Source organism: Populus alba, chromosome 6, assembly GCF_005239225.2.
Source record: "Populus alba chromosome 6, ASM523922v2, whole genome shotgun sequence".
Classification (NCBI taxonomy): domain Eukaryota; kingdom Viridiplantae; phylum Streptophyta; class Magnoliopsida; order Malpighiales; family Salicaceae; genus Populus; species Populus alba.
This window is the reverse complement of record NC_133289.1, coordinates 6,125,913-6,187,752: the sequence shown is the minus strand read 5'-3', so window position 1 is coordinate 6,187,752 and position 61,840 is coordinate 6,125,913. Positions and strand designations below refer to the sequence as shown.

Sequence of the window (61,840 nt, the reverse complement as noted above, 5' to 3'; positions counted from 1 at the left end):
TGTTTGCAATGATTGGTTTTTTTATCATAGAAATTTAGTTGGTGGTGTTGATTTAGTGGTTGGACAAATTTTCAACACTTAGATTAATTTAATGAATATAATTAAATGGTGGCATATTGCATATTCTCTTGAATATCAAGTTTAATATTCAACAATAAATTTTATGAAATTATAATGTGTTCAAGCAATAAAGTGTTGATGGTATTTATTATGGGGGTATCATAAAATGTTGAATTTCTTTGAAATAATAAAGTTGAAAGGCGTTCACATATGTACCATTATATTTGTGCCAAAAAAACACCATCAACTTTATTTAAAATTTGTTGGATTGGTAGTTTCAACTCTTATTAGTGCTAAAGGTAGAAAGCATACAAGAAGAAATAAAATTATATTATAAGTTTAAATTTTTATATTATAAGGCATGGGTTGAAAAATAGAAGTGCTCGTGCAAATTTTTTATAAACATGAGGACTCATTTGAAATATTTTCCCATAAGGGATGGGGCGGAACCGATTTAAACCAACATCCACTTTCCTTAATGGCTACCCGCTTTCGAGAAAGCGTTATTGCCAATACAAGAATCAAATCCCAGCATAGTTGTTAAGTGGGATCATAATGGGCAGTTTGATAGTAAATTTGCTATTTATATATAAAAAAGTACTACAAAAAAAGACCAGAACTCTGAGGCTTAGAGTATGTTTGGCATTGCGGTAATGATTGCTTTTAAAAGTGATTTTTATTCAGAAATGTATCAAAATAATATATTTTTTTATTTTAAAAAAAATTATTTTTGACACCAGCACATCAAAACAATCCAAAAACACTAAAAAAATTTTAATTTTAAACAAAATAAATAAATTTTTGAAAACACAAAAACAAACAAGATTTTAATCACTTGTTTTCAGTATCATGTATTTTATATCTAATTCAAATTCTTTCAAAATTCTAAAGAAATGATATATTTTTTTGCTTGTTTGAAGTTGTGGGTATTGATCCTTAAGTTGAGTTTTGCATTCTCTGTAGTTGTCTCACAAATATAGTGTTGGTGATATAGTAATTTTACGAATGAGAGTGAATTTGGTCACAAATATAGTAGCAGAAGTGATGGCATTTGTCTAACTCATTAGAATTCCCAGCCGCTTAGAAATTCTTCTGAGTATAGATCTCTTCTCCGTAAGTGTTTCTTAGCCTTTTAAAAAAAAAAAATTCTAAGAATGGAGTCCTTTATATCTCACCTCACATTCTTAGAAATTTTTATAAGTATATGTTCTTTTATAGTTCCCTTCTACATACTTAAATTTCTTCAAACATAGTACATGCCCCTACACATGGGCTCTCCAATAAATAATTCTAAGGTTTTCATCCTTCTTCTCATACAAATAAAATTTGATGAATTCGTCATGATGACTGAGTATTTTTACAAGTTTTTATGTATCAATATCACAAAGACATCAGGGTTACTAATAAACTCAAATTTAGCAGATTAAAACACCCACATAGGTTTGAGCTACCATGCTCGAGCCCAACATGCTACCAAGAGGGACAGGCTTGGGCATGGTAGCCCAAATCGGGCTAGGCATGCTACCCAACACCCTCATGGGCTTGGACTATCACGTCCAAGCCTAATATGCTTGGGTCCAGGTAGCATATATTTGAGCGTATGTTTTGCCTCTAATGAGCTCAGATAACTTGTCCAGGTCTAATACTCCCTTGAAAATTTTTCTAGAACCTTATACGAGTCCATTAATATTTTATATTGAACCAATACATATTATTTGAAGTAGAATATAACTTTAAATATCACAATAGTGAAATGACTCTTTAGTCTCTCATCTCCATAAAAAAACAAGATTAATGAGTTATAAGTACCCCATGAATCATTCAAGTTCCAGGTTCACAATCTATTTATTTTTTATATTTTTAGCATATATATTTTCAAAGCATCTCTTTAAAATATTATTGTATATTTTATCTTTATAAAGATACTTAAGCATCCAAAAATCTTTAATTTACTAAATAAGATTTTTTATAGATATCAGTTTCTAACTATTTTGGTTTACCAAACACCAAGCATTATCTACTAACTTTTTTGATTAAAATATAATAAATTCAAATTATTAGAATTAAAAAATTAATCAATTATCCAATACATTGTTGCTAGATTACTTGAATATTGTGGGTCTTCGTTAACACATCACACGGCATTTAGAACTATTCAAAAACATCAAACATGATATTGTAGATGAGAGGAAATTCCAAGGAAAATGATGAAAGAAAAGGGGACCAGGTAATCAAGAACCGACAACATGTAATTTAGTCAGATGATGATCCGTGTGAAGAAATATATTACAACATTCCTCATTATCTGGATAACCAAATCAATTGGGTAGCTACAAGGAATTATAAAAAATAACATAAGACTATTAGTTTGGCTCTATAATAAATAAGATCATTGGGAAAAAAAAAAAAATGAATCAATCAATGCAGTAAAACAGTGGTACGTTTTGGATATTGATCATCAGAATGTTTACACGCAACTCGTGGGGTTGAACAGCATGGCAGCCTATCTCTTTCCCCATTAATCTTTAACCCACAATCCCTGTGTCCTCTTTAAAAAAAAATATACAGATTCTTTCCAGTCACCGACAATCATTTGAAGTAAATGTGTCTGTAAATCCTCCAGAAATACTTGATTGGATTTGGGAGTGAGACCTATCATTAAACATTGTCGAAGTACCTTCATCAGCTTGCCATCTTTGGAGAAACTGAGGAAGGCTCATGTGGAGATCAATGCCAGAAGTGCTTTCCTCTTCGTGGTTGGTAGGTTTCCATTGTTCTACGAGAGGTCCTAAGATGTTGACGGCATGGCCCATATCTGGTCTTTGGTATGGCTCGCGAGCTGTGCAATGCCCTGCTAACTCGGCAACTTTGAAAATACTCCCTAGGGTCTCCTCATCAGGATTCAGAGTTTGATCGATTGCCTTTGGGAGACTGTCCTTGTTGACTAGGACTCGGCGGAACCATGTGACCAAATGAGCCCTTTCATCTGGCACTGTATCATCTAAAGCTTTTCTTCCTGTCATAATTTCCATCAAAATCACTCCAAAAGCATATACATCCACTTTTGTTGTAACTCGTCCAGTAGCTGTGCAGAACATAGCATGTTCAGTTCGTATTTGAAGAGAATAATTAAAGTCATCAACAAATCAATATGTTCAAGATCAAGCAGATGAATATGAAAACTAAATATACTAACATCTAAAAATCTTATAAACAAGAAATGACTGAAAGATAAAGAAGACCATGTCTCACGATCAAGGGCCACATTTTTTGAAACTTCAAAATGCCTAGAAAAGTACCAAGTTCATTGAAAAAAATTGTGCTAGTATGGAGGAGGCTTTAGGCTTTTCCTATAATTTCTAACACAAATGGGGAAAAGTTGGAAAATTTTACTACTTCAAGGTTGCATGCATGGAAAGATGACAAAATATGAATTGATACTATATTAGAAGCTCAGGTTACTTGCTATCAATTGAATGAAGATGGACATTTAAGCCTCTACTTACCAGCATATTCAGGTGCAAGATAGCCAAAGGTTCCTGCCAATCTTGTCTCCATAGAATAATTCCCATCAGGTGCATTTTTAACCAAACCAAAATCAGCAACCTTAGCTCTCATGTCATCTCCAAGAAGTATGTTTGAAGGCTTCAAATCTCTATGGATGAAACTCTGCTGTGCTAAGCTGTGCAGGTATTCTACTCCTCGAGCAACATCCAGTGCAATGGTAACCCTCTGTTTCCAAGTAAGAGGAGGGTAACCAAGTTCTTGCCATTCAAACAAATGTTGAGCCAGAGTCCCCTGTGGCATGTACTCGTACACCAAGAGCCTCTCATTTCCATTTATGCAGTAACCCAAAAGAGCAACTAAGTGCCTGTGCCTCACTTTAGTAAGCACTGCAATCTCTGCCTGGAACTCATTCATTCCTTTTGTCCCCATTGCCCCAGCTTCCATCCTCTTCACAGCAATCTTAGTCCCGTCATGCAATTCGCCCTTATAAACCACACCAAAACCTCCCTTGCCCAGAATGTTATTCTCACTGAAATTATCAGTTACTTGTCTAAGTACCTCAATTGAAATTACATTATTCCCACCCTCAAAAATGTTGCGGCCACTATGGTTGCCACTACTTTGACTTTGTATTTCACTGAGAACCCCATAACCCTTCGTGCAACACGACGAATCATTCGTAACCAATGCACTGATTCCATCCCCATTCTCTTGATCCTTCACTCTCCCAGACTTCCCTCTCTTTTTCTTGATATTAATCTTAAACAACAGGAACAAGCCAATAACACCAACAATCACTAAACCAACAACAATTCCAGCAATCAGACCTGGACTCACCTTCTTGCCACCAATTCCTTTTCCATTAGGACCATCTCCAGGTGCAGTTGTATTTGAATCTGAACCAGGTGATGGTGCCCCTCCACTTCCAGGACCCCCACCACTCCCAAGAAAAGGATTACCTGGTGTAGTGGTTAGCTTCACTGAAGTAGCAAAACTCGGGATCTTCCCAGTAAGATTGTTGTTAGATACATCAAGAAGTGAAAGCTGGGACAACTTTGCCAAGCTATCAGGAATTGGACCTGATAAATTGTTATCATTCAATTTCAAAGTTGTCAAAGCAGTGAGATTAGCAAATGCAGGAGAGATTATCCCTCCAAAATGCTGCTTCCCCAAACTCACTGTAGTGACAGTCTTTTTGGATGAATCACAGAGAACAAAAGGCCAACCACTGCAGGCATCATTCCCTTTCCAAGAATCAGACAACGTCACAGGATAGCCAAAACCACCAGCAATCTCTAGCAATGTGGTCACTTGTGGATCACAAGCAACACCAGCAGTATCCACACAAAAATTATTAAGACCACTATTATCAACTATAACATCTTTTCCAAACTGTGGCACCGGACCTTGTAACTTATTATTAGACAAAGAAATATTCAACAAACCAGGAAGGGAATGCAAAGAAACCGGCAAGATCCCAGTAAACTGATTATCCCTCAACTGCAAATCAAACAAATTCTTGCTCATTGACAAATCTGGAACTGGCCCAGTAAACTGATTCTTCTGAAGCCAAACTTGACTCAACTGCACCATTGAAGACAACACCTCAATATTACCAGACAACCCCATTTCCTGATTATTAAGCCACAAATTCTGGATCTCAGAATTTGCAAAAGATGGTGGCAAACCTCCAGTTAAGTTATTGTAAGACAATCTAAGATTTTGCAAGCTAGGAAAAGAAGCAAACATATCAGGTATAGTACCAAAGATTTTAGCATTGCTAGCCTCAAAAGTAGTTAAACTAGACGACTCAGTTAGATCAGTAGAAATAACCCAGGATTCTAAATTAATATTATCATTCATACTCAAAGTTTGCAAACTAGTTAACCCTTTAAAGCAATCTTGAGGGATACTAGTAAAATTATTAGTACCAATATAAATCTCTCTCAAAGAAGCTAAATTTGCAAGAGAAGGTAAAGCACCAGAGAGCTTGTTTTCTTGAAGAGACAAACTTTGGAGTTGAGAAAGAGTTGAAAGCTCAGATGGGAGAATCCCAGAAAGACTTTGAGTAGCTAAGTTAATGGAGATGACATTGTTGGAGTTGTCACATTTAACACCATTCCAGTTGCAGTAATCATTAGAGTTTGTTGTTGACCAGCCTTTTGGTGTTGGGGTTAAGGCAGAGGCAAGTTTTAGAAAGGTGGCTGCATCATCTGCGGTGGTTGTTGTGGTGGTGGAGAGGAGGAGAGAGAGGAGGAGGAGGAGGGAGAAAGAGAGAAGAGGGTCAGCCATTGTGTGTGTGACAGGGAGAGAGAGGGTTTGGTTTGTTCCTTTTCTTCTTCTTTTTGTGTGTTTCAATGTTTTCTTCTTATATTTGGTGTTGTGTTTAACAAGGTTTCATGCCTTTTGTATCAGAGAGGGATTTAGTTTCCTGAATTTCTTGATTATAAGAAGTTTAAGTGGTGATTAAAATATAATTAATTAAACCCCACACTGTAATGAATTAAGTATAATATAATATAATATATTATCTTTCTTTCTCCGTTTGAGCTGTGGGCGGTGGATTAGCTAGCTATGGGCTGGTTGGCAAGGGCTTTCCCTTTCTCTTTTCCACTCGCATGGCAAAAAGACAATGAATAGTGATTTGTAAATTGGTAAAAAGGTTTTTTTTTTCTTACTACAACCACACCCATCTGACTATTTTGGTGCCAATTTTTATTTATTGAGTTTTGTTTTCCTATCGAGTATTGCATGTGTTATTTATATTTATATTGATATATTCATTAAAAAAAATTGCTTTTGATTTGATATTAAGATGGTAATGATAACATGGGAAATAATTTATTCAACATTTTGAGGGTTAAATCTATATGTTTTTTGTAATTGAAAAATCGATATATAAATAAACTAAGCACATATTTAATGGTGAATACTATGTTTTCAAGCCTAAATATCTCTAAAGAGACTTCACGAATCGAAACCAAATTTGAGAATATTTATATGAATAAAGCTAATTATATTTAAATATAAATATACAATGACTCGAAATGAAACTAGTATAAATTCATGCATTTAACTATCAATAACAGTATTATTTATTTTAATTATTTATTACTGAATAATAATAATAATAATAATAATTGATGAATTAACAATTTTTTTCCTATGTCCTCTCTTTTGAACAAATGAATAAAGTTTAGTGTTATAATCCATTATTTTTTAGCTAAGCACCAAGTCATAATATATATGGATATGATGAATTGTCAAACTCACTATCTCTAAATTTAGCTAAACACTAAACCTAAACATACGTGGATCTGGTGAATCATCAGGCTCAATATTTCTAAGCTCAGCAAAGTGTTGAGCTCCGATATACATAGATTTTACTATTTTTAAATTTAGTCAAGCATTCAGCCTAAAATTTTATGAACACGGTTAGCGATATTTTACCTAGATAAATCAGGAATATTTTATATTAAGGAGTGAAAGATATTTTATTCTAACAAAATAAAAATATTTGATAGATATATGAACAATTTTTCCCTCTCATGAGCTATAAAAGAAACCAATATAGCCTTTATTGGTCAAGTTCAATTTTTCTCTACTAAAAAGACATGTATATATTTTTAGGGTTTTTTCTAATAAAAAATTATTTTTTATCTTATATGATATTGACTTAATCATTGAAAAACTTCCAAACTTGAATGAAAGGATCTTCTATAGATATTAAACATTATTCATCGGTCATTTTGTTAAAAATAGATGAATTAAATTACTAGAATAAAAAAGATTGACAATCTTATTACAGGTCTCGGCTTGGCATTCAATTTTTCATCATCAACAACAATAAATGCAAGTAGCAAACTAGCCGACCTATTGCACTCACAGCATTCATTTTTACAATTTGATCACAGTTATGTGAAGATTAAGAGACGTATTGCTGAAATTTTGATTTTTTTTTTTTTGTTAAAATTGAGTTCGGTTTGTACTTTTTGAATCGTTTTGATGTGCTGATGTTAAAAATAATTTTTAAAAAATAAAAAAACATCATTGGCATGTATTTCGACACGAAAAGTTATTTAAAAAGCAACTGCTACCACACTGCCAAACACACTCTAAAAAACATAATAATTGAAAGGGAATTATTTTGTTAAGTACTAATGATTAGGAAACGGGATAATTAAGTGGAGTTTTGAGAACAATTGATTAAAAACAAAAAAAACTGGTCACTCATGAAATCTGAATTTTAGTTAACTTGTCAACGAGAACACGTAATTGGATGCCAGATTAAAAGTCTTGCAACTTAAAGCTCATTGACGTGAATGTGCGTACAATTTTTTGTAAAATGAGAGAAGATGACTGCTCTTGTTATATATATATATATATATAATGGAAGGAAAATAAGATTTTACCATGGAATTTCGAAGCACAGGAGAAAAGTAATTAATTGCCTTGAAAGGAAATGCAACCGTGCTTTCTTTGAATGTAACAAGAAGAGCTTCTCTGTTTTGACAACTCAGACAATGCTTCAGCTACTGATGCTTAAGATGATGAATGAAAGTAAAACCCTAGATAGACAATAGTTGGCATCCGAGCACACCAAGCAATGAGACACAGATAACATAATCCATTGCATAAACATTAAGTTACTGAACAAAACAGTATAATTGCCTATTAAAGTCTCAATAAGCAAGCAGCATTTGTTAACAGCCAACAAAAGTCTCCTATCTGACATTGATCTTTAAATATATGGACTCAGCAACAGTTTTTTATTTAAAATAAAAATTTAGCACAGAAAAAAATTAAAAAAATAACAATGCATGAAAAATGACATACTTTGATGAGTTGCATGTGACATCAACGACTCACGAGTTGAGTAACATTGATGTTATTTTCATTAGTATAAAATTCTAGAAATTCATAATTAAATCATTCTAAGAAAGCTAAATTTAAGTTTTCTTAGAAATTCTTTATATTCACGAGTTGAGTAACATTGATGTAAACCTTGTGAATATAAATAATTTTTCTAAATTTTGAAATTTTTTTTGAATGGTAGTTCTTAATAATATAGTTAGTTCTTAACAATATAGTTAAAATCCTACCATCTGTTTGTGGATGAAAAATAATTAAAAAAATTATTTTTAATTTTAATTTTCCACACAAAACCTTCTAAATATAGCTAAAAAAATCTAACATCATGGTTATATACAATGCTCCAAAATACCTCATGTAGTCAAATTATCTCCCTAAAAAATAAGCCTCCAATGTTAGTTGCATTATCAATTTTATGACAAGATAGAAAATGTGTCATATAAGAAAACCCATCCACAACTATAAAAATAGAATATCTATCTCTTTATATATATATATACACACACACACACACACACACACGTAGGCAAACCTAGCACAAAATTTATATATATATCAACCTAAAGTTTCTTAGGTACTGGCAAAGAAGTATATAAACCATGAGATAAAACTTTAAACTTAGCTTGTCTATATTCTTTACATTTATCACAAATTCTTTGCACATCTTTTTTTATTTTAGACCAATAAAAGTATCTATGTAAAACATCTAAAGTCTTAATAAGTCTAAAGTGTCTCATTAATTTGCCTCCATGAATTTCACGAACTAGCAATTCATACATGAAATAGTCAGGCACACACATTCTCTTTTCTTTAAATAAATATCTATCAACCTCGTAAGACTCATCAAAGGTCAAATGTTCACATGCTATGCTTGACCAAAATCAACATCATCAATATATAAATCTTTCACATACTCAAATTCTAATAATTTAATGCTTAAAGTTAAAAAGAAGGACATGTCTTTGCAATAGTATATCAACCACTAGGTTTTCCTTATCTTACTTATACTTAATCATGTATGGGAGTGTTTTAATGAACTCTATCCACTTGGCAAGCTGACGAATCAACTTTCCTTTTTCCATCAAATGTTTTAATGATTAATTATGGATTACAAAGTCCTTAAACCACAAGTAATGTTGTGAAGTTTCTAAAGCTTGTATCAAAATATAAAATTCTTTATCATAAGTAGAATAATTCAATGTTTCACCATTAAGCTTTTTGCTAAAATAAGATATGATGCAAGCTATAATTGTTTTCTCTATATTTTTTTGCAAGTTTGTATATGTACTTAGTATAAATACAAGATTTTTACAATTATTACCATGTTTTTATGTATTTTCATGATTATAAACTAAACATATTTTTATTTCTTGTCTAATCTTTGCTTATGAATTTTTGCACAACATATTTCAGCAACCCCATTTCTAGCAGCACTTCAAAATCAACCCAAAGATTGGTAGACTTGGTCAGTGATGGAATTTGATTGAAACCATAAGTACTCCTTGGATAGTTCTAATATAGTGAGCACTAAAAATTAAAAAACCCAGCATGGGAAATTAAAACCCTCTTCTGAAAGGGATAAATGTGATGGACTTAGCTTGATTGCATGTCAAACAATTTTATTCATCATTCATGAACATACTATATAGTGTTTGTGTTTGTGTGTGTGTGTGTAAAAGAAACACCAAAGGGTTGGAATTTTATGGTTGATTCTCTTACGTACGAAGAAGGGTTTTAGGATCAGGAAACCTAATTATTGCTATATTTATTTCAGGCTGTCACCATGAATACAGACTTTTGATGATTGTATTTTGGTGATTGTTTTTTTGTTTGATTTGATTTTTATGAAAAATAAGTAATTAATCTGAATTTTTTTAAAAAAAATTAAAACCAGTTCAAACAGACTAGTTTCAGTTCAGTTTGGTGTTTTAAAACAAAAACCGGTTTGGTTTGGTTTTTTAGGTTTGGCTCGGTTTTGGCTTGGTTTTTTTATTTGGCTTGATTTTTTCCGGTTTGGCTCAATTTTTCCCCGGTTTGGCTCGGTTTTTTTCCTAGTTTGACTCGGTTTGGGTTTGGTCAATTTTTTCAAAATTCTAATCAATTTTTTTTATGTTTCAGTTTTTTCAATTATTTTTTTCTAGTTTTTTTTGTTTTACCCCTGCATTTCATCTGCCCATGTTGGTTTCCTTGGAAACAAAAAAAGATGACAATTGCTGCAGCTATGTATTATGTATATAAGGCCATTTCTGTTTCACATTTTCACTCTCCTACCCAACCCCCATTGAAGTCTTGATAAATAAATAATCTGTGTTATAATTGCATTATAGGCACGTCAACTCTTTTGTTCATCATGGATTTTATTTCTTTTCACTTTTTCAAAACTATCAATCAAGTGTTTTTATCCCTACTTCTGTCATATCTTACTCCCCAAACTACTAAATTATAATTTTCTCCTTTCATTTTTAATAATAGAAACTTTCCCTCCCAATTTGATTTTCCCTTTTCTACTTTTTATATAGCAAATATCCAAAAAAAATTGTTTTTATATCCAAAAGGTAGAAAAAAGGAAAAATAATTTAGCAGGGAAAATTCTCTGCGAGAATACAAAAGAAAAAATCTTAATTTAGAAATATGGGGCAATACATTATTACATAAAAAAGCCAAAATACTTGACCGATAGTTTTGAAAAAAAAATATGAGATATTTAAATGAAAATAATTGGGATTGATATGGGCTAAATACTGGTGTACTTCCAATACAATAACTAGATAGATGGTCTATATTTTGTTACAAGCCGAGTTAGTTTTTTCTATAAACTAAAAAAATTAATATTCAAGTATTGGTAGTGTGTTTTAAAGCAAAAAAAAAAAGCTTTAAAAACAGATATAGACCCTACTATGTCTAATAATATAATTTAATTTAACTACATCATAACAAAAAACAACAACAAAAAATGTATTTAATGTAAGCAAAAAAGGGGATAACAATAACCGGTAGGGAAAAAAAAAGGCTTTATCAAAATAAAAATAAAATTGTGAAACTAAATTCTAAAATAATTTCATGTTAAAGGATGAAATTAAAAAAAATAAAAAAAAACGCTCCAATTCAATCCGAGTTTGCATGACAAACTCGTGAACCGGGTAGTAATGTCGAGCCATCCTCATAAAAAAAAATCGAGAAAAAAAAATCAATATTTAATAAAACTAATGTTGAAAGCTGAAATCAAAAAAGAAAATTTATTAAAAAATAAATAAATAAACAAATAAGAAAAGTAAAAGGATAAATGAGACCAAAATGATAAAATCATGAAACTCAATTATCAACAATCCAATATTAAAAAATAAAATTAAGAAGTTTTATCTTCAATAAACCCGTTGTCGAAGAATAAAATAAAAAAAAATATCAGTGTAAAAAGTGATTAAAAAAAAGATCAATGGTTAAAATTTTATATCCATAACTCGGGTCATAAGATTGGGATCATCATACATAAAAAAAAATTATAAAACTTAATTATCAATTAATTCAAAGTTAAAGAATAAAATTAAAAAAAATCAATTTAAAACAAAACTAAAAAAAATATATATATATATATATATATATATATATATATATATATATATATAATTTCGGGTCAATAAAATATAAAGGTGTGCACATTAAATATCTCTCTTTTAACTTTTGTTTTAATATAACCAGCACCACCTCTGCCTTCACCAAATGGGGACAAACAAATTTGCCTAAGAAACGAGGCCCATCTAATGTGGGGGCCTTTTTATATCAGGCCCATTCATGATTTAGGCTTAGGAAGTATAGAAAGTTAGGTTTGCTTTGTGGGTTAGTGACCCAATAATGAGCTGCTCCAATGGGCCTAGACTACACGCTTGAATCGTATTCATTAGTGGATTGGCTGGCCTGCAGAGTGCAAAAACTTGATTTCAAATCCGTTAAACAAGAAATTGAGCATCCCTGCACTACGCTAGGAAATCAAACCCATCACTGAGATGGTGGGTTATCCCATAAAAGTGAGACTTCCTATTTGTTATTATTATACTATTAAAAAAAAATTAACTACCCCATAAAGCCGGCCAATTGCTTACAATTTAAGGAAAAAGATTGAAAGAAAGAAAAATCAAAGTAAAAAAGTGAAGAAATAAGGTGGCTTTTTTCAAAAATTTCGGTTTTATTCTCATTTTAATCATTTTACAATAAGTTAATTTGAGATAGAGTTTAATATTTTATTTTTGTTAGCGTTATATGAGACTTTCATGATGTTAAAAATAAGTTTTAATATTAAGTTTATGGTTGATTTGAGAAAATAAAATAAAATTTTTTTGATTTAAATCAATTAAAATTTTAGAAGATACAATCTCAAATTAAAACAAATATTTAGTTTTTTTTTTTAAATAACATTTTTATCTCAACCTTTCGACTCAATCTTTGATCTGAATCAATTAATTTATTATTGTTTAATAATATATATATATATATATATATATATATATGATTTTTTAATTTATTATATTGAATACATGTATAAACTTTTTAGTTTAGAGTTAATAAAAAAATTTAATGATAAAAAACATTAACAACTCCTGTATTTTTGTTTTCATTTAAAAAAAAGTGTTGCTGGAAATAAACTAATTATGATGAGTCCCTTTTATATGTATGGCAGAACAAAACGTCAAAGAGAACCTAATAATTTCTCTTTTCGGCAACCAATTCAGAAGCTCCTCGTGTGAGGATCCAGAGAAATGGGGTATGGTTCCTAGACGGTGGGTTCAGTGTGCTGGAATAAAACAAAACATGGAAGTGAGTTCTTGACATGCCAGGCCTGGATAATCATTACCAGGCCCAATCCACTGTTTGAAGGGAAACTCTGGGCTACGATGATGAGTCTATGAAACTTCAATGAAGTCATTTATCATTCATAGCCATCAATCTGCACATAGCTCGTATAAAAAGCTCCAAAATGTGGAAAATTGAAGGAAAATATTATTAGTTTTTTTATAAAATAAAATATATTAGGTTAGTGATATGATTCATGTAATTATCTAATTACAAAATCCAACCACGAAAGCAAACATGGGATTTATTTGGATATTTCATATCCGTCTTCTTAATTCAAATCACTACCCCATTTATGCATGTCATATGTTCTTTAAAAGAGATTAAAGTGCAACCATCAAAGAAAATCTCATTTATCAAACTATTTTTCTTATTTTTCTTTCGTGTGTGAGCAAGCATATATATAATATTACGTTTTTTTTTCTTTCTGAAAAAGAAAGGAAATAGTTCTTCAGGGCATGGATAAAAGCTCTACATTTTATTTGTAATGCCTACACCTTCTCCAACTTTATTGCAAATCACCACAAGTAGTGTTTTAGAGCTGTCTATTAACAATGACAAGAGCGAAACTGACATGGGAAAACGTTAATCACTAACTAGCAAGAAAGAACCAAAGCTTAATTAAGCTTGAAAGTTCCTTCCATTCCATTTAAAACGCACAAAGTGAACAATAATCCATAGTCCCAAGACAAGTGGAGGGCACGAAGATTGATGAAAAAAGAGAAAATTCACAAGCTCATGCAAAGAGACATTCCTTCAACCCTACCCAGAAAAAGGTAAGTTCAAAGTTAAAAAGAAACACCATCCCCACCACCATCTCAGCTGCAATGATGACAGCAAGAGTGGGAGTGGGGTCTTACAAATACTCGAAATAAATAAAAAAATAATGACCCAAAAGGATCATGATCGCGATTCATGATTTGTTATATATTCCCATGCAAAATAAACACATCATCACCAATATATAATCTGCTTACACTATAGAGAGAAATATATAATAATGATTATTTTTTTAATCTCTCTCTCTCATGCATGATAGATGATGAAAGGGAGGAAAGAAAGTGTGAAAATAGAATCTAGTACACTATCTCTTGAGAGGAGTGATGGGTTTTGCACTGGCTAAGAGAATCCATGGTGGTAGCTTGAAAAGGTGAGCCATCAAAGAAAGAAAAGATGGAGAGGTGAGTGTTTAGGGTGTTTGTATGTGTGTTTGTGTCAGCTTCTTAGGGCATGCGTTCCTCTAACTTCAGAGGCAGATAGATATAGAGCTGGCGCTTTTGCTGTTTCTGGCAATAAGGAATTTTGATGGGTTTTCATGGGTTTTTTCCTTTTGGCGTTTTACTGCACTCCCTTCCATTCTTAGGCCAGGCTTATTCCCATGGCCCCCCACACACACACACACCGTACTTTTTATTTTTTATTTTTTTTTCATTTCTTGATGGAAGAATCACCAAAACTAAGTTCTTTCAGTATGATCATCTATGTTTATACTAAGAGGTTCTTCTCTCGGCGGGTTCTTCTAAAATTTAAATCCATTAACGTTAATATAAAATTATTTTCAAAATATTATTTAACAGTCGAGATTTTTTAAGTTAACATCGCTATTTGATATGATATTTATTTATTTTTAACTATATGATCACTATTCCAAGTCAATTGCTAATTATATATACTTATTATAGAGAATATAATTATATAACAAACCATGTTACCTAGCTTGTACGGTTTGATTATGTGCAGGAAGGTTGCATTGTTAATATTATATATATCCCTAATTATATAAATAGAGAGGATGACTAATATAATTGTTTAAATCACCTAAACACTTATTCTATCTTAATTTGATAATAAAGAGCTCTTAGAAAATAATATAAATCATATCATGGAACTTTACTCAATAACTTAAGCTTTTAGATTGAGATGGTTCTTTGACATGGGATCAGAACATTAATGACCATGCAAGTAGTCACGAATTTGAATCTCACTATTTCTATTTATTTGATAAAAATCAAGTATAAGGTAATGTAGATTTGTATAAGTTTTCAAATTTAAAAAGTTTTCACTTAAGAGGATGTGTTAGATAATAATATAAATCGTATCCTAAGACCTTACCCAATAGTTTAAACTTTTATATTGAAATAATTTTTTTACGAGAGATTTATACAAACCTATTCTTCATGGACCCTAATCAAAACATCAACGTTGCACTTGATTTTGTTGACAGGTCTATACAAATTGTCCTAGTTCTTATTGAAAAACATTTCAGGGAGAAATTCCGAGTCATTGTCATCAAATAATGTAATGTCATGTTTAAAAAACTGGGGCCAATTTTCCCTCAAATTATTGTATGTCTCTCAGTTATGAACTTAATTATACATGAGATATATTAGTTTTAATCGCTTCGAAAATGCTTAACTATTGTTATCGATATATACTCTAGCTTTTACTGCAAAACTCGAGTAGAAGACGTGCTCTTCCCTTGTCCAGATGAAGGAAGCAAATAACAAAATATTTGTCACAACTCTGGCTTGAAAGGATCGGCAATCACAGTGTAAAAACGGGTTAAATATTTGTGTGGAGTCTATTCAAAACACAGCATAATGAGCATTATTAGGACTGTAAAGCGTCTATTTTGAACCCATCACTCGCGTTTTGAGAGGTCTTTTTCAAACCCAACACCCATGCACAGGGACTTCGTTGTTTTGTAACACTTACGTGGTAACGTTTTTATATATTATAACCCTAGCTGGAGACCAAAACATAGAAATTTTGGATTCCACGTACTTCTCTGTAACGTAGCAGAGTTATTTGGAAGGGAAGCTAGCCTTTTGTCTATGAATTATTAGCTGAGTGAAAGCTTTTTTCCATCAATTATCAGCTCACCTGTGAACCAGGACATAAGCCATGCCCTCTCTTTTCTCTTGTGTTAGATTATTTAAGAAACAAAAACTGACAAGGAAAAGGAAAAGGCGTTAGAAAAAGGATGGCAAACAGAGAATAAAACAAACTCAATGTTGAGAACGATCTGCCTGGCTCTCATAATTGTGGAAAGCTGGGGTTGTTCTTTAGTTTCGTGTTTTTGAGTGGGAGTTATATTAACAGTTTAACCCTATCCAAATCTCTCTGTTTTTTTTTTTGTTTTTTTGGTTGATTGCAAATCTTGGTGGGAATAATCCTATCGAAATCTCTGTGGGGGTTGTTATATTATAGAAAAACTTCAATTTAGTCTCAAATGTATAATCATGTTATCAATGGAATCCCAAATCTTATAATTAATTCTATCAATTTTATGCCAAACATAATCATCCGGACAATATCACTATATGATTTCTTTTTTTCTTTCTTTCTTATTAAAGGCACGTGATATATTTCGTCTAATTAATTTACATATGATTTATACATGCTCAAATTACCACTAATTGTCTATAATATATCAATTTAAAGAATGCGCGGATCATTCGATAATTAAATTAGCTAAAATAAAGAGGGGTGAAGGCCTAAAAAAGACTTTGATGCAAGTATGCAAGTATTGAAGAATTTATGACTATATATAAATAAGAAGAAGAGAGATTATATAAATCTATAGTTGTTTATATAGCTATTAACCTTGACAACATGTATAGAGAGAATAATAGAAGGTTCAATCCCTTTACCATCTATTATTTTTAAACCTAATTAAAGGTTGGATGAAGTTTAAATTTGGGTCTCTGTGTTATTTATTTGGTGGAAAGTACAAACCCTAGCATACTTTCAAAGTGTCTAGAGCCCCTTTATTTATTTAGAGAGTGTATAAAAATATAATAACGATTATGATTTAATTTTTTTAATTAAAATATTTTTTTATTTTTTAAAAATTATTTTTAATATCAACAAATTAAAATAATTTTAAAACATAAAAAAAATTAATTTAAAAATAAAATTTAATTTATTCAAAAACAAATGATTTAAGACACTCTCTCTCTCGGGGCTATATTCTAAATGACTATTTTAATATATTCTTTGATTACCATTAAAAAAAAAACATATATATAAAGTGAAAGAAAACATAAAAGAAGAGAGAAAATGAATGTTCCTTTCTTTTTCCCAATTACATGCATACACAACGATGACAACCTATAACCCATTATTACTCTCACTCTTTCTTTCTTTTTTCACTAATCCCTATGAACAGAATATGAATCTCTCATCTCTCTCTCTCTCTCTCACTCTTTCTCAGTTGCTTTACAGGAACCAGTACCGTTTTGAGAATGGAAGAAGTGTTGTGAAAGGAAAGAATAAATAGAAAGTAATTAAGACCTACTTGCCTAGCTACGTGTCCAACTTGATGGACCGATGTTTCCTTGGGGTGTGATCAGATCTGTTGAAACGAAAGAAATAATAGGCCAGAAAAAAGAGATTGTCGGTCAAATTTCTAACATTTATTTTCTTAACTTCCTAGGTTGTCAATATACATTCCATGGGTTTTAATCTTATGTGGCGCTTCATTTAACCTACGTTAAAAAGTTTTAATATTTGTACTATGATATTGTTACATATGCATATTCATTTTTTTTTAATTAATATAAACGTCTGATCATAATCGGATTAATTTAAGAATCTGTATTATACGATCTCATGTGCAATAACTATAAAAATATTTATATATTTTCCTTAATTAGCAAGGTCTTGCATGTGCCAAGAAAGAGCAGAATTCTGTGCTCTTTATTTATTTCTTTTGAATAAGATTTTAACACAAAATTAATGATTTGTAGAATCGTTTGCAGTCATGACAAGCAGATTGAGCTCGCAGCCCTTTTTTGCATGCATGACAAGTTAATAATTACAGCACACCATCGACTACAAAGGTGCCATCGTCGTTCTGTTCTTTCAGCAGAGGAAAAGGTTGAGTGATAACCCCACAAGAAATCTATGGCATATATATATATATATATATGCTTATCCGGATATTAATTGAAGGACCACTGTCCATGAAACATTCTATAGTTTAAATACTTTAATTAATTACAATGGCAGGAGATTATTTTTTTGCGTTTTGTTGCTATGATATATCTTCCCTTCTACACCCGGTAAAGTGGACCTTGTTTCTTTTGATTTACTCACGAATCATAGGCTATAGAATGGATCGGAGATAGCCCTCTCTGTTATATCATAATCATTAGAATTTAAATCTTAATTATTTCATTCATGAGTAAAATTTACAGCTAATTTTATGTAGAACGTTAGCTATAAATCTTACTCATGCAATCCTTACAATATATATACGTGTGTGGGTGTGTAAAGATAAGATCATAATCTAGCTCATGTAAGACCAGGACCACAAATTTCATAAATGGCATACTCATGTAAAAATCTGCAAAAAGCTCGTCTGCTATTTCCTCAAAAACATAACCTGCCAACGCCTAAAATTATGCAATAATAATAATAATAATAAAAACCTTTTTCTTCTCATTCTTTGATCCCAAGCTACTATTCGCAATGCCTTTTGGAAATAAACTATTTCCACTTCCTCTTTGCAACTCTTGTGAGTCCAAATCAAAGATCGTTGAGGAGATTTGGAAAGATATCGTTTTATATATCATTTATGATCTTTGTTTTATTATTCATTATCGCGTCCTTAATTTAAAGCCAGTGTACATAAATGTGTGTGAATAGACTAACGATAAATCAAATTAATTCATCATCCATATTTATGGTGCTCGAAGGAACCTCAGCCAATGAGAACTTGCGGCTCCATGTCCAAGTAATGAGGTGGATTAGCATAGAACAAAGGGATTGCAAATCCCCATGAAGGAAAAAGGGAATCGGAATGGAATGTATGGTGACTCAGTCGCTCAGGGAGAGTACGTAAAAAGAGGAAGAAAATTAAGAGTGTTGGACTGAGAAAAGAAAGCAAAAGCAAAAAAGGAGGACCGCATGATATGATGTTTGTTTGTGAACATTTATTTATTGTATAAACTTGCGCGATTTCCTTACAATTTAGCCCTCTTAATTCCAAATATCTCTAATATTCTTCTAGCTATATATGTATGTTTTGCCTTTTATTTTTATTTTCTTTCTGGGTCAGGTAGGGATTTTTTTTTTTAATGACTAGAAAAACAGATGTGCATAACTTAAGTATGATTTGGAGAATTTGGATTGGATTATGTATTTATAGAGGGGCTCATTTGCCCAACTGGAGGGCTATACGTAATACTGCCATTACCTTTTCTTTTTTCTTTTTCTTTTTACTTTCTTTACTTTTCCTCACATTCCCACCCCAAAAGGCAGAAGCTATTTTTGTTCATGGTTATAGGCATTATCCTTAATTTGGTCCCATCTAAAGTATTATGGCCAATTTCACCATTTCCAATGCCTTCAGAAATTCACCAGTTTTCAGCTTCATCTTCCATTTACTAGTAGAGTTCATTTTTCTGACCGTGAAAAATATATATTTTTTTTTAATATTAGAGATATAATTAGATATGCTAGGAGTGGTGCTCCATCATATCATAAGAACATGAGATCTCTTATGAAAATTATTCATGAATCCCAAGTTCTCGTGAAATGATAAAGTATTAAATAATTCCTCTGTTTAGACAAGGAAATGTCAATAATAATGGGCATCGAGCCCATATAGAGAGAGGGCTCCATAAATTTGCACCACTTCTATCGAGAGACTCCCTCCCAAGCTGCTGTCCTCCAAAAACCTTAACCAAAAAAACCAAAATCACACCCCAAAACCCAATTGTACCCTTCACAAGTGCCCATAAACTACAGGGGACACCATCCATGACAGTTTTATTTTTTCGTACCATCTGTGGCACTACATATCAAAAGATAAGTGAGATTTCAAGGACCTAATTACTACATTTGGAAACTTGTGAGAACATTATTGCTATATTTTTTTCTTGGAGGGCCGAACCTCCAGTAAGATATAAGCATGAGATTATATAAGAGATGTGCCACATGATACATTGTAGACCGGGTTAAATTTTTTCTATCATGAAGAGAGTGTTAGGATGTGAGGTAGCTAGCCTGTATTTTTTTTTAGTAAAAAGCATGTTTTTATAGCTTTTAAAGGTGTGGTTTGTGTTTAAAATGTATTGTATTTTTTAAAAAAAACCACCATACTTCCAAGCCAAACACCCTCGAAAAAGAGATGCCAACATTTTCAAAGAAACATGAAAAATTCTAGATCTTGATTATTGATTTGACAAGGTTTAAAAATTTCAATTAATTTAATTGTACAATTAAAAAAAACACGAACAAAAAATAAAGCAAATAAATTTTGTTAGCATTAATTGATTATAAAAAATAAGTTACCAATATCATATTTAGGAGAAGAAAAAAGAAAAATCTATTGAAGACTTGCTATCACTCTGCCATAGATACTACCTCACCATTAGAAAAAGTTCACCAAAACAGTTTTAATGCCACTATTAAAAGTTGCACGATGACATTGAAAGAGGCTGCACACGTTGTTAGAGCAACGACCTAGAAACAAACTAAACAAAATATCATGAATTGAGCATCTCATACTTATATTTAATCAATTAACTTAATTAAATTAAAAAAAAACCTCTTTAAAAGAAGTTGAATTTAACAAAAAAACAACAAATAAAGAGGCCTGAGATAACCCAGGTCAATTTTAAAATTTGTGAAAAGTCTTATAGAAAGAAAATAAAAAATAATAATGGAGCTCAATCTTCAATTAAATAAATGTTGAAGGATGAAATTGAAAAAATATGAGTTTAGAAAAAGGAAAAAAAATCTAGCAAACTTAAATGAATCTTCTAAACTTGCAACCCATGAAATCTTAGACATGGGCTCAATCCATAAGCTCAATTCTCAACCAATTTAATATTGAATGATAAAATCAAAAAAAATATATCAATTTAAAAAATTTATCAAAGTTAAAAAGAAAAATAACAATCAAAATAATAAATATCAAATCTGATAGGAAAAAAAATTAAAAGAAAATAAAATCGCAAAAGAATCAAATTTAAAAATTATCTCAAATAAAATAATTAATGATTAAAAGAATATGAACCAAATATGATAGATAAAAAAAATTAAAAAGATGATAAAAATAAAAAAAAAAAAACAAAAAAAAAAAGAATAAGTTTGGAACAATTATACCTTAATCATAAAAAAAAAAAAAAAAAAAGGTTCAAAACTCAAACCTTAATTTTATAGTCAGCGAAGTGATCGAAAAATGTTCCAACAAATAAAAAATAATTCACCTAGAAGGACGGCATCTTATCAATTCTATTAAAAAAAAAAAAAAAAAAAAACAACCTGAGCTGATGACTTGCTTTTTGCTCTTTTTTTCAAAAACGTGACCCTTGCTTTCTTGGGCAACAACACCTCACATTTTTTATTTAGTTTGATTAAATTTGTTTTTATAATTCATTTTTTTTTATTGATATCCTCTTTCTCTCATTTTTTTAAGATTCTTGAGCTTAACTGTTTTTTTTTTAAAATAATAATCAATCTTTTAGGTGTTTTCTATAACTTCATAATACCTCAATGAAATCATTGTAATTTACTTTAAAATTTTGGATAGATCAATTATATATGCATGATGCATTTATAAGAATGAAAATCATATGTATTAGCTAACTTAGCAACTAGGATAAACATCCAAGAAAGATTTTAAAAAAAATGGTATAAAATAAAAAGATAATCTAAGTAAAATATTTATATATGCATCTATCTTTAGTTTTTTATTAGAAAAATTAATTTTTTTATTTTAATCTTTAATTAGCATTCTCAACTCTTTTTATGATTTATCAATTCATATATTTTCCAAGTCACAGGCATCCTCTTTTCCAATATTTCTCAAACAACAAATTTTCATTATATTAAGAAGACCACAGCATACATATATATATATATATATATAGCTTGCATTCATAATGACATCTACTCCTTTAAAATTGAACTTGGAATCCCACCTCTAGCACGAGAGGTAACGGCTAAAAAACCACAGCATCTTATAGTGATCACAGCTTCGATCATTGAGCACGAGCAATTTTATTGATTAATAATTTCGAAACCAAAACAAGAGGGGATTGATTGAGTGATATTGATTTAAACTTAGATCCGTGGTAAATCATAGTTTTGCTTTTATCATGTGGGCCTTGATGTCCCGTTTAATGTAGCTTGTGATTTTACCCCTTTTCTTCCTTTGTTGAAAATTTGTTTCGGAAATCACAAACCAAATCATGAGGACTCCCAAAGATGACACAAAAGAATTACGCCATCTTCAATTAATTTCATAAAGGGATACTTTTCTTCCAAGAAGAGAAATCCTCATATCCTTCCCCTCTTGATCGATCATCACCAACTTTAAACCTTGAAATATTATGCCCTAATGATTTGGGCACCCACCCCTCAAAATTATTGCCCTTATTTCAATCAAGACCACAATTTTCTTAGGCGAAAAAGGGGCATTGATAACCCAACTAGACGAACCTTATGCATTATACAAGCAAAAGAGCACGTACGAAGGTATATAGCCAGGAGTGCTCTCCATCTCCTTAAAGCAAGAGTAGCCCCCCCCACTTCATTCCTCGCCATGTTAACTTTTCATCTTTTCTTGCAATGGATCGAATATAGTCATATGAAGCTCTCGATCACCAGAAGCAAGATGATAAAAGTCGTTAAAAGGGTATTTAATTATTGCTAGTATTTTCGTTAGCGCTATTACCCTTAATAAATAAATCTTCTAACACGAAAATATTATGATCTCCTAGACGATATCTATGACTTTAAACGACTAAGACCATGTTTGAATGAATGTTATTTCTCTACTTTTTTGACCCAAAAACAAAAGGTTGTTTTAAGCGTTCGAGGTGGTGTTTGTGAGCACACTAGCACAAGAATTGACTCTAAACTTTTTCATGTGTTGCACGATGAGGATCAAATAATCATGTAGCATTCGGATAGAGATCAAATGACGATTTCGTTTGACTTCATGATCATTAAGGAGGATCTTCCAGATGGTGCATGGAAAGAATTTTATTTTTTTTTATTTTTTTTCCCTCAGCTGGGAGTGTTATCGTGCAGCAATGGACGATTTTTTTTGGATTCTAGCCTTGAACGATGAGAGGAGTTATTTAGTGATGTTTTTCTTCAGAAAGTAATTCCATGTCTCATCGTTAACATAGAGAACAGCAACATGGTTGTAAATACGAATCTGGTGTTCTTTGGCTTTACGAATTGCAGGTGCCTTTTCCAAATACTTTAAACTGAAGCACTTTTTTGGTGGTGGCATAGCAATCTGCAATTTTCTTTTGGCTCCTTTTAATGCAATGAAAACTTGGGAAAATAACCCTTGAATCCATCTTTTAAGTCCTGTATAGATGCTGTTCTTGGAAGTCTCCCCGTTCGAGTTTCTCCTTGTTCAAATTTCAGATTAAAGAAGTTAAATTCTAATATTGTTTATTTTCTTAATTTGATAATTAACCTGCTATTTGTTTGCACTAAAGTAATTAATTATGCATGCAAATCTTGAGGAGATTAATGTTTTTAATGTGGGTCCATTTCCCCTTGTTGATTAAACCTCTTTAATTCGCATTGCATGGCAAGATATCATAATCACATCCCGCATCAAGCAAGAGTTTGAAATATTCACTAAGGTTAGCTTTGAGGATTCTCATCATATATAACAATTGAGCTATAATAGTAATTTTTTCCACAATCTTGAGCTAAATTATATATATAACTATTCTAGTGTTTCATTTAACTGTTCAAACCAGGGCAGAGCAAGAACAAAAAACTAAGGGGGCTGAATTTAAAAAATTTCAATTATTTTTATTAAAATTATAAATATTTACAAGGAAAGGGGCTGGGAAAAACATTTTCCTTGCAGGGGTCCCTGGCCCCTACCTTTCTTTGCCACTGGTTCAAACCTCAGAATGAAAATGGTTTTTTAAAATAATAGATCTATTATAAAGTCATTCTTAGAACCTCATCTAATATTTAAATGTTTAGATGATACACTAAAACATTTTTAATTACTTTAATACAATTATGTTGTATATGATTCTTGAATAGTAAGAAAAATTAAATTGAAAAACAAGTACTACATCATGATAAAGAGAGTCGAGATAATAAAAAATAATAAAAAAAAGAACTATTCTTAAAAAATGATTGGTGAATGATAAGTATTAACTAATTTCATGGATTTGAGGTTAGCTTACCATTTGTATGCGTTTTGATTTTATTTAATAAGATATTCATTCAATAATATTAGAGCTTATTAAATTAGATAGTTAAGATTAGGTTTGATTTAAATGATTTAGAATCGATGATGTGTGATTTTGTTATATATATTACTTTGTATTTTTAATACTTATAAGATGTGGGATGGTTTCTTTAACATAATACATTAATAAAATGTTAAAACGTGTGGGTTTTTTAGTATAGCAATTCACAATGAGATTTTTACTTTTTTATATAATTTAATGCTCAAAGTTTATTTCTCTTCAATTGGATCTATTTATGCCCAAATCCATAATCAATTTATCAAAAAAAATATTAAGCGGTCATAATTGTAACAAAGAGGACTAAAGTGTAATGCAAGGAGAAAAAAGATGTCTTTTTAAAAAATGGAAAAATATTCAGTTTGGTTTTGATGGTAGATATTTTTTAATAAAATATGATTTAAATTTTACTTAGTGTAATTACGAATACGCTTTCAGTTTTTTTTAATCTTAGGAGATATTCTTTCTATATAGCCATATATACTTGAATTTTTTTCTCTTTAATTTTATTAAATTTATTAAATAAAACATTGATTTCAAAAAACAATGTTATTAAATACAAGTCAATCTTCGATGTTTTAAGGGATATCTATATTCATATTTATCTATCAACTTTTCAGTTTATTATTTGGTTAAATATCATTTAGTTTTTACTTGGTTTTTATAAAAAAAAATGGTAACTTTTTGTTAATGTGTGCAACCTTTATGATATTTTTTTTCTTTTGATTTTATTCAATTGATTTCATATATGTGCCGATTTCTATTAATATTTAATAGATAAAAAATTTATTCTAATAACCAAAGTCATTAAATACAATAGGGTAAATGACTTGTGGTGTGTAGTCAAATATCTTGATTTACATCTATTTCTTGATTTTTTCAGTTTAGTTTTAATTATTGTTAATAATTTTTTTTGTATTTATCAAAATAGGTGGTTTTTTTTATTTATTTAATTAAATGAATATATAATTTTTTTATTTACACTTAGGATTTTTTATGTTAACAATTAATATGTTAAAAAAACTTGCATATTTATTTTATTTAAAAAAAATAATTTATCCAACACGCGGTAAAGTTAAGTTTTGTTGAGATCACTGTTTATTAAGACCCTACAATATTCTAGTACAATTGAATCGCTATAACGACAATTATTCAAGTATGAAGCAGCTAGCAAATAACAAAGCAATTCGATAGTGAAAAACTAACCAAAATTTGCTATCATCTGTAAATAACTAACAAAAAGAATTACAGTTTCTAAGAAACAAAATTATATAGAAAATATGACATATTACTTGATGTGCAAGCATGGACAACCATCGGATCAAAATAGGGAAAAGGATGAGAATCCCATCAAGAATATATATTTCTTGATGCGCAAAGGACAACCAACAGTACGACTGTGTGTTGCTTACATGAACATGATGTGAACATGGTTGTCTATTAGCACAGCAGATTTCTTCTTTTTTTACCTCCTTTTTTTTTTTTGTTTAGTAAACATATAAAAGGGTTTTCTCAAGTGGTTTGTTGGAGATGAGATGGGATTAAGACAAAATGCCATTGCAGGTTAGAGAAACAGAGAGCTGAAAAAGAACCAATAATGCTATATAGGATCGCAGACAGAGGGCTGCTTTTTGAGTACTTTGGGAATAAAATGCTGTCTCTCTACGAGGATTGGCGTGAAGAGAGAGAGGGAGAGGGACACCTTTTTTTTACCCTTTTATCTTTCAATGAAAACTTATAGCTAATATTTATACAGAAGCAACAAATGATAAACATGAAAAAGAAAAATAAATAAATTCCAACTTTCCTTTTTATCTCTCATCACTGTCTGGCCTTCTTTTGATCCACCTTTTCTCTTTACTACTTTTTTTTAATTTCTGCTGGTTTGTCTGTCCATTCAAAGAGGATGTGTGGAAAAACGAAAGGGGAGTTATCTCTCTACCTATGCACAAATTTCTGACTTGTGGGTACTGTTTATTGACCCCTTTTTTCTCAAGAAATACCATTTAATTAATTTGCATAGAAATAACACAGCAGAAAGTATTCGACTTTCCTATCGGTGGTGTTAATTGATTAGTATTCCCTCACTAAAAACATGCACAACACTTAGCACCGAAAATGCTATCCTTCAAAAGATTTTGCTACTGGCGAAGCCATCATATTGTCTTGGCTCTTGTAATCTTATCCTGTGTATTAATATTAAATGCATCCACATAAGTTTTTCTTGAAGAGGGTAAACAAATTAAGCAGTACGATTTGGATTGATATCTTCCTTTTGCAGCTTTTGATCACCTAGATAGGGAGAAAATTTAGTATAACTCGTAAATATAAAACGAGTCTATGAGTCTATCATGCATGGCATGCCATTAAGATCACCTAGATAGGGAGAAAATTTAGTATAACTCGTAAATATAATATGAGTCTATGAGTCTATCATGCATGGCAATTGGCATGCCATTAAGATCTTAATTACAGTATGGTTTTGATACTTGCAAGTCCCAACAAAAAGAATATGATTGTTAAAGGTAACCCTGCTCTTTTTTTTCTTTTTTTTTAAATCATAATTATCACCAAAACATAAATAAATCAAGTGACCTATTAGAGTACCATTGAGAGAGGGAGGTGATAAAAAGATGGAGCCGTAGTCCTGTTAACTGTAAACTCAGGACAGTGAAACAAAGTAATGGATAAGTGGAAATAAGAAGAGAAAAAAAAGAAAAAGCTGCCATACTGTATTTAAAAATAAATAAAAAGATCAGCAATCAACAAGGAGTATAAAGAAGGTGGAGCGGTCGAGACTTGCTCTACTAAGATCTCTAAGCTCTCCTTTCAAAACATCTCACTATCCATTTTCAGTTCAAGCCTCCAAAACCGAGCTGGTAGTTCTATTTTTGTCTCCTCTAGCTCTAAGCACAAGAGAGGAAATTAGCTAGCTTTTTTTTCAAGCTCAAAGCATTAGGATTTGCAAGAAAGAGAGGTACTGGGGGTGGTGTAAGGGGGAGAGAAAAACATAAGAAAAAACAAGTACAGAGAGAAGTTTAGTTCTGACAATACATAGGTTTCTTTCAAAGGGGGTGGTGTGGGGGGTGGGTTTTAGCCAAGTTATGCGCTCAGGAGCTTGTACGGTCCAGCAGACCCTCACAGCAGAGGCTGCTTCAGCTTTGAAGCACTCTCTTAGCTTGGCAAGGAGGAGAGGCCATGCTCAGGTCACTCCTTTGCATGTAGCTGCAACCTTGCTGAGCTCAAGAACTAGTCTTTTGAGAAGGGCTTGTCTCAAATCACAGCCTCATCAAACTTCACATCCTCTTCAATGCAGAGCTCTTGAGCTTTGCTTTAATGTTGCACTAAACAGACTTCCAACAACTCCTGTTCCCTTACTTCATGGCCAGCCATCTTTGTCCAATGCTTTGATTGCTGCCCTTAAAAGAGCTCAAGCACATCAAAGAAGGGGTTGCATAGAGCAGCAGCAGCAGCAGCAGCAGCCTCTTTTGACTATTAAGGTTGAGCTTGAACAGCTTATATTATCCATCTTAGATGACCCTAGTGTTAGTAGGGTTATGAGAGAGGCTGGGTTCTCTAGCACTTCCGTCAAAAACAATATAGAGGACTCTTCGGCTTCTTCTGTGTTTCAGTGTTATAGTACTTCTGGTGGGGTTTTCTCTTCACCTTGTTCCCCTTCTGCTACTGAAACTCAAAAAGAGGTCATTAACCCAACTACCTTTTGGCAAACCCATTTCTTGAATTACACTTCCGAGAAAAACCCAGTTCTTCTTTCACCACAGAAGAAAGTTTCGAGCAACTATTTCACAGATTCTGGTTCTGTGAAGGAAGATATCAAGCTGGTTTTGGAGGTTTTATTGAGAAAGAATGTTGTGATAGTTGGTGACTGTGTACCTGTAACTGAAGGTCTTGTTGCAGAGTTTATGGGAAGGTTAGAGAGAGGAGAGGTTCCAATGGAATTGAAGCAAACTCGGATTATTGAGTTCCATTTTGCACCAGTTTCTTTGAGGTTCATGAAGAAGGAAGATGTTAAAATGAATCTCTCAGAACTGAAAAGAAAAGTGGATTCGCTAGGTGAAAGTGGGGCCATTATCTATACAGGGGACCTGAAATGGGCTGTTGAAGAAACTGTCGGTAATGGAGAGGTATCTGGTTATAGTCCAGTAGATCATTTAGTCACAGAAATTGGCAGGCTACTCTCTGAATATAGTAGCTCAAACACAAAAGTATGGTTAATGGCCACTGCAAGTTATCAAACATACATGAAGTGCCAGATGAGACGACCATCTATTGAGATTCAATGGGCACTTCAAGCTGTCTCGGTTCCTTCAGGTGGACTTGGTTTGAGCCTCCATGCATCCAGGTAGCCTCCTGCTTTATTGCTGTTGTTGTTATTATTTTGTTTAATTCATGTCTGATACCTGTTATTATATCTGGATGGAGAAATGCATGAATTTCCCATTGATTGTCATCAATTTCTTGAAGCTTTATTTGTTTTTGTACTTTTCTTGCTGTGCATGCCTTTATGGTCTGAATGAGGCCAAAACCACTGTGAAAAGTATGGTTTGGTGGTGAGACAGATCACAGATATGAATCATTGTCCTTAAGTTACTTTGTTTTGTCAGGATACATGCAGCAACTGCACATTGCAGATTTTTCCTATAGCAGAATCATTAGAAGAAGAAAAAAAAAAGGGAAAAAGTAAAAATGAAGGGTTTTCAAGGATGCATTTGTTTTACTTTTTTGATGATCAGTGACTTCAAATTTGATCAGTATTTATTTCTTTGAAAGAATAAATAGGTAGGAATCATCCATTTTGAACAAAGACTTAGTCGATACTTGATAGAGTCTACTCTGGACCTCCATTTTCTAATCAACCTTTTCCTTTTCTGACATGTCTATTTTCTGTTGTCTTTTTAATTCTTATATTACTGACTCCATTTTTGCCACTATATTTTCATAATGCTCAGTTCAAAACACAACCACACACAAATACACACACAGATTGGGGGAGGGAGAACTAAAACTTTGACACTCCAACAACCTTGAAACATTACTATTAGGTGAATGTTTTAATTTTTTATTGGCCCTAGACAAGATAGTAGTAGTATACTGCTCTGCATTTTTATTGTCCACTTTGCGTCTACCCTCCCTGACCTTGATTATCTGTGTTTACTAATACGAATTTTGTATAACGAACTTGCCATTGGCAGCATCTCCAATAACCCATCTCATGTGCTGGAAACAAAGCCATTCATTAATAATGGCAAGGAGGAACAGGATAAATTCACTTGTTGTCAAGAATGCACCTCTAATTACGAGAAAGAAGTTCAATTACTTAAATCAGGACAGCAGAAACATTTACTTCCTTGGCTTCAACCTCAAGGCACCAAATCCAATCAAAAGGTAATATGAGATGAGGGATTTTTGTTTCAACAACATTTTTTTTTAAAAACAGAATATATATATATATATATATATATATATATATATATATTGGATGTATCAACTGGATGATCTATTTAAAACCTTTAGTTAAATTTTCAGGATGAATTGGTTGAGTTGAGGAGAAAATGGAACAGATTGTGCCACAGCCTACACCACCAAGGAAGGCAAAGCAATTTGAATTCTACTTTATTCAACAATCAAAGCATGCTTGGAAAAAACTACTCATTTGCTTCATCATATCCTTGGTGGCCAAGCCAAAACAGCTTCTTCCCGGATTCAAATTCAATCTCCTTTGCCGATTCAGCTTTGAAACCTAACTACAGCTCCAGTAATGTGCCTAAATTTAGAAGACAGCAATCATGCCATATTGAGTTCAACTTTGTTAATGATTTTCAAAAGAATGAACCAGAGGAACCAAACTTGGATTCTCTAAAGAATTCTGAAGGCAAGGAAGTAAAGATCACCCTTGCTCTTGGTAATTCTTTGTTCTCTGATATAGGCAAACTGGAAAAAGGGAGAAGTGATCATTTGTGCAAACTACTGAAACAGAATGTCCCTTGGCAGTCTGAAATTATTCCTTCAATAGTGGATGCTTTGGTTGAATCCAGGTCAGCTGAAAAAGACACTTGGTTACTGATTCAAGGGAATGACACTCTTGGAAAAAGAAGATTGGCACTTGCAATTTCGGAGTCTGTATTAGGCTCTGCTGATTTGTTGCTACACTTGAACATGAGGAAAAGAGATAATGAGGTGACCTCATATTCTGAAATGCTTGCAAGAACCTTAAGAAACCAAGAAAAACTTGCAGTTTTTGTGGAAGATGTAGATTTGGCTGATATACAGTTCTTGAAATTCCTTGCTGATGGATTTGAAACTGAAAGATTTGGAGAATCAAGTATTAAAAGAGAGGGAAATGGCAGCCAAGTAATATTTATCTTGTCCAAGGGTGACTCCACCGACTATGAAGACAGGAAGATGAATGATTCTGTTATCAAGATGACACTGAAGGTGAATGAAACAAGAACTGCTAGTTTTGGAACACCCAACAATGACCACAAGAGAAAAGCTGAGTGGGAGATTTCAAGCAAGGCTAATTCTCCAAGAGTCAATGAAAAGGAAAATGCATATTGGTTTTCTGATGAAAATGGAAACAAGAAGAAAAACTTCTCAAGACAGTCAAGTTTCAACACCCTCGATCTCAACCTGAAGGCCGATGAAGACGATGAAAGCAAGGGAACACCGGGGGAATTCAGCCCCATTTCAAGTGATCTGACTCGTGAGACCTCATCCGATCACCTTAGTCCAAAAGGGATTCTTGATATGATCAAGAACCGTTTTGTATTCGATCGAAATCAAGGTCGTGATAGAGAAATGACAGGGGTTTTGTCGTCCAAGATCAAGAGAAATTTTGATGAGGTTTTTGGGGATCAAAACGGGGTATACTTTAGCATTGAAGAGAGGGTATTAGGGGAGGTATTAGAAGGGTCAGGTACTTTTGTGAATAGTCAGTTTGAGAAATGGCTAAAAGACATCTTTCAAACAAGCCTGAAAACAGTTAAATTGGGAGGTAAAGAAGAAGGTATAGGTGTTAGGCTTTGTTTTGGGTTTACAAGTGATAGAGTTTTTGAGGATGGTTTCATGGGTACATGTCTCCCTAAGAAAATCCAGGTTTCTTTCACGGACTGACTGGCTAGCTAGTCTCTTCTGTAAAATCCATCACCAAATGACATTGGATCACAATGTCCCTGTGTAACTGCTAATTTTCATAATAGGATGTGTTCTGTTTCTTTTTTTTTCCCCTTCTGCCTTTCCTGCTACATCTTCGAGATTCATTTCATTACCATCATCTGAGTTCCATAGCTTGACAGCAACCATGTCATTGTGCAGGGATGTTTGAGTCCAGGGTTGCGTTTTTCACCAGAGTCCCTGGATACGCAAAACTGTGGCTGATTTATGGCATTTAACATGGGTTACTTTATCTCTAAAACATTTCTCACAATTCAAACTTCAAGCTGGTTTGAAAGGATACTCTCTCCCTGACACAACTCCTCCACCCTAGCAAATGTTACCTGTATTATATGCATCAACAGACTAGTATAAAACTGAAGATTTTAAAGGCTAAGGTTAGGATTTAGATGAGCTCTTCCATACTTTTGCTGGGCCAACAGAGGCAAAGAGTAGGATTCCTCCAATGAGAAATCTTTGAACCAGTTCTTGGGAGCAAGTCACTATGGCACTTGACATTCTATTAAATCTTCTTGCAAGACAGGTTTTTTTTTTCTGTTCTGTTGTAGTTACTAATGAAGGCACAATACCATCAACCCGAATCCTGCCCTCTAGTTAATTTTTGTAGGAGAGTGCACTAGACTACATTAACATTTAATTAATTCTCTTAATACAAGCTTATCATGCAGTAGAGACATTCAACTTGAGCTGTATTCTCAGCACCCAACAGTTATTGCTCCATATAAAACGCCATGCAATGATCCATTCCTCATTACAAACTTAATTAATCATAATGAGATAATAATGAAGCAAAAGAAAGGAAAAGGAGAGACCATATTGCCTGAGCAATGATGAGAGATTGACACCTTGAGAACCTAAACAGCTTACTACATACATCTCATAGTGTAAGATTAAGCATAAAGTGGGAGGTTTTTAGCATGGAAGATGTGGAACTCACTCACTCACTCACTTCTTGAGAAAGTCTTCGTAATTAAAGATGTTATCCTAATTATGATTGTTTTTAATTTCCAATTCATCCACTCTTTTGACTGAAACAATAATGAACAATCCTTCCATGTAATCAAATATTTCATTCTCAAACACGATTGGCTTCACACAAAAAGAAGCCCCCCCCTCCACTACAAGCCAAACACAACACTTTCTGCTCAAGAAATTTATTTTCTTTAAGCTAAGTAGCATCATTATTTTGACCTAAAGGACCCGTAATAATAAGCGAAGGTATAATTGCATCGAACGGCGGAAGTGGGGTCTGCCTTCCCATGATAGAACATACAATAATTTCATCTTTATATGCTTTTTTGTTACTGTGCATTTTAAAATTCAGATGAGCACTGCTTTAGAAAAGCTATCAAGTGTCCTAGCGTATTAATTAAAGAAGGATTGGGGAGTGATGATGGACACTAGGTCCTTGCCATTGCATTTAGACAAGTTTTTCGATTTTTAACATCCTCCATTACAGTACTTCATGAGACTTGATTGGTGGTGTCTTTATCTTTGCTTGTCCACCTTCCACCATAATAATAAAAATAAAAAGGGGGTTGGTAATGGATGCAGGAAGTTCTGCACAGGTATTTCTCCAGTTGGGTGTAAATGACGAAGCCATTTAGGGGTCTTTCCCGCCCCGGTAAATGACTAGGAAACAAACTTTCCTCCGGCTCCGAATGAATCAACCACCGTTCCTTCCGCCCAAGCCTCATGGAACTAGGATTTCCTTCCCTTGAGACCGAATTTGAACAGAAATTGTGATATTTGGAATGCTAAATTCTGAATATTCAAGAATCCGAGGTCCCAACTGGGAAAATGCATTTGCTAAATAAGCAGAAATGCTTATTACGCCTGTCAAAAAAACAAGAGACCAAGGGGAAACAAATGGACGAGAATCTTTGAATTTAAATTGTTGGCATGCTTTAAACACCGTCAATTCATGATGATTTTGCTAAAGAAATATGTTCCCTCTAAGACCCTCCTAATCCTGTGGAAAACCATTTCTGAGCTCGTTTATAGATCTGAAGGATTTCTAATTTGTAGCTCCAACCTCAAAAGTTCGATACAGATTCTCAGTGAAGCTTCGGCGTTTTCTTCAATCAAAACGCTTGAAATCCAGAGATGCCTAATGCTAATTTTGCCCCAAGATTCTTACTGAAACCACCATCTCAAGAACCCACCACAAAGTGATTTGTGAGATCTACCTGCAGGAGCCGCCCATTCAATGGATGGGAGTTCCGAGAGGTGATTTCGGGGGGGAGTTTCGGTGAAATCAGCATTCTTCAATGATTTAAGCATGTCAATTTCTATCATACAAGGCATGAAACCCTGGGCCCACTCAATATAGAGGCACATTAGTTTGTGTAAAGAACACCAAGTAACAAAATACTAGGTCGTTGAAAATTGTCCATTAATGCGAATCGTCACCACATGCACACAGCAATCACAAGAAGACAGCTTTACCTGGACGGTGAGAGTGATTCACCCTTTAATGTTCAAGACCAGGAATGCTGACAGGGACTTGAAAATAATACATGGCCACATATAGATCAGCAAAAGAATGGAACCCCGCCAAAAGCCATCCCAGAAAGTGAAAGGGGAGAGAGAGAGCTGAAAAAAAGGGATGTAAACCCGAACTCCACGGCCATAATTATTTCTGGAAAATCAAATCGGTGGTCCTCTAAAAACAAAGAATGAATAGGAAAGCATTGGTTCTGTTACTGCTAAATTATAATTGCAAAAGGGTACCAACATGATAAAGTGAGAAAAGAATGAAACCTTCAGCTGCTTGAACTTGCAGAGAACACTTATGAATGAATAATGAAGATTATGTAAAACCTGCAGCTTCGCAGCAATTCTCTTTGCAAATTCCATCTTCCTTTTCACTTCCCTTCTGGTATTAACAGTCATGCATTTTGGCCACCGATTACCTTACTCCTTGTTTTCTATTCAGTAAATTGTGGGGCTTGGTTTTTATTAAATTAAAGGGAAAAGTATGGCTTAAATCAATTATTAGCGAGAATGAGCTCGATCAGATCAGTATAGCAAGCAAGAAACCTTCTGTATTAATTTTTTGGTACTTATTTATCTATTTCAATTTTTGTCTTATATAATGCTCTCAGTCACCTGAGACTCAGTTTCTGGATTGAGCTCAGCTCACGGCGACTCAACTATTTTTATTCAAGCCAGTCAAGTTTTCCTAGACTTTGTTGTGAGCCAACCCTGCCTGTAACTGTTGTCTCAAGCTCAAATCAAGTTTGAGCTGCTAGTTCAAACATCAATCTACTGTGTTCTGTACCTAGCTAATCAATGCATGCAAGGAGCACAATGACTGTATTAAGAACAGTCAGTTGTGGAGGAAGGATAAGGTTAACACCCACAGAATCAAGGAAGCTTTAGGTTAAACATTCAGAAATTTGATAAAGTTGTAACACGCGTTCTAAATATCAATAAACATGAAGCTTTTACTATCAAATTGCCTCAGATATACATTAATGTAATACAATACAAAATTAGGAAAAAGAATAGAGAAGGCTAGGGTTAGAGGCTAAAGAATGCGGAAAAAAGGCCAACTAGAGCAACAACAAAGCAGGGCAAAGGGAGCTTGTATACAATTAACAGCTAAATTGGGGTGCTAATCTATGTTGTTGGGTATATCTACTGTTTCCATATAAACATATATGGAAGGGTGAGAAGGCATAATATTTTCCCACCCAAAGCATAAAGCAAACTATTGCTCAGAACTCAAACCAAGTAGAAACTTACAATGAATTAGAAGGTGTTGCAGTTGATGAGGAAGCATCATCAGGACGATGTGGAGAAGTGTCCAGAACATCTATAGCTCCTTCATGGTTGAGCAATGGTTTGAGACTTTTCTCGACTTCTTTGCTTTGCAGATCAATCTCCTCAAGAATCATAGAAAAAGCAGACTTGCAAGATTCATCATCCATGAATGCTAAGGTCCATCTCCCATCCACCGGAGCTTTTGTCTTAGCCTTTCCATGAGTATTGAGTTTAGCAGGGTCCAAAAAGGGTAAAGTAGATGGACGGATTCGCAAGTGTACCCATCTTGAATGCTTCTGATCAATTGTAGGCTGAAGACACAAATCAAGAAAGATGAAGCAATTGTGAAATTATAATCATTCAACCAAGGCCAAACATATAGGACAGTGAGAATATTAGAAGAAAATGTGTAGGTCATATTATCGAGTTGTGCATGCTCTGTGAAATATGTGCTACATTTAATTATGTATAGAAGAAAATGTGTTTGTGCATACATGCCTAGCTATAAAAAACAAAAAAATAATAATCAATAATTTTTATCCAAGGAAGCAATATTAAGCACTAGAAGGCACAACAAATCCATACATACATCGGAACTTGCTAAAGGAGCAACAACACGGATGATTCCATAATGTTTCTTCAAGGGTAGTTCTTCTGCAAGTAGGATCCACCCGGATGCACCCACAGAGATTGCTAAAACGCAAAAATGGTGTTCCTTACCCCTCTCAAATACAATCCTACAAGGCACGGCATCAACTGCATACGGCAGTGACCAGAGAGATTTAACCAAGAAAAATTTAATAACATGACTCTCACAACAAATTTCCAAGAAAATAAAGCCATACTTTAGAAGTTAGAAGCAACAGGTCATATATGCTGAATTACCATTTATCTAGCCAATAATCATACAAGCAACACAACCCGCATGAACTCACACATGCACCATCATCGTATTATATACCCTCACCATCATTGTCGTCAATGTTTCGTCATCATCAATTTATCATATCAAGGACAAGATAGAAAACTGACCTAGTCTCAACTCAGAGCCTAGTTTTGGACCTGAAACATCCAGGCCAGCATTTCTTGCACGGGAATTTTCCGGGATATCACTTGGAGGACAAGTAGGAGGCTGCTCAGGTAAAGCCCTACCAAGGAAGAAAATTTGAAGTTGATGAAGAAGTACAAATACCTGAAATGGAAATAGGTGAAAAAAAACAGAAATTAGAAACTGCAATAATACAGAAAGAAACACAGCAGAATCCCTACAAGAGTTGAATACACTGGTTGTGAATGCATGTGTACATACAGAGTGTATCTTTAAGTTCATTGAAACTATGAAATCAGGACACATTATCGATTTTAATCTTAAGCTTTATCTACTTGGAAGATAAAAAATAGATGAATGAGAAAGAATGCAAATGCGAACACGAACCTTCACCACCTTGCACATTCTTTCACCAGCAACAAATGATGATTTGTTGGGAAGAACATCTACAAGTAAAATAGGAAAATTGAGTGAATATTTTTTAACAGGCCCACAACCCTGTAATGCATGGGAGAAGAACATCCAAAAGAGCATCTATTGAGCAATAGCTTTACCATCAAAAGAGGGCTTGTCTAATGGCAAGAGCATGCACTCTGGCTCTCTCTGGGGAGATGGAGCTTCCATTGCTACAAGAGCAAAATTTATTTGTCAAATACATCAGTCAATCACTTAGACAAACAAGTCATTTGTAATTTTAAGAGTTCCACCAAATACCTCTTTTGCACCTTTTCCATTCATCACGTAAGACTGTTACAAGTAGATCGGGCCAATTACCTCTGGCCTCCTCAAGAAGAGCATAAGTGCAATTCTTATATGAATCCTGTGTACGAGAAGTCTAATGAATCATTACAAAATAATGGTATTAAATAATCATATTACTAGATCATCCAAAGAAACAAAACAACAGCCACAAATGTAAGACATGCATCATGAAACTCGGTAGCATAAAACCATAGTTTCATATAATGGCTGCAAGTAACAAATATTTAAGGTCCCATCATGTTGCACTCTCATAACTAGGAGCAGCATTTGGCACCTGTTGTAGTCATCATGTATTGACACATTATTCAAACAATCTACTGTGGGGTATAACTTACTCTCAGTAATTCAAGATGCTGGTTATTGAATCCTGCCTCACTATAGAGAAGTAGCTGACGCAAAAGCCAACCACCATCCCACAATGTCTCTGGGGATATATTAGACCGGCAAAAAAGACTAACCAGTGCATCTAGCACCTGCACAACACATTTCATGACCGATCAAGCATCAAGCACATACAGCACAGCTTCCAAAAGAAAAACTCGTTAACGTTTTGTAACCAAATGGAATTTGAACCATATCAATTTTCCTTAGAATAAACAATGTTCAACAAAGAATAAAAAGCAAGCATAATTCCCATCTGCTATGTAAGAGGAACTTCAACTTGTTACATGCGGCTTGTGGTACAGTCCATGTATGAACAATAGAAGCTTTCAGGACATAATTTCCAACATCATAATTTTTCCAAAAAGAAAGGTATAAAATTGTACTTTTTTCCTGTTTCTTCTTGCTGCCTCAGTCAACCATAGTGTGGACCAATAAAAAAGAAATTTCTAACCCATAAGATATTCAGATTGATAGGCCACAGATTCATTAAAAGAGCTCACATTTGACTCCAAAAAGAAAATTGTACCTGAAATCTATGTACAGAGGGGCTTGTTCCCACCTCCAAGGAAGAGCATGCTACCCCATACTGCTCCTGTTATATATTATTTAAAGAAATAGAAGATAAAAAAATCAACATGTGGAAATGAAAGGATTTTTTCCCAAAAAATAAGATAGGAAGTAATAAGAATATTAGAAAAGGATAAACTTTACAGAAGAAGTGTAAGAAATCAAAGTAAATGAAATTTTCAATTATAACTGCTTCACAAAAGAATAGTTGCTGAGCATGGATATATAAGTAGTGAAACAGTTTGATTCCACAGAGAAGAGGGACATTGTACATCTAGGTATAGATGATGATGATGATGATGATGATAGATCGGAGTGGTTGAATCAACCTGAGGCTACTCTGTACAATAAAACCCTAATTTTTCCTCAAAAAAAAATAATTAAAAAAAAAAAAGCAGGGTACAACAGCAGCACAATACAATACCAGCTGCACTAATTCGAACAGATGCAAATGTAACCTTCTGCCCTGCAACTAAATTAAATTTTAATTTATAATCTTATAAGCAATCAATATCAACTCCTAATTGAATACTATAATCCTTCACATATTGCACCAATACCGATACATGATTTCAATATAACCAAGATTCCATTTTTTTCCTAGTTCCCATTGCACAAGATCCACCATTGCTAATATTTCTTTTGATGGAGAGAAAAGGGAATGAAATCATTACCTTGAGATTTTGTAGATAGCCATTGAGCTCACAACTAAATCCATCTCTTATAAAGTTCCTTCCTGATGAAAAAAGTTGATCTTCCCTCGAGTCCTCACCAACCAATGCTTGCTGCAGAGAGGAGGAAAACTGATTAAGTTTCACTTCCTTAACCAATCAACATATAACCTATTAAAATCCATGCTATCTTAACAAATATTAGTTTAGATTAACAACAACAAGATCTTGAAAGCCATGGTATTAGATACAATTAAAATCCATGCTATCTTAACAAATACAGAGCTATCTTAGAGCTGCTAAAAGTTAATCATTGAAAGTTGTTGATAACATCTAGCTAATAACCATAATTGAATTCACAATTTAGCAGCAAGGAATATGAGATGAATATTGTTTACCAGTAATGAAGAGAAATTAAAAACACAAAAAAAAAAAAGTAATTCCACCACATTTACCAAAATTGAAGGGGAAAATATATCTACAACTTACCTGCAAGAGTTTCTTGTGTTGCTTGCGCTGGGGTAGGATTCCAAGAGCATCTAGCATTGTTTCATCTAATTCTACTCAAAGAGATACCAATAAGATAACAGCAATAGAAATCAGTAGCAACAGAAGCTGAATAATTCTAAGAAGAAAACCTTTTGTTTGCAACAATGTAGCCAACATGCTCAAAGAACTCAAAACTTGAAGATCATCTCCAGCTGTAATATATGAAAGTAAAGCATCCCTGGAAGTATTACAAAGATAGAGATAAAATTAGAAGGGATAGCAAACAGAAGCTGAAAAATTAGAAAGCTAATAAATCAGAAGGTTCTGTTCAAGTCAAGAAGCAGCATATAGAAGGCAGCCAGTTCTCAGTGAGATAGTCAGTTAAGGAAAGAAGATATTATTGTCACTTCATAGAGCCAAAAAACAAAGTGTAGACTAAAATTGGACTTTGAGTGAAGAGATGGAAAAGTGCAAAGAGACTTAGTATTTCAGAATTTAGAAACTTTTACCTCAAAGTTAAACGAGAAACACCTTTTGAGATAATATCTTCAGGGTGAATGAGTGAAGAACTAGACAAGCTCGGCAAGATTTTTTTTGAACATCCATCCACCTCAATCACGTTCTTATTTTCTGTCCGTTGGATTTCATGCCCATGATCAGGCGCATGACCATTGAGTTTAGTCTCAGAATCTGGAACAAAAGCCTCAGGTGGACAGAAAAGAGAGGCAGCAATGGTATTTGCCAAGTCTTTGATTTTAACTATGCGTAAGATGCAACAGAGCAAATATAGAGAAGTGATAGCACCAATCTGAATATCCTGAATTCACAAGCTATCAGAGGTTAAGTAAGAAAAATTTGTATAACATAATCATAAAGTGCATCAACAAACTGTTAAAAGCCCTTGAGCTCAAAGGGAAGGATTAAGGAATGAATGTAAGCATGAAACAAGAGCAAGTTCATACATTAACAACATCCAACTGCAAAGATGGAAGAAGCAAAGGAAATATCAAAATTTGCAAAATGTTGACTGTTATTAACCTCCCAACTTCTGGAATCCCCGCAGAAATAACATCACTAATATAGTAGAGATTGTCCTCAATTTCATCCACAACATTAAGAATCGCAGTGGTTGTATCTGAGTCTGGGTTTCTGTCTCAGCAACAAAAAGACAATATTTAGGAGCGAGAACTTTCAACTCACTGTCATATAAAGTTTTAATTATCATACTCTTACTTTAGAGTTTCAGAGACCATTCCATTTAGATAGATGCACTGCTTCTGAAAAAAAGTAAGCAAGTTTGAAAAATAATCAGCATGAGGGGCCTTCGCAACAAATCTATTCACGGATTCATCTCCAACTGAAAACCAAGAGGAAATAGAAGAAAACTTGTTTAGCTTGCAAAAAAACATTATGAGAAAAACAATTGGAACAATATGAGCAGGGATAGAATAACACCCACTCACCATGATAGACATTGAGTGTCAGAGCACGGACTGCAGTGCGAATCATACTCTCTTCATGGGAAGCAAACCGTATTGCCTCAACATACAGTGGAAAAGAAACAACTTCTTCCTACATGAACAAGGCAGCAGAGGAAAATATCTATAAGCTACAGCATGCACAGAGATGGCTTGATTTCTAACATAGACAAGTAGAAACTAAATGAATAAAGGTGTAGAACTAACGTAACAAGCGTGGTTTAGGCAGCAAACCCCCCACGATTTTGGAATTGAGGGTTTGTTGCTGTTTAAGCAGCAAGCCATGCATTTCTTGCCAGCTTGAACCACTAACAACCAACCAGGTGTCCTAAAATCTCAGTTTCAGTACTTCTCATCAGCAGGTAATACTCAAAAGAACGAGGTAGTGCTGTTCAAGTGGACTGTTGAAAGTGTCATTCAGACTGAATAATCCTCATCAATAAGGCCACAAATAAGCTATGTGATGGCCCTCTTAAAATATGGACTAATGTCAAATCTCAACTTTATCATTATTTGTTATTGAAATACAGAATTATTTGAAACTTCAGGCACAAGCATTGGTGCATGGAAAATTGAAAAAAAAAATACCACCCTACCTTTTAAAATTTATAATAAAAAATTAAAACAGTCGTATCATGCAATATAAACAAAGTACAAAAGACAGACAAACCTACATTTTGAGTCTTCACAAGCAAAGGAATTGTATTCTTGTCAAGCTTCCCACTTATTGCCCTTCACAAACCACAAAACATGCCATTTGAAAATCGTAGTCAATGAAACCAAGGATATAACAAACATTTGACTACCACCATAACAATGACAAAAAAAGCATACCTTAAGAAAGAAATGTAGTATGACAACAACTCCTCATTCCGAAAATCAAACGTATAAGTTATCAAAAAATTAATATGCTCATTACTGAACATATAATCTGCAAAACAAAAACAAAAACCTAGCACCTCAAACCTCTTTAAACAAATCCAACATTGTCCAGAACCAACTTACATATGGCGCGCTCGGATTTTAAGTTCTGAATCACAATGCTCATTGTTTGCAGCAACTGAAGCGAAATGGAAACAATTCCGCTCACCTTAAGTATCCTCACAAACTCCCCCATTACTTGCCCTTCCATAAAAAAACTACAAAGCACGAGGAAAGACACATAGAATTCACAAAACAATCATCGAAACCTAACAATCGAAACAGAAAATTATAAATTTATTCATCTGCCTTACTCAAAATAGTTCGAATCATGCTGGTCTCCGTATGTTATTAATTCCGATATCGATCTCAACGTCTCAATTACAAAGTTCTTTAATAACAACACACAATCAGGTTCTAACAGAGTAAAAAAAAAAACCTACAAAAAAATAAATTCATGGTTGATTATTACTAAATTACTTACCTTATTAACATTATTTACAATTTGAACCTTTTGCAGCTGATCAGTTAAATATCTGCAAACAAAGTAAACCAGAAAATAAAAATTAGAATTTCATCAAAACAAATTCCAAATTAAATAGCAGACAGTGACATTTTCACTGATAATTAAAAAAACAAAGTGAGAAAATGGACGTAATTGACTTGAAAGTGTATAGAATTTGAAAAATTGACAGAGAATTGGACTCTTTATTGCAGTAAATACAAAAGAAAAAATCGCGAATTTCACAACAATTAGTGAAATAAAAAGAGAAATGAGTGAAAATTAAGGGAGAGAAACCTGAGTTCATCCAAGGAGAAACGATCTCTGGATCTCCAAAAGGAGGACCACATGATTTGTAGTGTTAACTCTCGATCACAGCCGTCGAATTGAGGGAATCATTCATTCAATCGTTGCTTATCTCTGAATTTTTTTAAATCGGCCGGAAAAAGAAGAACGATGGTGAGAGATTTAGAGGAAAGAATTAGAGAAAAATACAAAATCTAAAATACATGTGAAAAAAAGAGGGTTTTTATAGGACAAGTGTAGATTTTTTTGAAACACAGTTTGCCATTTAAAAAATATAGAAGAAAATGAAAGGTGTTGGACCGGCTGTCATTGTAATTGTTTTTTAAATAATATTGTGTGTTAAAATATATGTTAATAATTTTTTAAAAAAAATTATTTTTGATATTAATATATTAAAATAATTTAAAAAACACTAAAAATATATTAATTTAAAATTAATAAAAAAATAAAAAAAATTTCAAATTTTTTTCAAACACGCTTTTAAAACACATAAACAATCAGACTTTTCTAAATTGATGGCCTGTAATTTACAGTTACTGTTAGGCTGAGTCAATTTTTTACAAAGTAAAAAAATAATGCAAAAATATTGTTATTGTATTTTAAAGAACAAAAAAAAAATCAACAACTCAAAATGAAATAATAGAAAGGGAATAAAATAATTATAATTATAATACTTATCAAACTATAGAATGATGAAATCAATTAAAAAATATTTAAAAAAAAAAGTACCAATAAAACTAAGTAAGATTATCAAAACTCGCAAGTAGTATAATGCAAACAGGAAAATCTAATAGAATGATGAAATAAAAAAATATATTAAAAAAACAAGGCACCAACAAAAAACCAAGTAATGTTATCAAAACCCGTGAATAGTATCATGTGGACAAGATAATATAATAGAAAAAAAAACATATAAAAAAATAAAGTTTAATTTTAAAAAGAATCGAATTTTGAAGGACAAGATAAAAAAAGACAAAAAAAAAACAACTTCTAAAAAAAATAGACCACCCGGATAAACCTCTCACCTAAATTATGAGATAGTAATAACTTGATTGAAAAGAAAATTGAAGAAAATAACAAAGTTTATTTTTAAAAACAAACAACTTTAAAAAGATGTAATTGAAAAAGAAAACTTGACTAACCTATTACCTAAGATGTGAGGTTGGGACAACTCAGAAAAAAAAAAAATACAACAAACAATGAATCTAAGGGCTTAATAATCAAATATCAAGATGAATTGAAAAAAAAAAAAAATTTTCAATAAAATGATTGTCATGTTGGAAGGCAATCATGCAAAAAATACCAAAGTAAAATATCCAACTATAAAAAAAATTTAAAACCAAAAAATAAGGACAAATATATATAACACTGTTTGTTTTTGTGTTTCAAAAGCGTTTTTAAAAAAATTTGAATTTTTTTTCCACTTCAAATTAATATTTTTTTTGGTGTTTTTAAATCATTTTAATGTGCTGATTTCAAAAATAATTAAAAATATATTATTTTGATACATTTTTAAGTGAAAAACAACCACATCTATATATATATATATATAATCAGGGGCTAAATTAAAAAGAAAAAAACACAATGAAAAGGATAACAAAATGTAATTGAAAGAATAATAAACAAAACTAGATAACAAATGAAATTAAATTAAATGTTGTGCATCACAAAAAAAATAATTAAAAATGACTAAAGCGAACTCAATCCAACCTTCAAAACTCGTAACATGATCATGAGGCTGAATCACAACATAAAAGACAAACCTAAAAAAATTAACCAACCAAAATAATTAAGGGGTAAACTTGTACAAAGTAAATTAAAAAAAGTGATTTAAAAAATATAGATTCCAAAAGAAAATGAATAAAATTTGACACAAAAGAAAAATAAAATAAGTCATAAGAGATGAAATTGAAAAACAATTTTAATTAAGAAAATGATAAGAACAATTTAAAATAATAAAAAAAAAAATAAATATCATATTTAATATAAAAATCAAATATCAATGAATGAAATTGAATGACCAATTAATTGAATAAGAGATTCAAGATCAAATACATCACAATTGAAAAAATGAAGACCACATATAATAAAAAAATCAAATGTAAAGAGATGAAATTAAAAAAAACTTAATAAATAATTAAATATCAAATACATTGCAATTAAAATAATGAGAACTAAAGCTAATATAAACATCAATTGTTACAGAATAAAATTAAAAAATAAAATAACTCAATAAATAATTCAAGACTATATAACATTTTTTTTTTTTTTGTAATGATCAACATGTTTTTTAAAAAAGGGAGAGAAGAAAAAGGAATGGTGGGAAAAACTTCTTGTCAAAACTCTGCCAAGTTTCAAATGGGAATACACGCTTCAAACATTGCTCTGAAAGGTATTTAAGGCTTTTTAGACGATGCAAGCACCACTAAAAAGTCGCAAACATCATCAGCCATTTTTGAATTAAAATAATAATTTATCGTATATAAGAATTACAAAAAAAAAAATATATAGCCAAATACCTAAAGTGCTCTTTAATTCATAGTTAAGAAAAATTATTTTATAAGGGCATTTAAGTATTTGACTTATAAAAATATAAAAAAATCCAAAATACTCCGCCAGGATAAAAATATAAAAATACCGAATACCACTCTTTTTAAATGTAATTACTAAAAACTCCTAAAAAAAACCCACAGTATAAAAATAATATGACAAACCATCCTGTGAGCCAACACCTCAGAGATTGTGATTTACAAATTACAATTTTGTTACTAAATTGATAAAACCCATAAGGAAATTTTGATTTTCGAGATGAACAATTATTCAATCTCCTAGATAAGGATAGAATTACTTTCCATTCTTTACAAGTCCTAAATTACTTGTAAATCATGTTCAGTTTTGCATCACACACTATCACAGGATTTATAACTTAACACAGACACCAAGCCACTGTTGAACTTGCAAGACAAAGTCATTACATTGCAGTTTGCACACACTTGCTAAACAAAAAGACACACATGCCATACCATCACCCTCATACAATCTCCAATTACAGCTTAATCACACACAAACTACATTATAGTCCTTAATTATTACATTATTTTCAGCCAGAACCTTCGATCTCAACAACCCTTACATTAGGCCTGTAACTGGCAACTTCTTCCTTAGGAATAGTAACAGTGAGCACACCATTCACCATATCAGCCTTGACCTGATCCCTTCTAGCATTATCAGGCAACTTAAACTTGCTCATAAACTTACCATCCTGGGTGCTTATTTGAAGCATATTATCATCATCAATGTAAACAAGCACATCTTCTCTGCCAAAATCAGGAAACACAGCTCTAAACACATGGGCTCTTGATGTTTCCTTCCAGTTTACCTGAGTTTGCCTTGAAAATGAAGGAAAGGGAGTGGAAAGTACGGAAGGGAATGGAAAGTTTTGAAACGGGTTCCAATGGTCTAGTGAAGTGAAGAAATCTTCAGGATCCCATGAGTTTAAAGAGAACGGATTTGTGATTGTGCCATCCTGGTTGCCAATTGGAACTATTGACATGGTTTTTGGTGTCTGAATTGTGAGGAGGAAGACGATGGATGTGCCTGAAAGTGAAGTATGCTCAGTATAAAAGCTAGAACAGGGTAAAGACTCCTTTTTGGTACTTTCTGGAAGGGTATGGAAGTGGGTGGGCTTTTGTCTTATGGGCCCGAGACAATGTTTTTATCGTTGGTTGGAAACATGAATCTTGGAACTTGGTATGGAATTTTTAGAATGTGGACTGCGATTTTGATGTTCTCATCAACTTGATTGGTATGGAATTTTTAGAATGTGGATTGTGATTTTGGTGTTCTTATCAACTTTCTTTGGATCCCTACAAAAAAAAAAAAATTATCTTATCAAATTATGGGTTGATTAAGTGACCATTCAAATAACTTTCTTCTTCAATACAAAGTAAATTATCTTGAGGAATGCTTTGGATACCTAAAAAAAATTATCTTTTTAAGGATTTGAGAAAATAAGTAATAAATATACTAGATAACATTAAATTCTAAAAACAAAGTTGTTCTTGTATTGAATTTATGTCTTTTAAATGTAAAAAGTTAAATTTCTTACATGGATAGTTTAAGAGATATTTATAACCATTAAACTTTGTTTTTTTCTTAAATTAAGGGACTGAAAAGTAATTCTAACATGATAACATTTATGAGAGATATATATCTTTTATACATGCATTAATAAGAGAAGAAGTAGATAGACTTCAAACACTAATTGGTCTGAAGAATATAGACCATGTTATTAGATTAAAGAGAAAAAAAAAAAAAAAAACAAAGCAAGGCCCAAGAAAACCAGATATATCTCTGGGATTAGGCTTGGGAACACCATCCGAGCTTAAAAGAGGGCTAGGCGTTTGTCAAGCATTTAGACTCGGGCTGTGCACCCCGAGCTCAAAACATGGTGTTGGGAGTGTTCAAGCATCTAGGCTCGAGTACTCTACTTGAACCTAGAAGCTATTGGATACGGGTGCATCACTATTGTGAGTTTTGTGTTAAAAATAGATGTAAATCTAGATCTGTGAATATTAATAAACTCAACAATACGCAGGCTCGTAAACATTTCCTTCAAGATTTTCTTAAAAAGGTATAATCGGGGTTTACGACCGCGACGTTTTTCAAAATTTGAAAATGTTGCTATTCAGGCAAAGGCTAAATGGGTTTGGAGGAGCAGCAATCTGTGAATAAACTTGTCTCTGAGGTTGACACACAAGGACTCCGAAATAAAAATATGAAAGAAAAAGAAGGAAGAAGATTAGATTGCCGTGTTTAGGCTAAAGTTAAAAGGAAATAAATAAAACGAATGCTAGCTACAATTCTGTCAAGACGAATTTCACGAGCGACAAGTACCCATTAAAGTCTTCTTAGCTTCTTATGTTATTCGAGTTAATTTTTTTTATCGAGAGTCAAACTAGAGGATGAGCAGGACTCGGGCCTGTTTGAGAGTGTTTTTTAAAAATATTTTTAAAAAAATTTGAAAATTTTTTTTTTTTATTTTATTTTAAATTAATATATTTTTAATATTTTTCAAATCATTTTGATTTGCTAATCTCAAAAATACCCCATAATTAATTTAATATAAACTTTAAAAAAATATCTTGCCGTACCTCAAGTGCGTGCCACCCCAAAAGAACAAGTCTCAGTTAAAACCTGTGTATATTATAATTCAATATTTCAAATTCTTAGCATAAATATTGAACACGCATCACAAGGAATCAATCTTTTCATTCGGGCTAGAACCAGGGGAGTTGCTTTGTAATTTTTGCCTAACCAGAGGAAAATAAACTCGAATTTGTAGTTTTCTGATGGGGCAGGGCAAGGTTTCCGTCTCAAGATTGACATGACAGGATCTGCACCCTCTCATTATTTATTTTTAAAAAAAATAGGTTGAAGTTAGTTTAAATGTATTTTAATTAATTTTTTTTAATTTTAATAAATTTTTAGTAATTATAAAATTTATAGCATTCAAATTAATAATTTTTAAAAAAATAAATTCAAAACCTTATAAATTAAACTACATTTCTCGAATTAATCTGCATCCTTTTTTACCGATCCTTTTCTTGTGTGGAGGTTGTGATCTACTCTAATTTTCTCTATCAATTTATTTATATATCTTTGGCGTGGGGTAGAAGAAAGTATATTTTGGGGCAGGGTGCTAAATTGGACCTTCAAACTACAAGGGTCAAAAGGAATTAAACTATAAAAAATATAAAAAATAAGAGAGTATGTATTTTTCAAAATTATTCAATTACGACCATGAATTAAACAACATGACCCAGCAGATTGGATTGAAAATTAAGTCCTTTCTTAATTTAGACCCCCACCCAATTATTAATTAACTTTTTAAATGATTATCCATTGAATGATTGAATCAATAGTCCGTAATCCATTAGTCAGGCCAATGTTCTTCCTAAAGCTTAAAGATTTGATGAATATGCTCCTCAACCAAACGTCATTACGACTATAAATCTAATCAAAAGTTAATGAACAAAATAGCGTACGGATTTATCATAAAAGTTAACAAAATAGTGTATAGATTTGACGGATTAAAAAACCATCTTAACCACTTAAAATTTCTTAACTAAATGTCCCACTAAGGTTTTGTCCAAGTGGGACTGAGAAATTTTAATATTATTTTGTACTTGATTTTATAAAATAAATAAAAATAATAAGATTCAAACTCGTAACTACTTAATTATTAAAATTCTGATACCATACTAAAAAATTATCTCAATCCAATAATTTAAATTATTAAATAAAATTTTAAAATAAAATTTTTATTATACCTTAACAATACCATCATCATCATCAAGAAAAACAAAAAGATGCACTGTCAAAAAAAAAAGATGTAGAGGGTGTTTTGTTAGGTAAGGAGTCTAGATAATTCTCCAAGTGGGGTCAAAAAATTTTATATCTCCAAAACTAATGTTCTCGCAATTGGAAATTTTTTGATGGTATTGTTAAATTCAACGGATTAAACTAGAAATTTCTTAACTAAATATTTAACTTAAATTTTAAATTAAATTATATAAAAATTATTACCACATAACTTTATTGACTTTATAAATTAAAAAAAAACTCAAATAATTAGTAAAAACATGGTTTGGTTTAAAAATATTTTCAATATAACATTTTTTTTAAAAAAAATATTAAAACAGCAACACATTAGATTAATTTAAGTTAACTTTCAAACCCAAAACCTAGGTTCTGAAATCCATTAAATTTAATAATTTTTTTTAATTATTTTTATTTAATTATATAAAAAACCCAAGCCTTAATTCAATACCTCAATGTTTTTTCAAGACTACTATAACTCCATAAAAAATAAGTCAAAATACATCATGAAACTTAATTCATAATAATAATTATTTTTATATATATTCTTTATTTAATAATATAAAAAAATATGTGCTAAAAAATCCAAGCACCAATCTATTATAGTTATGTTTTTCTAAAATAAATCAAAAATAAAATTATGAATATCAGTTTATTAATAATTATGTTTTTTATTTTTTTAATTAAACAACATGATAGAAAAAAAAAAAAATTAAGTATGATATTTCCTGAAATTAAAGTAAGTATATATATATATATATATATATATAAACAAGTGAGGAATGCAATGATGATTTCCCCTCCTCTTGCTTTTGTGAATCATACGGTATTAATATGCTGACAACACTTTGGAGGCCATTGTATCAGTTCTTACTATTGAGGTGAGAGTTTTAAGAAAAGTATTGGCTTCAATTTCAAGGGTCAAACTTTCACTTGTATAAATATTTCAAGTATCGCAACTTGTTAGCCTCCCTTCCCATGCACTTCCGCGTTATCCAAAACTAGCATCGTCTGCTTGCTTCTCCGCGGCAGACAATCGCGCCGGGAATAAAATTTGAGTCATTATATATAACAAAAGTTAAATAGTGTTGATATTTATTTTTTTATTATTTAAAAAGATATAGTTATAATGATATGGTTCTTATTCTCAAAGAAACTTATTAGGCATTAATTGGGGTGGATTTTTTTTTCATAGAATTTATTTGATATTAAAAAAATAATTAAGAACAAAATAGTTCGTTCAAGTTTTTTAGAATTTGACACTAGAAAATAAAATGATTGTCAGATGCCTAACACTGGGGTTAGGAGTGTTTGCCAGATCTTAGAAGACCCGATGAGTCTACAAATATTGAAATAGTTTATTTTTTATGTTTATAAATTTTTTAAATAAATATTTTTTTATTTTTTTAAATGTATTTTTAATATTAATACATTAAAATAATTTGAAAATATAACAAAGAAAAATTTAAAACAAAGAAAAAAATTAAAAAAAAAATTAAAACACTTTTTTTTTTTTGGTTTTTTCTTTTGAAGGAATAATGACTATAGATGACAAAGGGGTAATTATATATATATAACTATCATAACCACAACCACGATTCAGAGTTATAATTGTATTATATAACTATTATTCTAAATCATGATTTTTATTAAGAATAACAGTTTATATTAAAAAGATGATTCAAAATCTATTCTCTTTAAAATCATGATTCTAAATAGCAGTTGGGATAAATTATATTATTTTTTTAATATTTTTTTTTGAAACGGTATTATTTTCCTAGAGTTTTATTCTAATTGTGTTATTTAAAAAAAAAAAAAATCTGATTTCACTGAAACAAAAATCCTTCGATATCACCTCTACTGAGATAGACGGTGATGAAATTTACTGTGCAGGCAAATCATCTTTAACCAAGGTTAGCTAGATACTTTTGTTGAAGATGAATCTGATCATTAACCACTAGAAGGACATCTTCTCTTTAGAACTAGGTGACAAACACAAGTACACAAGAGCTTTTTCCTACATATTGGACAAATTTATTTTTGAAACTAGTAATAATTTCTACTCTAGCAAGAAAACAGTCCTACTCTAGCACCAAGAACAGTGGCCTATCGTGCATACGATCACTGGGGGCGCATGCTAGACCTGTAAAGAAAAGCTGGTGTCCTTCGAATTAATACCCTTTCACCGTCATAACCTCTCCCTCTCTCTCATGCATTATTAGGGTCGAATCACCCTACTGTCTGCTTCTACAATCAACAACGGGGAGGAACAGGTGGTCGAATCTATGGCTTCTGTCAACGTCGAGAGGAAGAAGGAAATGGGTCTGTGTGGGTTGATTTGTAGCTTTGGTTGTTAATTAATTAACAATTAATTATGTGAAACCCAACCTTCTATTCTTGTAGATAATCATCTCTGGATCAAGCTTCTCTCCGGTTCTTGCTGGTTCAGATTTACAACTTGTAAGAACCAAAGGCCACACAACGGAAACCTTTTCTGTTTCTGACTCTTCAATATTTGCAGGATTTGCATCTGGTCTGGTCGGGTTGGGAAAACAATTCCCTCTCTAGACCCGAAGCTACAAATGAGGTTGAGGTTATTGTGTGGAGCTTTGGTTTTGGAGGTTGGTGAAAGGGGCAGTTGTTGCTGGCGAGCCTCGCCTGGTTTGGTGGTTGAGAACTTGAGATGGTGGTTTTGTGCTGGTTCTCTCCTTGACAGTGAAGGCGAAGGGGAGATCAACGTTCCAGCCGCAGGCGCACTTTTAGGTAGTGTTGGGGAAAGCTGTCCAAAAAATTTAATTTTTTTTAAAATTTGATATTGAATTGTTAAAATTTAATATGGTTTGTATTTTTTAAATTATTTTAATATATTAATATTAAAAATAATTTTTTTAAAAATAAAAAAAATCACTCCATATTACCAAACACGCACATTGTACAGTGGGCAAACTTTTCATGCAGAATTAGAAACGGAAGGTTTTACAGGTCGCGCATGTACTACAATGGTCGTGCATGCAGTGAAAAGGTGAATTTTTTTCTGTTTTTCAATTATATAGTAGTTAAGAAAGTAAATTTAATGATTGTGATAAAGTGGGGGAAACACTCCGTACACGCGTTAAAACCATTATCTAGCGTGGGCAAATCACACCCTCACATCACATCAGTCTGAAAAGCCAGTAGTACAGTTGGTTTTCAATTTCAAAAAACAAGGGGCGCGGTTTCTCCTTTCACACGGAGCTGCACAGTAAACTTCCCGAAAAATCCTTGGCCTCGGAAGGACAACCAAGAAAAGAAGAACCAATTAGCTCGCTAGCTTGTCACTGATCGGTTGAATCTTGTCCGTCAAGGTTTTGTTCAAGTGGGACCGACGAGGTGATGGCTACTTGTTGCGCATAGGGAGTCTGATTCTGTTTTGTATTTCGGAGGAAGGTGATGCGATGGCCAAGATTCAATTGGGATGTGTGATTTCAACAAGTTTGACCAAATATTTGAAACGTGGTTCAATGACTTTTCTTCCTTGTTTCGTTCATCGATGACGTCGTACCTTGTTTAAAACTAATTTAAAGTAAAATAAATAAATAAATTCATTCAAAATCGATTTTTTAAAAAAATGTTTCTAGATATTTTAACATTCTAATATTAAAAAATAAAATAAATATTATTTTAATATATTAAAAAAACTTTAAAAAACAATTATTATTATAATCAAACAGAAACAGATACTAGATGCATGCTATAGTTATGTGTTAAACTCCAGGGAACTACGCACGCCAAAACTAAAAATTACATGAAAAATTCTACTTCTTTGGATTCGATTTAAAATTTAAATTTAATGAAAATTCAACTTCTTCTATATTAAATTTTAGATTGGAATGAAAGTAATACAATCTTCACAAGAAATAAATTTGATATACATAATTGGTTTTCGATATACAAAAGAAACTACATTATAGATTCATTTTACTGTGCAAGCATGAAAATCCCCTATATTCTTCTGAAAGCGTTGACCATATAATTTTATATTTATCTTAAGTATTCTTTTTTTTTTTGAGAAATTAAATATGTTATTCTTAGTATCAAATTAACAAACTTTAATTGGTTATATAACTGATGGCTTGATTCATTAAAAAATAACCTGATGGACTAATAAAAAAAATCTTTTAATCTAATTTTTTCCTTGATTTGAATTTAAATTAAATCGTATGAGAATTATATTATTGTAATCTAATAAATTTAATGGATTTAAAGATTACTTCATCAATTATTAAAAAAAATTAGGAAAAAAAAAGAAGAGAAAGAGTAAAGAAGAGGGTAATTGAAATATTATCACTGAAATTACATATTAATCACAAACCTCAAACATGTTGGAATGTCCATTCCAAGCTTTTTCTATCTTTCTTTCTTTCTTTTGAAGCCCTGCAATAAAAGTGATGTAAACCAGGCGACTATCGAAGTATTATTAAAAGGGGGTCAAAACAAACTTTGTTAATTGGGCCAGGAAATAAAAAACCAAATTTATTGCAAACGCTAAAGAAAACTTTCTTCACGTGATATTTAGTTAGTCGAAGGTTCACACGGCCGGGTAAATTGATGGATAAAAAACTATATTAAATGGCGTCGTGCCGTGAAGGGGATTCATTCTCCTCTCAGCTGCATCTCTTTAGTCTCGATTTCTGCTCCCTTTACTGTCGAAACCAGACCGTTTTGTGCCCTTTTCCTTTGTTGCTTTTTAAATAGTTTTTTTATACATCCAAAAAAAATAATACTAAAACACAAGATACCAAAGTGATCAGCAGCGAAGAACAGAGTGGATGGGGAAGCAGTGGAGGAGTAAGGGCACGGAGGGAAATAACAAGACCGAATGGAACAAGCAGCCATGGACTTTGAAGATTTGTTTCAGCCAAAAGCGAATGGATTAAACGGAGCGTTTCTTTTTTCCTTTTGTTTTCTTGGTTGTTGGCTAGATTGAGTTTAATCGGGTCATTTTACTCCTTAAAAACGTAGCTAAATCAAGTGGATTTTTTTTAATTAAAGTTTTAGCAAGTTGAATTAAGAACCCTGATTTTAATTTTTTTTATAGTTTTGAACATGTCACCCTAAAAACTTTCTCATTTATTAGAAACATGCTACAATTATAATTTTTTAAAAATTTATTTTTAAATTACAATAGCAAAAACTATTATAATATCAGTTACATATTAAGAGTTTATTTGATATTATAATAATAATTAATTTTTAAAATATTTTAATTTTTTTTAAAAAATATTTTTGAAACAAAATTTGAAAATCTCAACTAACCGGCCGGACCGGACCGGTTTAACATCTATGCTCATTTATATCAGCCAACGAATCTTCTGTCCTCCTATAAATACCCCCTGGCACTTGACAAACTCTTCAGCTTTGCTCCTCCTTTCTTCTCACTCTCAACTTCTAAACTCAAAACAAACTGTATCAATCTCGGATCATCACCAACCAAGCAAGCGAACTAGCTTCAGGCAGGAAAGAAAGAGACAGTACAGCAGAGTCTGCAGAGATGTGTTTTGTGTTCTTATGTGACGAAGAAGAGAAGGAGTTAGGCAGGCAACAGGCTTCAGGGTCATGTCCTTACTGCGGAGGTAAAGTACAAGCGGTGGATTTTGAAGGCCGGTGGAGGTTCTGTTTCTTGCCCATATGCTACAAGATGAAGAGAAAATATTTTTGTACTTTATGTTCCCGGCGGCTGGAATTATCTTCTTAATAAGGACAAGGAGGTTGCTTTCTGATTATAGACCAAGAAAATTAAGCTACCTAATAGCTGATTCCTAGATGTCTTCTTTATCTTGCATGTCTTTCTTTGCTTCTTTTTTTTTTTGTTAATATTTTTTTCATGTCTTTCGTTATTATGCTGTGAAGAGAGAGATGGTTTCTGCATATGATTAAATGTATATCATGGCACCTGTATTAAGTGGTTATGGAGATTCTGTGTTCCTTGCGTTGATCTACAGACCTTTGTTTTTCTCCACGAGAAAGAAAGAAAATATGAAATGGGTTTCTTCTTCGTTGGGTCGAGGGGAAATGGGATGTTCGAAACTTCTTGCGGGACGTTCTATCTCTTTGATTTCTAAGATTAACTCCTACAAAGGGTCTATGCTGTGATTAGAGCAGGCTGCTACTTGGATAAAGAATTGATATTTGATAGAAAACCCAGCTTTAGATTAACAGAGTTTCTGTCGAGGAAAAGAGAAGAAAGGATTGATGAAGTTTTGGATTGGGAGACGAGGGGCTAAATGTGTAATTGCGTGCACTCTAGCAAATATACATATAATATGTTATGTTTTTGCCTTTTGTTTTCTCCTGGTTTGATATAGGACTGTATACGTGTGTTCCGCGCTGTTGTGCTGCAGGTGATTTCGAATTATTTCAACACAGAAAAATAATACTTACATGACAATGATATGAGACAAACCAAAACACGATACCAGAAATGAGACCGAAACAGACTGCAGAAAAAAATATAAAATTTAAGATCTAATAATTTAATATTAAAATAAAAACAAAAAAAATTATGCCAAAAAGAAAACTTAGTAAACTCCACCATAAACCCCTATTCCATGATTTAAACACGAGAAATTAAAAAGGACTTAAAAAAGAAAAATCAAAGTTCAACATAACAAAACAAAGAAAATGTAAATCGACTGTAACCACTTTGGGTTAGCTTGACCAACCCTTTTTTGAAATAATAAAAAGAATAAGATATTTCTTGTAGAACAATAAGAGATGCAAAGAAATTACAAAGCTTAAGGTCAAGATGATAAATTTTTTTTAAAAAAAAATTATTAAAAAAATTGAGAAAAAAAATTACAGTCATCCAAGTTAATTTGACTAATTCATCGCTCGTCACATGAGACTAAGATAAAAAAAAAAAAATTTCCAAAAAAGGCATCTAGCCAAAAAGACTAAAGTTAAATTAAAAAAATTAGTAAGAAAATACAAGTTAACCCAGGTTCACTTGAGTATCCCATCCAAAAGAAAAATTAAAAAATCACATAGCTTAAGGGTCAATAATTTAAGGTTAAATGATGAAATTGTAAAAAATAATTGTTTAAAAAATTGAGAAAAAAATTCAAGTCAATCAAGATTAACCTGACTAACTTATTACCCAAGATATTAGATCGGGATAATGCAAAAAAAATAAAAGTTGAACAAACTATGTATTTCTACCGAATGAGAGAGAAGAGTGAGAAGATAACAAAAAAAAAAACAATTTTAAAAGGGATATATATATATATATATATATATATATTATAAACAAACTTAAACCAGGTTCAACATTGAAATTGGTGGATCGAGTCATGAGACTGCGACTACTCTAAAAAGGTAGACATGAAAAATTACAAAGAAAAATTATAAATCATAAAAAAATGAAATTTAAAATTAAAAAATTGAGAACTAAACCTAGCACAAAAAATTAATTGAAAGAAACTAATCTAGGATTAAGTTGAAAAACAAAATGAATGAAGAAAATGATATAAAAAAAATGAGCAATAAAAAATTGAGCACCAAAATTGGAAACCAAATTAAATTCTAAAGGACAAAATAAAAAAAATTAATGCAAATTATAAAAAAAAAATAACAATAAAAAAATGAGGACTATATTGGATAAAAAAATCTAATGAAATTAAATGATGAGGGATAAAAATTTAAAAAAAAACTTCAAGAAACATTAAAATAAAAAAATCAAAATTCAAAATAACGATCACATCAAAACAAATATAAACTAGAGGATAGAATTGAATTTTTAAAGCCTTAATGCCAAGGCCAATGAGAGAGAAATGAAGGTAAAGAGATAAAAACTTTATAGTTGCCAAATCGCAACCAACCTTACAATACGTGTCACTCTAGCAATTACGCCACCACCTAAAACATTGGATGAGATGGTGGTCGGCAATTTTTGGCTAATGGAATACACACCATACACCTCTAGAATAACGCATGAAATGTTGATGCATGGATGTGTGAACAACATGTGTCAATTCCTTTAATTGATTTATTAATATTTTAATAATCAAAATCATTAAACGTGATGAAGGGCATTTAAATATTATAGAAAAACAATTTGCAAAGACAAAAACACTATTCCAAGCCATCTTTATTTGTTTTTAAGCCAAAAGTTATATATGTCATTTTACTATGCAAAAATTGTGTAAAAATACAAAAAAAAAAAAAAAAAAACCATCTTTACAAGGTTAATATTTTTTAGCTTTGAACGGTACAATCATTAATTAACTATACAAATAAATGTGAAAGTAAACAAAACCCTTGCATAAAAGGCCAATTTTTTAGCCTTTGAGGTCAAAATGACTATTTTTACCGTGTATTTAAAAAAATAAATTACTAAATTGTGCCTGATCGATTACAAATAATATTTGGATTCTTTAGAAAAGACAACTTTACCTTACTTCCAAGGAAATTATTAAGTGCAATGAAGGACAAAATGACCAATATATTGTTTGAATCAATCTTCTCACAATATTACATAGTGAATAGTTGAGCCTTTTTAGTTTTTTTTTTTTTTGTAATTAACTTGTGTATTTTGTCTGAATAATTAAATAGCTTATCTATTTTACATTGAGCATCCCACATAATTGCATTTTAAATATTAGTTTGTATAAACTAAAATAATTTGATTTTTATTTATAGAGATATACTTTTTTTTCATACAAAAATCTATGTTATAGTAATAAAACATATATTTTTTTAAATCTATATTTTTAAAACCATATCAAATGGTGTTTTTCTTAAATATATAATTTTTTTAATACCAATAGTAAAAGTTCTCGCAATATCAAATACAAACTTAAATTCTTAAACTACTTAACTCCGGGGCCATGTTAAATTACACAAATGTGAGAATGTATATATATTATGTTCATAACAACAACACGGGGATCTAATAACAATAGAAAGCTAAATAATTTAATTATCGATTTCTTAATTTTATTTCATGAGGAAAGTAGAGTTTTTCAGGAGACAAGGAAATAATTACATTAAATAAGCCAGTAAATATTGAAACACAACCATGTCTGTGTGTCCAGGTTGTTAAAATAAAAATAAAAATATATTGTTGTTGTGAAACCTGAAGCAATAATGAAGAATATTATACAATAAAAAACTCATAAATTTAATATATCTATATTTATACAAGCGACAAGCTTTAATTCCCTATATATCAATTAAAATTACAAAATATGTATTTATATAAACCCTAGTTGTACTAAAAATATAAATGTCTCTTTTGGACACCTTAATAACTCTCCTCCTACTCCCCCTTTTACCCCCTTCAAAGTGACTATTTTGAGACAGAAAATTGAAGTCTAAACACTCTCAACTTTCATAATGTAACTGTTACATACCATGTACTCAAATCTAAAATACTATTGTCTATGAATTAATTTGAAGTATGATAACAGGAATTTTATCTGAATTTTCACCAAGCAATAGCCCTTTGTTCATCGTTAAAAGTTATAACGAACTTGAAAGATCATTGACCCAAAATTAATTTCTTCTGTCTTGATCATGTCATGTCCTGTACATAACTGGAAAACTCAGTTGCATTTTACTTGAATAAAATAGTAAAAAGGAATTTGTAAATTCAAATTCAACGACTACCAAAGCATTGTAGTTTGCTTTACCATTAAAGAAGCAGACAAGGCTGCAGATTGGATAGCCACAACATCTAAACTCTCTATTTGCCTGGTTGATATCGGGTGTGGAGGATCACTTAAAGCCTTCGTCGTATTCTTATATCTGCTTTCCTTATGTGGAAATCTTTATCGATCCCCCAAGAAAAATCAATCTTTAATGGCTAATAACATGATGCCGATGTTCTGAGTATCAGATTTTCTCGTTCATGTACCAGCAGAATCCACCCAGCATACAAAAGGCAAAGGGTTGTCATATTGTGTTCCTCGTGAAAGATTTTGTTGGTGTTATTGTAAAGTAAAAAAGGTGACCCTCCCTTTGCTTCTTTTACAAAAAGAAAGGAAATGACATTTAATTATTTCCATCACCATGAGAATATTAGAGAGAGAGAGAGAGAGAGAGAGAGAGAGAAGAAGAAGAAGAAGAAGAAAAGGAAGAAGAAAAATTGCTATAAAATGATATCAAAAGTATTAACCAAGCAAATATTCAATTTATTGTTGGCCGGCCACCGGAGATTGGTGATCACATGGTGACTGTTGCAACGAAACCAAATGGCCATTAATTAACATTTTCCCTCGATTCATCTCCTTTTCTTGTTTAAGCTAGCCTAGGTTTCATGTACATTATAATTTTTCCCTCTTTTACAAGGTCTTTAGATCTTAGTAAATAAAAAACCCCACTTCTATAAGGTCTAAAAAATTTATATGCGTTGATTATTATAGATGTAAATGATATAGGAAACAAATTGATGCGATCCATAAATGCTATAAGGAGTACGTAGAAGCATATGCAATTGAAGATATGGTAAAGAACACATTTCAAAGACATGCAATAAGCTCCATGACTTCAACTTAATATCACCATCAAAAGCTTTAATTTATCCTTCAATCATATGATATGAGCTGAACACAGCCTTTGTCTTTTCACCGAGAAAGGAAGAGAGAGGGATGTATTGGCTGGAGAGCATATCCCCGGCCCCCTCCCCGTGTCTCTGATTCATAAAACAGCCTTTCTCTTTTCACCGAGAAAGGAAGAGAGAGGGACATACTGGCTGGAGAGCATATCCCCGGCCCCCTCCCCGTGTCTCTGATTCATAAAACAGCCTTTCTCTTTTCACAGTGTTATGTGGTCTGCAGGGAATCTCAACCACATGCATTGTTTCAGGTTTGGCGTCTTCCTTCTCAGTGAAAAGAGAAGGCTGCTGCTCCAACCTCACACTTGTTGGAGGACAGGAAACCTAGCAATATTCCTTTGTTGCATGTGATCAGAGCATATTAATTTTATTGGAAAAGCCAACTCTTCTCACAGCAGCGATTAGAGCTATCTAGATTCCCCATCAACCAAATATTATGGCTGTCCATGAAGAACCATAGGGCATTAAGAAGTTCAACGAAGATTGATCGTCTGCAGTACCAACCATTTACAAATTTAGATTTATATCGACAAAACATATATAAGGTTTCTTTCCCTCAACCCTAGAAGGTACTGGTGGGATTCAGGGATAGATCAGAAGGGCTAGTTCCATCGTGTATCCTGAGGTCTATTGAGTCTCTCTCTGAACCAAATAAAAAAGAAAAATCACAAATTGCAATTTTATAGGGAGAAACAACACTGTGATCTTTGTGTTCGCTTTGAAAGGTTAATTTGTTTTTGCCACTCTAGAGACTATAACTCGTACGCTAAGGCAGAAGATGATATATCATATATGAAAAGACAAACAGTACTGGAGAGGAAATTAATGCCATGAAGATTGGACCACACCACCAAATAAATGTCTGCATGTGTTCCACTTTGCAAAGGCAGAAGATGACCAATAAATTTTACACACGGGTTCTGTATCCTCTGCAAAAGTCCTACTTCTTGCCTCGTCAAGTCCCATGCATCGATTGCTTCCAATGTGATGAGCTCGGCCCCGTTGGGCCTACTAGTAGGAGTTTATATGGAAATGGCAAGTAGTGCTCGTTCCATTTGGATATAAAATTGTTGCATTTTTGGACCCTTTTTCTCAGATTTGATAAAGAAGATCTGGAGAACTGTTTTTAAGTTCTTGCTGTATTCAAAGAAACCAAAAAACGAGCGAATAAAATGATGCCAGCATCTGCTTTTATATAATAATTATACTAAATATCAAGCATCGTTTGTCGTTTCTGAGCTTCGGGCTCATAACCATAAGAAATATATTTGGTCTGGGCGCCATTGATATCCATATTTGATTCTTGTTGCTGGACAAGATTGTGTAGTAAGCAGCTAGCTAGATTGCGTACATGCACTCAATATTTGAGAATCTAAAAAATGGAGGGAGGATAATGTATAGCAACTAATTCTGTTTGGGATTTAATGCTGCCCAGGTTATCTGGTACCGATCTACAGATTTCGACTAACAAGGAAAAAACATATTTTGTTGCTGAATCCACACTGATTTGTATTGCATTTTCCTATCATATGTCAAATATTATACTGTTCATAGTATTTCTCCTTCTAAACAGCATGTTGTTTCTTGAAAAAATTGAACACCTTGCATCACCGGTTCCCCCACGTCATTCTTGTGTTTTCTGTATATCCTGGAATAAAATGTTTGGTGTAGTAATTTGGTATTATTTGTTTAAAAATATATTAAAATAATATTTTTTTAAAAAAAATATTTTTAATGTTAAAATGATTTGAAAATATAAAAAGATATTTGTTTGAAAGAAAAAAAATAAAAATTTAATTAATTAAAAAAAAAAAAGACTTTTAAAACATAAATGCAATCAAAATCTTACACTAAAAATTAAGATTCATCCGTCCACGAGCTTTATTTCATTTGTAATTTCAAGAGTTAGCTTGAGAAGAAAGTGTTCATTTTCTTAATTTTTTTTTTTTAAATCTTAGGGTCATTAACTTGAATGGACGGAAACACAAATAAAAAAAATAACAAGCAAGAAAAATCAGAGTTGTGACATAATAGGATTCTCACACAAAAAACCTTAATTTGTAGTTTTAATTCTAAAATATATTTCTAATATATTCCCTCTCTAATAGGTTTCACAACTTTTAAATTCAATCTATATAAAGTAAAAAAAGCAAATATAATATCCCGTGTTTGAAAACGCGATGCGATACAAACCGTATTTTCAATAATTTTTGAAAGAGTTTAACATGATTCGGTAGGTGGATTC

General features: G+C 32.2%; 5 protein-coding genes across 13 annotated transcripts; 2 read left to right on the top strand and 3 right to left on the bottom strand.

Annotated features, from left to right (window-relative positions):
• Positions 1-2,485: 2,485 nt before the first annotated feature.
• LOC118033592 (receptor-like kinase TMK4) lies at positions 2,486-6,230 on the bottom strand. Of its 2 annotated transcripts, XM_035038606.2 has the most exons (3): positions 5,550-5,653; positions 3,567-5,151; positions 2,486-3,145 (listed from the first exon to the last, which is right to left on the bottom strand). In XM_035038606.2, the coding sequence occupies exons 2-3, from the start codon at positions 5,092-5,094 to the stop codon at positions 2,640-2,642; spliced, it is 2,034 nt and encodes a 677-aa protein (XP_034894497.1). In that variant the 5' UTR covers positions 5,095-5,151; positions 5,550-5,653; the 3' UTR covers positions 2,486-2,639. The 2 variants fall into 2 exon arrangements, with proteins under 2 accessions (XP_034894497.1, XP_034894496.1); XM_035038605.2 differs by having other exon boundaries at positions 3,567-6,230.
• Positions 6,231-27,289: 21,059 nt separating this feature from the next.
• On the top strand, positions 27,290-31,779 carry LOC118033590 (protein SMAX1-LIKE 4). The gene is made up of 3 exons (XM_035038603.2): positions 27,290-28,896; positions 29,747-29,939; positions 30,081-31,779. The coding sequence occupies exons 1-3, from the start codon at positions 27,638-27,640 to the stop codon at positions 31,665-31,667; spliced, it is 3,039 nt and encodes a 1,012-aa protein (XP_034894494.1). The 5' UTR covers positions 27,290-27,637; the 3' UTR covers positions 31,668-31,779.
• Positions 31,780-35,156: 3,377 nt separating this feature from the next.
• Positions 35,157-42,852, bottom strand: LOC118033589 (protein TRANSPARENT TESTA 9). 8 transcript variants are annotated; one of them, XM_073410028.1, is made up of 21 exons: positions 42,615-42,847; positions 42,300-42,351; positions 42,130-42,206; positions 41,900-42,033; positions 41,729-41,825; positions 41,569-41,626; positions 40,880-40,988; positions 40,650-40,773; positions 40,379-40,565; positions 39,926-40,233; positions 39,566-39,654; positions 39,417-39,487; positions 38,931-39,041; positions 38,216-38,281; positions 37,641-37,778; positions 37,258-37,378; positions 37,098-37,169; positions 36,931-36,989; positions 36,528-36,687; positions 36,085-36,251; positions 35,157-35,806 (listed from the first exon to the last, which is right to left on the bottom strand). In XM_073410028.1, exons 1-21 carry the CDS (start codon positions 42,665-42,667, stop codon positions 35,474-35,476), a joined length of 2,586 nt encoding a protein of 861 aa, XP_073266129.1. In that variant the 5' UTR covers positions 42,668-42,847; the 3' UTR covers positions 35,157-35,473. The 8 variants fall into 8 exon arrangements, 7 of the variants coding, with proteins under 7 accessions (XP_073266129.1, XP_073266130.1, XP_034894489.1 ...); XM_073410029.1 differs by having other exon boundaries at positions 39,417-39,481; XM_035038598.2 differs by having other exon boundaries at positions 37,258-37,363; positions 42,615-42,845.
• A 2,587-nt stretch (positions 42,853-45,439) lies between these two features.
• On the bottom strand, positions 45,440-46,257 carry LOC118033588 (18.5 kDa class I heat shock protein). The gene has a single exon (XM_035038597.2). The coding sequence runs from the start codon at positions 46,174-46,176 to the stop codon at positions 45,724-45,726; it is 453 nt and encodes a 150-aa protein (XP_034894488.1). The 5' UTR covers positions 46,177-46,257; the 3' UTR covers positions 45,440-45,723.
• Positions 46,258-54,388: 8,131 nt separating this feature from the next.
• LOC118033587 (uncharacterized) lies at positions 54,389-55,318 on the top strand. Its single transcript, XM_035038596.2, has one exon. The coding sequence runs from the start codon at positions 54,535-54,537 to the stop codon at positions 54,736-54,738; it is 204 nt and encodes a 67-aa protein (XP_034894487.1). The 5' UTR covers positions 54,389-54,534; the 3' UTR covers positions 54,739-55,318.
• The last annotated feature ends 6,522 nt before the right edge of the window (positions 55,319-61,840 follow it).

Bases quoted from the DNA above. Each gene is read 5' to 3' on its own strand.
- LOC118033592 (XM_035038605.2), bottom strand. From the start codon at position 5,859: ATGGCTGACCCTCTTCTCTCTTTCTCCCTCCTCCTCCTCCTCTCTCTC. The intron at 3,146-3,566 runs GTAAGTAGAGGC...TGTTCTGCACAG, and splicing joins TCTTGCACCTGAATATGCTG to CTACTGGACGAGTTACAACA.
- LOC118033590 (XM_035038603.2), top strand. From the start codon at position 27,638: ATGCGCTCAGGAGCTTGTACGGTCCAGCAGACCCTCACAGCAGAGGCT. The intron at 28,897-29,746 runs GTAGCCTCCTGC...TGCCATTGGCAG, and splicing joins TTGAGCCTCCATGCATCCAG to CATCTCCAATAACCCATCTC. The intron at 29,940-30,080 runs GTAATATGAGAT...TTAAATTTTCAG, and splicing joins GCACCAAATCCAATCAAAAG to GATGAATTGGTTGAGTTGAG.
- LOC118033589 (XM_073410028.1), bottom strand. From the start codon at position 42,667: ATGTGGTCCTCCTTTTGGAGATCCAGAGATCGTTTCTCCTTGGATGAA. The intron at 41,826-41,899 runs GTAAGTTGGTTC...TTTGTTTTGCAG, and splicing joins AAAATCCGAGCGCGCCATAT to ATTATATGTTCAGTAATGAG. The intron at 40,566-40,649 runs GTAAGAGTATGA...TTGCTGAGACAG, and splicing joins ATGGTCTCTGAAACTCTAAA to AAACCCAGACTCAGATACAA.
- LOC118033588 (XM_035038597.2), bottom strand. From the start codon at position 46,176: ATGTCAATAGTTCCAATTGGCAACCAGGATGGCACAATCACAAATCCG.
- LOC118033587 (XM_035038596.2), top strand. From the start codon at position 54,535: ATGTGTTTTGTGTTCTTATGTGACGAAGAAGAGAAGGAGTTAGGCAGG.